This window comes from Ursus arctos, unplaced genomic scaffold, assembly GCF_023065955.2.
Source record: "Ursus arctos isolate Adak ecotype North America unplaced genomic scaffold, UrsArc2.0 scaffold_14, whole genome shotgun sequence".
Taxonomy (NCBI): Eukaryota; Metazoa; Chordata; class Mammalia; order Carnivora; family Ursidae; genus Ursus; species Ursus arctos.
The window spans coordinates 11,185,961-11,255,012 of NW_026622808.1; the positions used below are offsets into that span (position 1 = coordinate 11,185,961).

The 69,052-nt window shown below is 61.4% G+C and overlaps 1 protein-coding gene and 1 long non-coding RNA gene across 4 annotated transcripts; both read left to right on the forward strand.

The window, feature by feature from the left end:
* The first annotated feature begins 2,656 nt into the window (after window positions 1–2,656).
* WSCD1 (WSC domain containing 1) lies at window positions 2,657–37,070 on the forward strand. 3 transcript variants are annotated; one of them, XM_044391740.3, is made up of 9 exons: window positions 2,657–2,726; window positions 11,968–12,670; window positions 17,587–17,701; window positions 18,822–19,006; window positions 21,181–21,302; window positions 29,448–29,607; window positions 30,058–30,222; window positions 32,037–32,237; window positions 33,248–37,070. In XM_044391740.3, exons 2-9 carry the CDS (start codon window positions 12,244–12,246, stop codon window positions 33,598–33,600), a joined length of 1,728 nt encoding a protein of 575 aa, XP_044247675.1. In that variant the 5' UTR covers window positions 2,657–2,726; window positions 11,968–12,243; the 3' UTR covers window positions 33,601–37,070. The 3 variants fall into 3 exon arrangements, with proteins under 3 accessions (XP_044247675.1, XP_048083031.1, XP_026376495.1); XM_048227074.2 differs by lacking the exon at window positions 2,657–2,726 and adding an exon at window positions 3,807–3,911; XM_026520710.4 differs by lacking the exon at window positions 2,657–2,726 and adding an exon at window positions 4,424–4,469.
* A 2,335-nt stretch (window positions 37,071–39,405) lies between these two features.
* LOC130543580 (uncharacterized) lies at window positions 39,406–43,924 on the forward strand. Its single transcript, XR_008959038.1, has 2 exons — window positions 39,406–40,473; window positions 42,676–43,924. It is a non-coding gene; the product is annotated as an uncharacterized LOC130543580 (long non-coding RNA).
* Window positions 43,925–69,052: the final 25,128 nt, after the last annotated feature.

The following is a 69,052-nucleotide window of genomic DNA, read 5'->3' on the forward strand; positions in this document are numbered from 1 at the left end:
GGGGCCCGTGAGGGTCCGGAAGGAGACGACACACAAAAACACCCGTGCCCCAGGTCACAATGGGGTGACGTGTGTTCTGCAGCCCAGGGAACTGGCCAGCGAGGTGGGTGCTGGGACGTCAGGGTGGCCTCACTGGTGGGGGGGTGCATGCCACGAGCCTGGTGGATCAAGAAAGCACCACATGTGGCATTTCTGGGTCATAGAAGCTTGGGAGAAAGCTCTGCATATGATATTTGCTAAGATGCATTATACGTTTTTTCTGTGGCAGTCCACGTGCTACGCACGCCACATGCATTTTATGGATCCTCGCAAGAGCCCGGTGATGGGTGCGTTTCTCTATTTCATAGGTAAACACAGTGAGGCTCAGAGAGGTGCTGAGTTTCTCAAGGTGGGAGGGGAGGCGTGGAGCTGGGACCGAGCCCCTGCCCGGGCTGGTCACCCTGTGGCCATGACCACCAGGCTGCCTCCGTCAAGGCAGGGCAGAAACGGGGTGATGGCTCACACGTTACTGAGTATTTCCTGAGCTGGAGGACTAGGTGGCCGTCTGTGGAGCGGCAGGGCCAGGGTGGTGGCTCAGGCTGGGTCAGCAGCCCCCAGTGCCCGCGAGAGTCAGTGATCTGAATGAGGGCTCAGCTGACCAGTCACGGTCCAGCCTCCTCTGCAGCCACCACCGACCTCACATGAGCCACGTCAAATTACCAGTAGCTCCTCCAACACACGCGTGTTTCATGCCTTCCTACCCTCACACAGGACGCCTGCCCTGCCTGGAATGGCCCGTGCTCCCTACAACCCAGATGATGCCTACTTCCCCTTTAAGAGTCAGCTGAAATGTCACCTCCTCCATGAAGCCTTCCCTGAATTCCCCCAAACTTTTGGTGTCGTGCACATAAATGCGTACACAGCTACTTGCCCTCCCAGCAGCCAGCACCCTGCTTGTGCTCTGCTGTCACCAGAGGAACAATTTTGACCACGTGGTGCTGTGCTTGAAGCTATAAGCACCCCAACTGATACAGCAGAGCTCCTTGTTTGTGGCACATTCCCCTTTCGGTGTGTTTCCTTGTCCAGTTCTCCACACTGGAAACTCCTTGGAGGGACGGCCTTTTCTTTTCAAAGAGTCTTCAGTGTTCAACACAAAACCTAATGCAATGGGTGCCTTGCTCAGTGAATAAGTGAAAGGATGGATGGAAGGAAGGATGGATGGATGGATGGATGGATGGATGGATGGATGGATGGAAGGATGGATGGGTGGATGGGTAGATGGAAGGATGCATGGATGGAAGGATGGATGGGTGGATGGAAGGTAGGTAGGATGAATAGATGGGTGAATGGATGGATAAAAAGAAGGATGGATGGATGAATGGATGGATGGAAGGAAGGAAGGAAGGAAGGATAAGCCAGCAGGTAATACGAAGCGAGGAGGCAATGTAAATACTTGGGGTCTAATCGCTGGGATCCACAAAGAGAAGCAGATGGATTCAAAAACCAAACACAGAGGCAGGATTGAAGTGGGAGCAGATGGTCTGGTCCCTAGTTCCAGACCTGCAGGGGAGTGGGAGGCAGTGCTTTCCTCAGTGGTAACCGGACGTGTCAGTTCCACTCTGGGACCACCACAAAGGTCCCTGCAGTATTAGGGATGTGGACAAAGATGGCGTCAGGACAGCTGTCAAACAGTCCCAGCTACGCAGACGTGACAGCTGTGAGACAGAGCTGTTTGGGGGCTGGGAGTGGCTCCGCTGTCAGGCCTAGTCCAGCAGGCCTCCCCATGTCCTCTTACCTGTCACCACTGACACAGAAGAGGCCCTCATCCCAACCCTGGCCATCTGGATGCCTTACAGGTGGCCTATGCCCCGTATCCAAGCCCTTCTCCACCACTTCCTGGACTCTGTCACCCTCCTTCCTTGTCCACGTCTTGCCCAGAGTCAGCAGATGCTCCTGCCTGTCTCCCACGCCCCTGGAGGGCTTTGCACAGCAGGTGCCGTGTGGCATTGGGCACAGAAATGGCACAGACACCCAGCAGACCCTTCTTCTCTTTCTTGAGGCAATTCTCCACCATGGAAGCAGCCACACAGACGTCTCAGCGTGAATCCTGTCCCAAGTGACCTCCCAGTGGAGCCAGGCTGAAGCACCCCGGGGCTCTGCTTGCTGTGAGCGTTGGGCACTCATCCACCTTGGGGCGTCAGGAGCTTCCTCTCTAAAATGGGCACGTGAAGGCAGCCACTGGCTTATGGTGAGTCTCCAGTGAGATAAAGGGAAGAAGGCAGCCGGGGCCGGCGTCGCCAGCATCACCACGTGCAAACATTTGCAGTGTGTAAGGGCTGTGCATGGGGGATATTCTGCAAAGCCAGAAATGCCGGAGCAGCACAGACGTGTCTCTCACCCTGGTACCCTCACCGAGTGTCCCCACGGCTCCAGAGACGACCAACTCTGTTCTAAGTCTGGGGCTTGGCTGTGTGAACTTAAGCAAGCCCCCTTCCCCTCTGGGTGCCACTTGACTGACCTTCCCAAAGCGGGGCTCCGACGGGTCTGAGTCTAATCCCTTCCTTCCCCGCCCTGCACCTGTTGAAAACAGGCTCTTCTGAGTCTTGCCAAGCAGCTCTGCCCCTAGTGGTCGTCAGAGGCATGAAACTCCCTTTCGGGAAGAGGGGGTTAGAGCCACGCCACCGACACCTGCTCCCGCAGCCTCTGCTGGTCCTCAGCCTCCTGGAGCATCTCAGCGGCCAGCCCTGGTGAGGACAGCCCCCGCCCCATGCACCTGCAGGGGTGGCACTGTGGCTCGGGGACTTCTGAGGAGCGGGGGCAGGGGAGAGGCTTGGGCGGGAAATCCTTAGGGCTGGATCCAGCCCTTGTTTAAAGAGGGGGATTGTGGATAGGAGTGTGTTTGCACACCTGAGTGTCTGTATGGGTGCCTGTCGCCGCGTGCGCGTGCACAACTGTGGGTCAGTGCCCCGTGGGACTCCATGCAAGTGTGGTACTGCTTCCGTGGGTGACTGTATGGAGGCGTGGGTCAGTCCCTGCGTGTCGGTGTGGGGCAGCGTGGTAGCTGGTGGCGGTGCCCTGAGCACGCAGGCTCAGTGGGAGAAAGGGTCCATGGATTTGCCCGTGGGTGGTGCCTCTGTGTGTGGCTGTCTCCGTGTGTCTGTGCATGAGGACGTGGGCGTCCGCGTCCAGCTGTGGATGGGACGGTGAGCCAGTGTGTGTCTGACTGTGTGTTGGTATCAGAGTACCAAAGTGTGTGTGCCTGCCAGTGTCCCGCGCTGTTTGTGAGTGGGACAGAGCCCGGTGTGTGTGTGTGTGTGTGTGTGTGTGTGTGTGTGTGTGTGTGAGCGAGCGAGCGTGGGCGTCAGCGTGGCTGCGAAGCAGTGATTCAGTGTCTCCATCAGACGTGCGTCGGTCCCTGTGTGTCTGAGTGAGTGTGCACACGCGTGTCAGGGTGTGAGCGCCAATGCACCCTCCGGTGTGTGCATCACGCCAGTGGGGTGTGTGCGCGCGTCTGCGCGCGTGGGCAGCACACGCGTGTCCCTCGCCCCGCCCGGGTGCACCGGCCTGCGGGCCAGCCCAGGGTGCGGCCCCCGCCCCCAGCCCGACCCCTCCCACGCGGCGGGCAGCGGCGGGCGCGGGCGCCTCTAGGACCCGGCGGCTGCCGGCCGCTGTCCCCGGGCCGCGCGAGTGAGCATGTGCAGAGCCCGCCGCCCCCCGCCGCCCGCTCCGCCCGCCCGGCGCCCGCCCGCGCCGCCCGCTCCGCCCGGACGCCCGCAGCCCCGGGAGCCTGGCGGCGGCGCCCTGTTCCTCCGGGGCGCGTCGGGCCGCTCGCGGGGGCGCCGGGGCTCGGGCGCTGCGGGGCTGCGGGCTCAGCGCCCAGGAGCGGGCGCGTGGCCGCCGGAGCGGACGCCCCAGCCGGCCGCGCTCGCGGGGTGAGTGCTGTCTCCCGGGCGCCCCGCCGGGACCCCCTCCAGGACCCCCGCGCGGGCGGCGGGCGGGCTCCTTCCCAGACGCCCGCGAACAAGTTTGTGTAGACGCGGCCGGAGCGCGGCGGGGCTGCACCTGCTCCGGCTGGCTCGGGGCGGCCGGCTGGGGGCGCCTCTGGGGCCGGGAGGGGAGTGTGGGTGCGCGCGTGGGGGCCGCGCTGGGGGGGGGCGGGGCGGCCGGGGGTGCACCTGCTCCGGCGCGGGGCGGCCGGCCGGGGAGGGGAGTGGGTGCGCGCGTGGGGGCCGCGCTGGGGGGCACCCCGGCGTGGACGGGGGCGCGCAGTCCCACCCCCCGGAATCCTCAGCCACTGCCCGTTCCACGGAGGGAGAGACGGGTCGGCCGGGCAGGGGGCGGGCACGGGGTTTGGGGTGCGCGCTGCTTCTCTCGGGAGGAGCCGTGTACCCGGAGCCAGCTCCCCCCCTCTCCGCGGCCGGGCGAGGCTTCCGGTCAGCGGAGGGTTCTCTCTCGGTGAACTTGAACGGAGGCAGAGGCAAAGGCGAAACGTGTGTATTCATGTGTTTTGTCCGCAGAATTACCCCAAGTAGTGCTTTGCGTCTCCCTAGGTGGGGACGGAGACAGGACTGGAGGCTGCTAATTGCGTTTTTCTTGTACGTCCGGAGCCTCGGGGTGGCCCGGCTGGGGGTCTGTTTTCTGAGCAACCGTGCCGCTGCTTGGCAGAGGGAGGCAGGGGCGCAGAGGGACGCCGGTCCTTGTCTGAGCAGGGGGAGGCCGGACACCAGGGTTCGGCTCCCACAGCCCTGCCCCGGGGTTGGGATCCAGCTGCTGCCCTCCGGCCCTTCCAGGGCGGCTCTGGAGGTGGACAGATTGGGAACTCCACTGTACTTTTCTGACGGACAGCATCACTTGCCACCACCCCCTCCGGTTGCTGGAACGGCCTGCTGCAGTTCAGGGAGGCGCTGGGGCTGTCCCAGGTTGGGACGCCATGGCTCCCATCTGGAGATGGGGCCTTTTGTTTTCTCCTCTGAATTGCCTGGGGTATCGGGCTAGGGAAGAGAGGGCTGGTGGGGAGGGAGAGCGGAGGGAAAAGCTGGCGGGCTCTTCTGTCTGCAGCAGCCCCCTTCCTGCCCCTTGCAGGGGCTGGAGAGGGGGCCAGGGGAGCGTCCCCCCACATACCCTTGGCTCAGGTCTCAGAAGCCCCTTGGAGGAGGTGTCCCAGTGGGCCGCCAGGGCCCCGGGGTTCTATGAGGAGTAGCAGTTGTGTTGGTCCGAGAGCACGTGTGTTGGTGTCCCAAGCACATTCGCTATCACAGCAGCTTGGCGGGCGGCTGGGTTGGTGGGCTGTGCCCGGCGGCCCCATGCGCCCCAGGAGGAGCCCCGTGGCCCTCACCTGCGGCTGCACCCTCCCATGCTCAGCAGGAGCATTTCCAAGGTCCTCTGGAAGAATGCTTGCTGTGGGGGTGAGGGGACCCCTCTTTTCAGCAGGGGTAGGAGCCCTATGGGGTGTGGCCCGTGGCACATACCGGCTGGAAGTGAAGGGAGGCTTGGATTAGGCAGAAGGCCGGACCCCATGCCTTCCCTCCTGTCTGCCTCATCAGGCAGGAGTGGGTATTCTGGGCCACCAGTTGGTCGCTGCTAAACCCTGAGTCTAGCCAGGTCAGGTAAGGCCCAGCACTGAGGACAGAGTCACGAAGCTGGCTCCCTGGGCGCCGGCCTGCAAGGGCTCCCCATGCCTGGAGGCCAGGACTGACTCCTGCTGAGCAGCGCTCTTGCAAGGGCTGGTTCCCTGTAGACACCCCCGGCTGATGCTCCCGTCCGGCGCAGACCCCGGTCAGCCGCGGTGAGACCAGTTCCCCTGACTCTCTCTCTGGAGCTACCCCGAGCTCAGGCCCCGGGAGCTGCGGACAGAGTGGGGTTTAAGCCATCAGGGCCTTTATCCATGAGATGCGTGTGATTGTCACACCCCCCAGGCGGGGCAGGCCCTGCTCATCTGGGAAGGGGGTACGTGAACATGGCTGTGCCTACCCTCTCCTTGGGCCTCAAAGTCTTGTTTTCACACTGTTTCTCCTAATCTCTCCGTGCTGTGGCTGTAATAATTACCGTGTTGACATACCGCCTGCACAATTATCGGAAGTGTGACGCTTTTAGAGAACGTGGTTGGAGAGGAACTGCCTGCCAGTGTGGACATGAGACGTGGTTGGAGGAACAGGCTGGATGAATTTAGGGGCCATAAACAGGGCGCACCTGCTGGCTAGCGAGGCCTCTTCCTTCCGCAGGGCTTCTCTTGTCTTGCCGCTGGAGACCCTCGGCGATGTGAGCCCCTCCCAGAGGGTGGCCGTCTTCGCCTGAGGGGGCCAGGAGGGTTCTGAGGGTAGGAGCGCCCAAGGCACCCCTCCCGTAGCGAGAGTCCCCCATCCCAGCGACTGCAGGAGCCCGAGAAGGGCGAGGCTGAGTGGTGTGCCCCGCTCACTTGCCCAGATTTACCCGAATCGCTCAGAGGGGCCTGGATAACCCTGAAAGGTTGCCCCCGAGTGGGAGAAGCACAGGACAAATGAAGAAGGGGGGTTCTAGAGAAGAGGTGGGCTGGCGGTAGCCCAGAGAGGTTGCAATGCGCTGTTTCGAGGGTGGCTTGGGCTCCAGGTCCAACCACAGGAAAGGGAAGGCGGCACGGTGGCTCCCCGCTTTCTTTACAGCCCGGAGCCTGGCACCTGGACGGATCTGCGTCCTGGGGTCACACGGATGGCGGCCGTGTGACGTGGCTCATCGGGGGTCTCGTGTAGCAGTAGCTGATTGTCTGGGGCCCCGCTGAGTGGCCCTGTTTCTGTCGGCTGCCGCGTCCGTAGGATGGGCCCGTGGTGACGCCTGCCTCTCGGGTTTACTGGGAGATTGTTCATTCGTTTCTGGTCTGTTCATTCCATGCGCGGGATGCTGCGTGAAAACATCCTTTGGTCTCTAACGCAGCGCAGGAAGCACTGTTCTGCAAACCTCAGCGGTGGGTGGGATGGAACGTCCTCTCCCCCTTTCGCATTGAATGGAGTTTTGACCTTTCTCTTATGTTTTATACCTTTTTAGCAACGTTTCGTATTTTGGACTTTCTCGCTTAAGTTCTGCATCCAGAAGATCAAAGTATCTGCCTTTTCAAAGTCAGAGGGAACCCCACCCCATTCCCATTTCCCAGACCTCGTCCCACCCAAGGGCCTGGAGAGTTAAAGTCAGCGGGTCCTTCGCTCTCTTTGGTCTGAGCCTCCGAGATGCAGAGGCATGGGGCTGCAGGGTGAGGGCGGCCGGGGGCACTGAGTGTCTGTAGCTGCAGGGGGCTCCCAGGCTGGGAGGAAGACTGGGCAGAGCAGCGTGGAGCCCTGACTCCCGGCAGGACACATCACCCAGGCGCCATTCACGAAGCGTCCTGTCCCAGCGTCGACTCTGGGGGATCAGGAAGGCTTCACAGAAGAGGTGGCATTGAAGCTGAGCCTTGATGGCCACAGAGCATGTCAGAGTCACGCGAGGGGTCACAGGGCCCCCTGGCCAATGGAAGAGCATGCCTGGGGGGGGCGTGGCGCAGCTCCTGCTGGCCAAGGGACACTGTGCCTGGGACGTGGCCTTCTGCAAGGGGCCGGGAGACGGCACGCCAGGCTGAGGAGCTTGGGCCTGGCCGTCCGAGTCCTGGGGAGACACTGCAAATGGCAGCTTGACTGGCTTTGTGTTAGGAAGGTCACTTTCTTCGGCTTAGCCTTTTGGAGAAGGCGCAGTGTCCGGTGACAGGCCCTGAGCCTGAGCAGGGCAGAGGCAGGGCTGGAGGGGAGGGAGAAGGCAGGGGGGCCAATTCAGAGCCCAGAGCCCAGCTGGAGGCTCCCCAGTGCGGCCTCCTGGTGGTCCAGAGGCTGAGGACCCCCCACCCCGCCCTTGTCAGCGCTGCACCAGCTGCCAGGCGTGGAGGCTGGAGCTCCGAGCTGCGGGGACCCCACTGCCCGTCTCCTGTGGGGAGCGCAGCGTGCTGGGCCCTGTGCTTCCGTCTGCAAGGCTCTTGCCCCACTAGGAGCCCATGGCTCTGAACACTGAGGGTCCTGGCCCTCACTGCCATGGGCAAAGGGCTGAGATGCTTCTGGGGGCACCTGGAGTCTTTCTCCCCTCGCCTGCCACTGCCTATCCTCTCGGGGTGGGGGGGCGGTGAAGGAGGCAGAGTCGCGTGACAAACCCCAGTGGCCCGTGGTCAGGCCTGGGCCCCTCTGAGCTCTTTCTCCATCCCCCGGCCCCAGGGGCGGCCTGCTCTCCTCTCCCTGCTGCTGCCCCCCCCAACCTGCTCGGCCTGGGCCCCCCCAGCCTCACTGAGCTGTAGGCGGCATCTGCCTGACACTTCCCCACCTGCAGGCTCGGCACCTGCTGCCCCCTGGGGCCCGGATGCAGCAAAGTAACAGGAGAGGACTCTGGTTTTTGGAGCACCCCCCCCCCCACCCCGCACTGGGCTCCTACTCCCTCCTGAGACCCCCAGAAGACCCTGGGCCCCGTTACTCTCTCCTTCCTGGGAGGAGACTCGGGATCCCTCCTCCCCTAGGCCCTGCTCTTCTCTGGGGTGCGGCTGGCACTGGGCAGGCAGCGAGTGTCCACCTTTCCCGCCTGAGGCGCCGTGCTGAGCCCCCCACAGCGAGGCCCCACCCTCCTCTTCCTGGAGCATGGTGCTTGATTATAAGAGGGGAGGTGCCACGGGGGAAGAATGGCCCAGACTCCCAGCGGACGGGGCGCCCCAGGAGGCTGGAGCGCTCGCCCACACGGCAGCATCTGGGATGCCGGGCGGGGGGCTCGCCATGTGCAGCGCCGTCTCCCGGAGCTCCGACCTGGCGTGTGTCCAGACAGGTGCTGATGGAGGCACGCGGAAGGCCTTTCGAGAATACGTCCCGCCTCGCGTGCCGCTGCAGGCACAGGGCGGGCTCCGGAGCAGGTGGCCCGGGCGTGCGTGGCAGCCCAGGGGTCAGACCGTGGTCAGTGCGCCTTATCCCACTGCTCTCGGGGGTGGGGGGAGCAGGGCACCTGCATGGGAGGGGTGCGTGCGGTAACTGAGACAGGGCAGGGGCGAACGCGGCCCAGCCGGGCTCCTTGGTGCTGGGAGTGCTTTGTGGAGGGGGCGCTGAGCACGGAAGCGGTTGCCAACGGCCCGGTGGCGGCTTCCAGAGAGGATGGGGTGCCAGGCCCACCCCAGGGAGCGGGGGCTACTGACTTCACCCATGGCACATCTCCCAGGGGCCCCTCCTTGGCGTTCATAACGGCGCGCGCCATGCTTTGTGGGGAGCAGTTTTCCCCCGGTCCGACTCCACAGCCTTGCCGATTGCCCCATTTCACAGATGACGGGCTTGAGGCTCCATCCTGAGCAATGCCTTGCCCCACGTGGGTTTGGGGCACCGTGGGCATAGCTGGTGGGCTCCAGCCTGAGCGGACAGGAGGTGGCTGGATAGCCCCCAGGCCTGGGCCGCTTGTGCTACTGGGCCGGGAGCTCTGGTGCGGACGCTGCCCCTCCCCCAGCGGCCCCCAGGCCTCAGCAAACCCACCATCCGTGTGCTGCTGGCTGTGTGTGGGATCTGGGGACGGGGCGATACGTCAGGTGTGCTCGGTGGCCCGCCTGGAGGGGCTGCCTGCTTCGAGGAGAGGCAGGGTGACCGGCGGGGCTGACGTTGGCCGGGAAGGGTGGCAGAAGTCCAGGACAGGGGACGTGCCGGCCCCCCGCCCCGCCCCACGCAGGTGTTCTGGCCTGGCAATCAGCTTTGCGATTCTAGAAGTTTGGGGTGGCAGCCTGCTTACAGGACTCTGCAAGTGGCCGTCCCTGCTTCCACGCCCAGGCCCCCCCCAGACCCGGAGTCCCCTCTGGGAAGGGGTGACTCTGGAGGGTACTGTGGGGTCCGTGATCCCTGGGATCCTGACTGATGGGCCCTGATAGCATCCTGCCCACCACACGCGGCTCCCCAAGCTCCGGACTGGGCCCCCGCGGCTCGAGGTGGGTGCCACCTGAGAGCTTGGGGCCCAGGACCCCACAGGAGCAGCAGCCTCTGATACCAGGACTAACCGGTCAGTTTATCCTCTCGTTCACCCTGAGAAGTGCGTTCAGAAACCAGGGTCGCCGCGCATCCACACGGCCGGGCAGGCCTTGCGCTGGGGCCAGAGTTACAAAAACAGACAGGGTCTGGCCTCTCGCCTCGAGCCGGTCACAGTCCTATGTGGATGAATGACAGTGAGCTGGGTGACGACAGCTGTCCCAGGGTGGTGGGTGCCACGTTGGGGGTTGGCATGGGCTGCAGGAAGACAGAGGAGCCTACACCAATGTGTGTGTGTGTGTGTGTGTGTGTGTGTGTGTGTGTCACTGGGGGTGGTCAGGGAAGGCTTCTTGGAGGAGGTTGCACCTGGGCTAAGCCTTGGAGGGTAGACAGGGATTCAGTGGGCTTTGAGGGTGGAAAAGACAGAAGAGGCCCCAAGGCAGCGGGCTCCGGTGGCTCCCTGGGTCTTGGTGTGTGCATGCTCGCACACACGTGTGCTGGGAAGCCCGAGGTGAGGGCTTGGCTGTGGACGAGCCCGGGCAGGGGGCCTTGTGTGTCCCCCCGAGGAGCTCGGCGTTTATCCGCGAAGCCGCAGGGAGCTATTGAAAGGCGTTTTGAGCAGGGGAGCACCGTGATCAGATTTGTGTGTTCGGAGGACCGCCCTGGCCGGCTCACGGAGGGCGGATTGGAGGCCCAAAGCTGGAAGCAGGGGATCAGGCAGGATTGCTTGGGATTTTCTCTGTGGCGTTACAAATCTGACGGGGCTGGCTGGGGCAGGCCTGGCGCGCACCAGCTTAACGAGAGAGTGAGAGCTCTGGAGACGGCGCAAATGGCTTCCCCGCTTAGAGTTTAAACACTGCTCTGTGTGCTGATGCTGGAGCTGCCACCCCCCGCCTGGCCGGCAGGACCTGCCTGCCACAATCCCAGACCCCGGCCCTCTCGGAGTTGAGCTGGAAAGGGCGGTGCTGGTCGGGGGTGCTCTGGACCTCCACCCAGGGCATGCCAGGCCACAAGAGCCCAAACATTGTCTTTCTGCTCACACCGGGCTGCCTGTGCCCCACGCACAGAGCAGCCATTGAGGGGCTGCGGGGCCTGGCGGGGGTCCCGGGCCACGTTAGTCACGGTCCTGGGAGCTTTTCTTCCGGGGACAAGACCGTCCTTGTGCTGAGGGCCGCCGTCAGCTGCAGAGCCCCCGCCAGCCCCTAGCAGCCCACTTCAGAGGTTCCGCCAACGGGAGCCAAAGCCCAGCGTGAGAGCCGAGGGCAGCCCTGGAAGGTCGCGCAGCGTGCCTTCCGCCTTCCCGCCAGGTGCCCCGGCCTCCGTTAGCAGGTGCACGGCCCCGCACCCTCTCCCGGGCTGAAGCCCCCGAGCCTCTTCAGAAGCAGTTTCCAGAGAACAGCCCGCAGGCCCAAGGCACCCCCGCGAGGGTGTCGCCAGATTGCGAGCATGCATGGAGCACCTGCTGTATACACCTGCCCCGGGCTGGGTGCACTTGTACGTGCTGGCTCCATCACTGGCCAGGCCCTTTACTTGTTCAGAGCCCAGGCCCTGAAACAGCCCATTCCAAGCCTTGGCTTCTCTGTTGGCTGGCTGAACGACATGGGAAAGTTCCTTTGCCTCCTTTTGTCTCCTCTGTAAAATGGGGCCACTCCAGCGTGCACCTCGCTGGGCTGCCCTGAGGGTCGAATGAGATACCACATCCGTGTTCAGCTCAGGGCCTGGCCAGTGAGGATTCCGTTCCGGGCCGCCTCTGTCCCCGGATCTTCACTGCTGCTCAAGGGGCGGGGGCGTCATTCCCGTTTTACAGATGGGGCAGCTGAGGCCGGAGTGACCGCCCAGGGGCACACAGCCAGCCGGTGGTGGAGCTGGGACTTGAGCCCCTCTCTCTGTCTGGGGCTCCCGCAGCACAGGCGTCCCCTTTGGGAAACAGAAGCCGGAGGGGGTCCTAACCCAGGCACGGGGTAACGGTGTCCCCCCCCCCCCCCCACTGCCGCATCTAAGCGTGCTCTCTCTGCTCTTCCAGATTCCCCAGCCAGGCGTGCGTGTTGGTGGAGCTCAGCGATGGCAGAGTTGGTGACCCTGGGGCAGGAGCCACAGCCACGGGGCCCTGTGGCTGGAGCCGCGTGATGGTGCCATTTGAGCACCCGACAGAAACAGGGCAGGAGGATCGGTGACCCCGGAGGAGCACAGGCTGGCGCCGGGATGCAGGGATGAGGCCACTGGGGGCCCCGGCCTCCCTCCCCGCCGGGCGCTAGGGGCCGTGCCCAGGCTCCAGCTGGGAGCCCCGCCGCCCAGGGGCATGGCCAAACCCTTCTTCCGGCTGCAGAAGCTGGTGCGCCGAACACAGTTCCTGCTCTTCTTCCTCACGGCCGCCTACCTGATGACCGGCAGCCTGCTGCTGCTGCAGCGAGCCCGAGTGGCCTTCCCGCCGGGGCCCCGACCGCCCGGGCCCCTGCAGGCCTTACCCGTGGCTGCCGTGGCGCTGGGCGTGGGCTTGCTGGACAGCAGGGCGCTGCAGGCCCCCCGCGTCAGCCCGGAGCTGCTGCTCGGCGTGGACGTGCTGCGCAGGCCCCTGGCCCGGCCCCGGCCCGGCCCCCGCTGGCTCCGGAGCCGAAACTCGGAGCTACGCCAGCTGAGGCGCCGCTGGTTCCACCGCTTCATGGGTGACCCCCAGGGGCCGCCCGCCCCGGGCCCCGAGGCCCCCAGGCCCGCAGCCAGCAGCCGAGGTGGGTGCTCAACCCTGGCTCCCCTTGCGTGTTGGGGGCTGCTCCCGGGAGCCCTGCCTGGGGCCGGGGGGTGGCTCTCCCCTTTCCTGGCCCTGCAGGCCCGTGGTCTCCAGACTGTGGGTTCTGTCCACTCGGTGGGAGCTTTGCTCGCTCGCTGACTGGGCAGGCACTGTTGTCCCAGAGCTCGGCCTCTGGGTTTAGGCGGACCTCAGCTTGCATCCCGGTGTTGCGGCAGGCGTGACGGTGACCTTGGACACGTGACTTAATGTCCCCGGGTCCCTGGGGAGTGGGACAGAGATACCCACCCCAGGGCTGGCGTGGGGATTGGATGGGACAGCAGTGAGGGCCCCGGGGCAGCAGCCTGGCCCACGTGCAAGTCCTCAGCCTCCCCCGAACGCGGGGTGGGGGCTGCGTCTGCACAACACTGTCTGTGGGTGACTCTGGTGCTCACACAGGGAGACTCCTGGGCTGGAGGGCCTGGTGCGTTTCTCGGCACGGGTAACTGGCAGCTCTTATTTCATTTCTAAACAGCTAACTCGTGTGGTGTTTACGGTGCACCTGTAAATGATATTTATGGGAATTACCGCTATCGTGATACCCTGATCTGCAGGGGAGACACTGGGGAATGGGGACGTTCAGTCAGTTGCCAGGGTCACTCTTCTGGTTTGGGTTCCCCAGAAGCCGTGCTGGCCTGTCTGGGCTGTGACCCCAGGACTCCGGCAGGGAGCGAGGAGGGAGCTGGGGAAGAGAAGGTGGAGGGGAGGGGCTTGGAGGGAGGGCAGAGTGTGCATCTCGGAGTGCAGCCTGGAGGTGGCGGGTCAGGAGGAGGGCCAGGCCTGGGAGTGTGGCTTTATTCTCAGGATGGTGAGAAGGTCCAGGGAAGAGGGAGGAGCCCCCACGGCCCTCGTGTCAGGGGGATGACTGATGGACAGTGAAGCCCAGAGGACAGTGCCCCCCCCCCCGTCTCCACAGAAGGAGGTTTCCCCTGAGATCACGTAGGTCAGAGCCCTTGCTGTGGGGTTCCTCAGTGAGCCTTCTACCTAAGAATGAGGGGGACATAGGAACGGATTCCGCAGCTCACTTGGCACAGGACTGCCTTCTGTAAACTCGCCCCAGCACTCCAGGAGGCTGGGTCTCTAGGCAGACAATACCAGCACGACTCATTTAGACTAAAGTGTGAATGACTGACAAAATCGACATGGAATCCTTGAGAAGCAACCATGGAAAGAGCACAGGTTTTGAACACAGACCTGAGTTTCTCTCTTGATATTGCTGGTCACTGGCTCTGTGACCTTGGGCAGATTGACCAAAGGTCAACTCCTCTTCATTTGTCCCTGTCCGCCCTTTCCGGGGATCCATGCTTGAGTCTGTTCTCCGTGCACTTGAGGAGCTCAGGAAGCGGTGGAACCATCACTGCGCAGCAGCACTGAGGCACGGGTGGGGGTCTTTATGACCCGGCCAGCGGAGGGGCCTGGGGTGACCCAGTCAGAACCCTGGGGGCACCCCTTGGCTCCAGGTCATCTCCCCCTAGGGAAGCCGTGGACGGGGTGTAGCGGCAGCTGAAAGATTGGGGTGAGACGTGCTCGGGACCGCAGGGTCACGGTGAGCAGCAGTTGTGGGGCGATCGGGATGCTGACCGCCGTGAGCCCCGGGGCGCCTTCCCCATGACCCAGCGCGAGGAGGAGGGTCAGGGCCAGTGTAGAGGGTGGCAGCTCTGAGTGGTCGGTGCCCCCCCGCCCCCAGGATTGGAGGAAGCGTTTGCGCTCAGGGGGAGACTGCGGCGTCACCGTCTGGAGGGACACCTTCAGAGCAGGGGGTGCTGGCCTGCCGCATGCCCCCAACGCCTGGGCTGGTCACGGGGCCCGGCGGCCTGCGGGCCAGCTGCTGGGGTTGCAGACAAAGAGGGCGGCTCTTTGCGGCCGGGCAGGCCGCCATGAGCCTGGAAGGGGTTCCTGCAAGGTGCGGAAGCTGCAGGGGCCCATCAATCAGCGAGCATTTCATTATACCTTGGACAACATCCATAATGGAATAAAATGTCAGTAAGTTTACTAGGGGAGAAATAGTAACTTCCCCTCGCCAGTTTGTTTTTTATTGATAGTAATTTCCAGAGACATTCCAATATCTCCAAAGCCGTCGTTAACAGCCTCACGGCTTGTCCGTGTTCATGTGCAAATGAACAGATGCGGAGTCACAGACGATGATGCGTTGCCTCCGTTTTAGCCGAAAACAATAAATCCGCCTCAGAATGTGTCCCAGTGTGTCCCTCGGACGTCCTCTCTCCGCCGCACACCCTCGCCTCCGTCAGAGCTGGAAGAGCCATTCAGTAATTTTCCAGGAGGAAGGGCTCGCCTCCTCCTCCAGACGGAGCGGGCGCGTGGGTCTCGGGCCTTCTGCGCGCCCCGTGGTGCGGCCGGCGGAGAGCCCAGCCCGCGGCCCCGAAGCGTTTCCCCCTCTCTCACTCGCGGGTCAGGTGTCCTGCTACTGTTTTCTGGCCCAGCGTTCTGCTCGGACCCCACCCGCGAACTCACTTCGTCCCCAGACGGCCTCGCGGGGAGGCAGGAGGGGGCCGCCGACCCAGGGATGAAGGACCGGCGAGTCTGCACCCTGGTTAACGGTAACACAGTCACCCTCAGCACCACTGCAGGCCGAGCAAGGCACCAGACACTGCCCGCGTGTCACCTCCCTCTCTCAGCCCTCCCTGAGCCCGCGGGGCCCGTCCCCACTTTACAGGTGGGGAAGCCGAGGCACAGCAGGTAGGGGGCAGCTCGGCCTGGATTCGTGCCCCCGCCCCGCCCCCAGACATGCATTCCGCACGTGCCAGCCTCGGCCGTGGACCCCTTGACGCGTTGCTGGTTAATTTCCTGTCAGCGGTGATACACGTTTACCCCTGAGCTTGAGTTTTGGAGCTTGATTGAAAGTTGTAATAGAATTTCTTCTTTGGTGAGCAGCACGCCAGAAACTTCTCAAATATTAGTTTTCTTTCACCAAGTACACGGCCGAGGGTAACCTTTATTCCTGCTGCTGGGGGGGGGGATTCTTGTCCCAGGGGTCCTGACCCGTCCCGGACCCTGGGGGCCGGCGTCCTGAGCGACAGCTGGTGCCCGTGGCTGGGTGACGGCGTCCTAGGGCGAAGGGGGCACGGAGGCTCATGGCCCCGCGGGCAGACAGTGAGGAAGGTGACCTCAGTCCCCGCTGCCCCGGGGCTCTGCCAAGGCAGAGTCTTGTGTCCGGCCACATGCTCGCCTCCTGCTGCTCCGCGTCTGTTGTTTGGGGTCCCGGGAGCTGTGTGTGGGCGGCCGGCAGGCCCACCCCTCCTTGTATCCGGGCTCCTGCTCCTGGCCCCATCTTCACAGGGCGTCAGCCTGGTTCTGGGGGCCTGACCCACCGCAGACACGGGGTGCTGGTGCTGACCATGTGCCGGACCCAGCGGGGACCTCCCGGACACAGGGCACGCGGGTATAAGAGACTTTGAACAGCAGCAGTTAGTGACGAGGACTTCTGTGCTGCCCAGTTTTTCAGATACAGAATGTAAGAATATGGAGAAGGAGAGGCCATGGCGGGCTGCCGGGCTGTGACGGGCTGGCGGGGTCGGGGACGCCGGTTGAGGACCGGCAGGAAGCAGAGGGTGGGCATGATCGGGGAGCAGGCACAGGTCCACGCTGGAGGCAAGAGGAAGGGGCTCAGGCAGGGTGGGCAGGTGGTGGGCTTTTATCTGTTGGATGGTTAGGGAAACTGAGGCAGAGACCGTTGCTGTGACGTGGCCAAAGTCAGAGGCAGAGTTAGGTGTGCACAGACGGGATGATCGCTCCTGGGTCCGGCCCTGGGAATGAAGGTTGGGGAGCCACTGCTCCAAACCCCTCAGTGGGCGGCCCCGGGCTCCTGCTCTGGGCCGGGTCCTGGTAGGGATGCAGTGAGTGTCGTCTGCCCTCGGGGCACTGGGGCTGGGGGGCAGGGCGTCATCCTGCCGACTGTGGGGACGCCGTGGGCGCGTCACCCCCCAGAGGCAGCGTGTGCTGTGTGGATGCCCTTCCAGACATCCTCGGGGTGGCGGGCAGCGTCTGCACCATGGGCGCCCCATCCATGTCTCGCCACACCACTGGCGTGCGTGCGTGCGCGGCGTGGGACCCGGGGAGCTCCTGCGCCATGTGGTGGTGCGTTCATGCGCCCCGGTGCACTGGCCCTGTGCTCGTGTTCTCCAGGCTTCTCTGTGCATCTCTGGGCGACCCCCCCTGTGTCGGGGTGGTGGGGAGGGCTGTCACCGGTCACTGCTGGGGCAGCACTGCCTCTGCTTAGCGGGGTCGCGTCCTCCCAGCGTCCCCTTCCAGGGACGTGCCAGAGGTGCCCGGACAGGCGAGGGCTCCGCAGTCCCGTGGCGCCGTTGATTCCCACACGGACAGCTCCCTTACCGCCTGGCAGACGCTGTGTCTCCGCCTCCAACGACAGCGGCTCATGTCCCTCCCGGAACCGCAGACTTTTCTTGAGATAACCCTTCCCGTTTGCAAGATGCTCTTTATTTTAGCGAAGGTCAGACTTTGCATAACTGATTCCTTCCCTCTGGTTCATATGCAGGCGACCGAACCCGCTCGTCAGGACGATCGTGGAGGCGGGGGGGGGGGGCGCTTTCCAAGCCGGGAGCAGGGGAGGGGGGGTGGAGACGAGGGGTCCTCGGAGGTGATTCAGCTGGCAGATGCGGCGAGGTGAGGCTGGAAGAGGAGGGGGTGTTCAAGCTGCCACCCGCACCTGGCAGGTGTGTGGGGACAGCCGGCTGTCCAGGCACAGGTGTCTGGGAGCGCCGGGGGCAAGTGGGACCGCCCCTGGTGCCCTGGGCCCTCTGAGAAGTCCTCCTGGGGGTGGGCACACGTCAGGACCCCCCTCGCGCCCCCCGCCTGAGTCTCCACTGGGCTTCCCGCCTGCAGGCACGTATGTCGGATGCTTCAGCGACAGCGGCCGCGATAGAACCCTGAAGGGCGCTGTGTTCTTTGACTTGAGAAAGATGACCGTCTCCCACTGCCAGGACGCGTGTGCCGAGCGGTGAGTGAGAGCCCTGGGCCGTCGAGTCCGCCTCCGAACGAGGGGCCCGTGGCTGTGGGGGGGGCCATCCTGCTGTGACAGGAGCTGGATGGATCAGCCCCCCGGGTTACGGAGGACGCAGTGCAGAGTCACAGCTGTGCCCACGGGGCTGGCGGATTTCCTTCCCCGGGCCTTGGTTTACTAGTATGTTCAGACTACAGTAGAGGGCTCAGCTTCAATGCCACCTCTTCCTTGAGGCCTTCCAGCTTGGTCATAATGCATTGTGCGTGCTCTATAGATGGAGAAACTGAGGCCGGAACGACAGGTTGGGTCCCGGCTCGGCCTTGCAGTGTAGACAGTGTTGAAAGTGGCACCAACTCAGTCGCCTTTTATCTTCCCAGCAGTTCGGGGAATAGACTTGGAGATAGGAGGGGACAGTCAGGGCTGCACGGCCAGCAGGTGGCCACACGAGGATGAGGAGCGCGAGGGGGTTTTCAGTCCTCTGAGCCGCGGGCGTAAGAGCGCCGGCCTCTCTCCACAGCTGACGTGCTGTGTGGCCCGCGATGGGTCCCATTTGCGGTGTTTCCTCACCTGTGCTGGTTCCGCACCTGATGCGCGCGGTGGGGCGCGGCCCTTCGGGGAGCCCTGGTGGCCGGCCCCAGTGACGCGCAGCAGGCGCGTCGGACTCCTGCTGGCCCAGCAAGGGCTAACGGTGAATCTTAGACATGTCGTGAGCCCAGGGCTGAGCGCTCGGTGGCTGAAATCATCCACGGCAGGAGTGCTGGCGCCCCAGGAGCTGACAAGTGCCACAAACGCAGGCTCCCGTCCTCCCACAGCGAGAGCCCGTTCACAGGCCGCCACGGCCTTAGGTCCAGTGTTCCCGTGGGTGGCGCCTCGGGGACAGAGTTCAGCCTGGCACGGGCGGGGCTCATGAAACTGGTTCATCACGAAAGAAGGTCTGCTCCCCAACGTCAGCCAGGGGGACACCTAATCTGGCCAAAGATCGGCCCCTACGGCCAGCCATGTGCCGATGGCCGTGGCCCTGGCCTCCTGACCCGACCCCAGACTGCCATGACCCCGATCTCGGTCACTGCTGCTGTGGGGTGGGGGCCGCAATTCAGTGGGGCCACTCTGCCTACAGGTCCTACGTGTATGCGGGGTTGGAGGCCGGGGCCGAGTGCTACTGCGGGAACCGGCTCCCACTGACCAGCGTCGGGCCTGAGGCGTGTAACCACGAGTGCAAAGGGGAGAAGGGCTCCGTGTGTGGGGGTGTCGGCCGGCTGTCCGTCTACCGCGTGGAGGAGTTGCAGCCCGGCTCCAGGAAGCGTGAGTGTGCCCGCCTCTCTCTGCGCTCGGTCTCCCCGCCCGCAGCCCCGCGACCAGACAGCAGACACGGGAAGAGCCGGTGCCCTGCCTTCCCTGTTGCCCTCGCTGGAGGGGCTCCCGTGGGGACGGGGGCGGCCAAGGGCTGCCTGGGCTCATGGCCTGCAGGACAGACACACCATCCGGAGGCCTGGGCCCAGGCCTGTCTCGCACGTGCTGTGTGGCCCCAGGCCCCTCGCTTCCCCTCTCTGGGGTCCCGTTCCTCGTAAAGTGTGGAGGCAGCTCTAGATGTGTGGCAGTGAGGCCGCCCGGAGAGTCTGCAAGCTTCCTAGCCGTGAGCACTAGACGTTCCCAGCAGACAGGAACAATCCTGGAGAGCCCGGGCCCAGAACCAAAGGGGGACTGAGGATGGTGGTGGGGAGGCCAGTGTGGGAGGGGGTGAGGCGGCCGGGGCCTCCTCCGCAGAGTGGGGCTGCTGGTCTGGATGGTGGAGTGGAGTCGGGCCCAGAGCTCTGCACACAGGGGGACTCGAGTCTGCTGAAGTACAAACCTGTGAAATTTTAGGTTCAAGAGAAAATACCACCTATCAGTTCGGGGAGATAGGAGAATGGGTCTGTTTTGACCTGAGCTGTAGACGAGATTAGAACAAAACCAAACCAAACCAGACTTTGCTAGGAACTCGTAATTACAGGCCTGCCTCTGGGTGAGTCTTGACACTCAAATTTTTACCGCCTGCCTGGTCCTGACGCCCCGACTGGACAGTTGGCTCTGGCCGCGTGGAGCCAATGCGCGGCCCCCAACCCAGGCAGACGGAGTTCGCCCAGATAAATCCTGAGGGTGAGCTCACAACCCAAAATTACAGAACGCGGGAGGCAGGAGTCAGCCGCGAGAGGCAGTGAGCTGACGCACACGGAAGCAAGGTTGCGCCCCCAAGACTTTCCACTGAGCACGCCCAGCAAGCTGCCTCTGAAACTCCAGGCTGACGCGCCCCGGATCCACTCGATGTCGTGATCAGAGGCTGCTTCTAAAATACCCTGGCAGCGCACCTCTGTCCCCCTCGGGCACACCTGTCATGATGGGGCGCAGCCGGACTGAGCGTGGGAAGGTCGGAGCTGGGGAGACCTTCCCCCAGCACCGGCAGACGTGGGACCACCCCGCGTCCAGCCACGGCGCCTCCTGGCCGCGGACCGAGTGACGGGCTGCAGGAGAGCTCTGGCTTAGTCAGGACTGCGCCCAGCTCGGAGAGGGCTGGGATGGGCAACCCCGTGGGAAGACCCACCACGAGAACCCTGGGTGATGGGGGAGCCAGCACGGGCCACCAGGCGTGGGTGCTCAGGCCGGGCCACCGAGGCTGCTCAGGGGCGTCTCTGTCCAGACGGGGTTTGTCTGGGAACAAGGAGCAGGCGGGAATGGCGACAGGGCAGAGCTCCCAACAACACGCACTCTGTGGACTCCGTGGACTCACGGAGACATCCGCCCAGTGGACGCCTGCTCTATGCCAGGCCCTGTCCGAGACAGCTGGAGCCCTGTCCTGTCACCTGTGCACACACACAGGCTTCCGGGCTGGTCTCTGGGACCTTTGATGTCCCTGGGGTCAGGCACCACTGGCCCCTGCCCTGGCGGGACCAGTCTACACCAGGGGCTCCGGGCTGCCCCGCCGGCCCCTTCTATGCGCCCAGATGCTAACTCAGAGATCATTGTTGGGCTCCAGGTCGTGCACGGTCAGGGTCAGGTGGCCCCAGGTCTCGGGTCAGTGGCCCTGCTGTCACCGTTAGCGTCGACAAGGTGGAAGGCTGCCCCGGCAGCTGACCTTTGCCTGCCCACCTCAGGGGCTGAGCCACAGGGTGTCTGTGTCAGGGTGACCAGGGGACCACCGTCTTCGATTTCGGCTTCCCACCAGCAAGGAGCACTCACAGGGCTGAGACCCGTGACCGTGCTCCCGGACGGTGGGCACTGGGCCTTCGAGTTCATCTCCATTGCACCTTGTGTCCCGAGAGGCCCTGGCCTCAGGAGTCTGGTCCGTCCACACCCCGTCCGGGGCGGTCTGCTGTTTGGTTTGAAACCCGCCCTGCTGACTCTATCCGTGTCTTTTCAGACCCCGCAGCCACCGTTTCCCCGCGACAGCAACAACAACCAGGGGCACCGTTTCTTACCAGAAACCCGTTGTGTCCCCGCAGGGAAGACCGTCACGTACCGCGGATGCTTCCGCCTGCCGGAGAACGGCACGCGCTCCTTCCCCGACTCCCTGACGCAGGCCAATGCGACGGTGGACGCGTGCTCGGGATTTTGTTCCCAGAAAGTAAGGCCAGCTGTGACACGTGCACGGTGGGCTGTGTGGGGCCGGTGCCTGGGCCGGGTGCAGGGGTCAGGGGGCCCGAGGAGAAAGACGCGGAGGGGCTGCGTGGCCTGTGCTCACGTGGGCCCCATCCGCGGGGCCACGAGGCTGGAAGGATTGTGCCTTCCCCCGATGGCAGCTCTTGGCACAAACGTCAGGCGTTACACTGACTGGGTTTGTTAGTGGGAAGTCCTGGCTCGGGCTCAGGGAGACTGGACGGGTCATCGGTTGTGCCGTGGACAGGGCTGGGCGCTGAAACCGGCGTCAGGGGCCGTGGTCACGCGTGTGCCTTTGGCGCAGCCGAGGCTCCAGCACAACTCCGCAGGGGGTGGGGGGGGGGGCGCCAAGGCCCCTGTGTCTGGGTGGGCATGGTGGTCAAGGCCAGACGGGGCTGGTAAACAACGGGTCCCCCAGAGCACTGAAGTCTGGGGTGGGGTCCAGTGACCCCACATGTGGCCCCCGGGGCATGGCTGCAGGCTGAAGGTGGGGCTGCTCCCGCGTTCTGGGGACCGTGACCAGAAGCCACGACGGGGCAAGGACGGGAGGGAGTGTCCTGGTGACGGTGGCGCATACGTCCTTGTCCGTGTGGCTGCAACCACACTCCTCACCGCTTAGTAACTCACTCGATCCTGCTAACGGCCCTGTCGGGCAGGTGCTGGGACACACTGTGTTTGTAGGTGAGGGAACGGAGGCAGAGAAGCTCGCGTGTGCTGCCCAAGGTCACCCATCCCCTACGTGGGGGAGCCAGGATTTGGACCCAGTCGGGCCCCCTGGTTCTGACCGGGCCGGTGGCTCGGAGCTGCAGGAAGTGGGCTTCCGGGCACGCCGAGGAGTGCGCCCTCCCTGGCGCCTTGAGATGTGTCCCTTGGGGCCGAGACAGAGCTTTTCTTGCACTTTCCACCCCAAACTGCAGCCTTTGGAGTGGGTCTCCGCATCTTTGGCATTTCAGGGTGTCTGGGGCATCCTCGGGGCTCACGGCCTCCGGCCGGGGCCCGAGTTCCTGCACTCCCCATGTGGGAGCAGATCTGTGGGTAGAGGGCCACGTGCACCTGCTACCACGTGGCCCTCCCAGGGCTTCTGCACACCTGACGTTCCCAACAGCCCCGGGAGTGACCACCGCCTTCCACAATCCGAGGAGCTCGGCTGCACCAGACCGGGCCACCTCTGGTGGTGCCCCGCGTGCCAGGTGACCCGCTTTACCCTCCCGGTGCTCCGAGGGGAGACACTCTGACCCCACATGCTGCCGGAGCCAGCGGGGTTCCCGGCAGTGGGTGCAGGCGCCAGTCCAGTCTGGATGCCGGGCATTCTGTGCTGCGGTCCCTGCTGAGCGGCGTCGGGGGAGGGGACAGGCAGCTCCTTTTCCTCACCTTACCTCTCGGGGACTGCTCCGTACTGGCAGGGACAGCGCTTCCCCGTTCTTGGGCTCCGTCGCGTGGACGTCCTATCACTTGTGTCACCCCTCCCCCGCTGTGGAGCATTTCGTGGTTTTCAGTGTTTCACTTTGGGGAGCGAGAGGCGATGGCTCTCCTGGTGGGTGGGTCATTCTGTGTCGGTGGACCCCAGGGAGATCCTGGATCAGGGTCTGTGTGTCCACTGTGCTCGGCAGAGGTCACGTGGATTTTACACCCCTGCCGTGGACGCGCGAGACAGACCCGGCGGCGTTGAGAATTTTGTGGGGAGGGCTGCTGCAAAGCGTCCTGGGCAGGTGCGCCAGTGACCTGGGCAGCCCCGGGCATTCTGCTCTGTGGTTACAGACAGAGTCCAGCCTCGTGGGTCCTCGGCTTCTGGTTCCAGCTTCCCATTGACCGGGGGGCTCGCGGCATCCTGAGCCGCACTGCCGCCTCTGCCCAGCACCTGGTGGCAGCAACCCCAGTCCGTGTGACAGCCGGACGTCCCCTGTGGGCACAGCTGCCCCAGGGAGAGTCACTGCCCTCGAGCTGGCTCAGCCCACGAGGCCCGGCCCACATGCCCCACACTGAGGCCTGAGGAGCCGCCGTCTTTTCTGACTCTGTCTGGGCTGAGGTCTGGGGGAGGTGGAGTTCACCGTACGGGGACCAAGGCCTGCCGAGGGACCTGTGGGCAGGGATGGCTCTCTGTCCTCCCCGGACGTCAAGGCGGTAGGAAAGGTTAACGTGGGATGTCTGGAGTACCAGCACCTTCTCCCCAGAAAGGCTGGTGGCCTTGGGGCCTCGGGGCCGTGGGGGTGGCTTTGTCTGGCGCTGATTTGGGTGGAAGGCTCAGATGTTCTGGGACGCGGGCACGGCGGGCAGCACGGCCACGGCAGGTGTCTTCACGGACTATGGTGCAGAATCCCCACCGCGGAGCCAATGCCGGGGTCGGGTTGGGCTTCACGACAGCGGGTCTGGGCCGTGGCGGCCTTGTGGCACCCTGCTTCCGAGCACCATCGGGGGCTTGTTTACAGCCCCAGATGAAAGTTTCCACTGTCGTTTGCGGGTTGGTTACGATGGTTCAGGAGCTCCAGGGTGTGGCTGGACAGAAGGACATGTGCGGCACCATTAGGGCCTCGACAGTCTGACTGCTGGTGTGGCGCTCGGCCGGCGTCACGTGTGTCTGAACACAGAGAAGCGATCTGATTTTCTGTGGTCATAGGGAGGGACTCATCCCGTCTCCATTCTTGGATCTGGGATGGTTGACGTGGGGCCTGTGTGCAGGCCCCGCAGTGGGGCCGACGAGGGACTCCAGCACCGTCGGCAGACGGGCTGCCATCGCCTGATGCTTCTGCAGGGATCCCACGTACGGTCGGAGGCTCCCTGTCCACGCGCCTGCTCCTGGGTCTGCTGACAGGAGTCGGAGGGCGAGGACGAAGGGGTCTGCCAGCCTCTGGGGTGTATGAGCTCTTCCTATAGATTATTGTAATCGCCCCGATTACGATTTCCCACAGACAGTCTTCTCAGGCTTTTCCTGGCAGGTGCGCTCTGTCCCGGGGGGTGGGGGGTGGGGCTGCCTCTGCGGCTTGGCCGGGGGTTGGGTCAGTAAGGGTCTGGGTTTTGGGGATTAACTACCTGGACATTGGGAGTTTTCCCTTTGCCAAAATGCTAGCCGGTCCTGTGAACAGGTGACGATCTGTCACAGTTTTGGGGTTTTCACACAATTTCGGCAGTAAACCCGTCAACGAACGTTCCACCGTGTGTGTCTTTAAAGAAAACCTACTGTTTTTTGGGGGTTGGTGGTTACAAAGGTAACGCGTATCTATTTCAGAAAATTTGGAAAATGGAAAGTTAAATTAAAACTCACCTGTAACATTACCACATCAGAGAAAACCCCCAATAACATTTCACATCCTTTGGTCTTTTATTCTAAGTGTGTGGAATCTGTTTCTTAAACACTGAATCTTTGGGGGCGCCTGGGTGGCTCAGTCGGTCGAGCGTTGAACTCTTGATTTCAGCTCAAGTCATGATCTCAGGGTCATGAGATCGAGCCCCACGTCGGGCTCCGTGCTCAGTGGGGAGTTTGTTTAAAAAAAAAAAAGAATCCTTCCTTCCGTTTGTTCCTTTGCTCCACGTGTCCCTCATGGCTCCGAGGCACGCCCTCTACTTTGGGCTTCCTTTCTGCACTAAGTAACGCCGCCGTGAACATTCCTGAAGGTCGACTTTGAGCAGGCTCGTAATCATTTCCTCGCGTCATCACACGTGGAGTCCGTGGCGCGAGGATTCATGTATCTCCTACCTCACTCGTGAGACTTCAGGTGTGTCCAGAAGCAAGTCAGCTGGCCTCACTCCGGAGACGGCGGAAGGTGGCTTCAGAGTCCGTGACTCAGGTGCGTGTCCCTGTGTGGCCACGTCCTTGCCTTGTGGTCCTGGCCAGTCTCGTGGCCTTGAGCCGTGGCATCCTGTCTCACACGGATGCAGTTGGAAGCCGTGGGTTCCTGTGGTCGAGCGTGGGTTGGTTCCGACTCCGTGGCTGCCTCTCTGACCACATGGCTCCCACTTAGCAGCCCGACGGCAGGGGCGTCGGGTCAGTGGGAGACGCGTGCTCAGTGACCCGCTCCGTGGACGGGCTCTGGTTCACCCTGACACTCGCCTGTGAGTGGAAGTCCGCCCTCTACTCCTATCCCTGCAGCCGCTCCCTGGGCACCCTCCTTCCTTTTGGGCCTGAATGCCCAGAGTGGCCTCGGAGTGAAGGGAGGCGGGAGATCGGTCAAGGCGAGCTCCGTGCTGGTTCGCAGGTTTCACCGAAAACCCCCGTTTTCGTGTGTGTGTCCACGGAGTTGAGCGTGGTGTGTGGCAGAGCCCCGGGCTACTGCTGTCCCCGCTCTGCCTCACGGTCTGGGGTCTTGGGCTGCTCGTCACCTGCCTCCTTGCCTCAGTTTGCCCTTCGGAAGCCTGACATTCTGATCTCTGACGTTTCTGTCATTCCCTGTAATCCTGGGGACCGACCCCAAGAAAGGTGCTCAGGGAGGATGGGGACTGACGGGCCCGCTGGGACGTCCACACCCTGACCCCTGGCCACGACCACCACGTGGACACCTGGGACGGGAGGGCCCAGCCCTTGCTGCATCGTGACCCGACGCCAGGCTGAATGCTTGTGCACAGGGCAGCCGCCAGGCCCAGGCTCTGGATGCTGTCTCTGGGTGGGGCCCTGTCCCCTGCCCCGTGCCCCTTCACCCCTTCAAAGAAAACCGTCCCACGTCTGTGTCCCGGCCTCCTCCTTCCGCCTCTCCTTCTCCGACCGTCTTCTCTCTCCGAAGCCCGGGCGGGGGTGGGGGAGCAGGGAAGCTGGCAGAAAGGAGCCTCATCAATATTTAATTTTTATGGAAATCATGTCCTAGAAATCCCCAAGGGGCTGAAAATTGTTCTGTGTTTTCAGAATCCGGTGATGTCGCCGAAGCGGTTATGTTGTAAATAAAACTGCATTACCGTCTGCGGCTCCCCCTTGCTCCGCACACGCCTGGAAGCTTGACGGCTTCATCCGTGCGAGGAAGCCGAGGGGCCCGGGTCGTTGCTGGTGGGGTGCAGGGTCACAGGGCGGCCGCTACAGCTGGGAAGGGGTCCCGCGTGGTGGCAGAGACTGGGTCCTGGCGGGGGAGGCCTTGCGGCTTTCTGCTCCTCCCTCCTGCCAGGGTGCACGCAGCCCACGGGAGGCAGGCACCCGTGTGTACCGCCAACACCTCGGGGGACATCCAACCGTCTGTTGGCACATCCGTCAGATGTTCACGGAGCGTCCACCAGGCGCGGACTCTGCTGGAGCCCAGGACGCAGCACAGCGCACCCAACAGGTCCCGCCCGCGCTCTCGAGGACACAGAGCATAGATGCGCGTGGCATGAACGGACACCCCGATGGTGTGCCTGCCCGTGGATGGCGACCCCCGTGGTTCCTCGATGGAAGATCTGGCATGGGCGCAGTTGGCACGCAGGTTTCTGGGAGGGGAGGGAGCCTGTTCGTAGGGCGTTCTAGGATAGACTAGGCGAGCGTGGAGCACGGGTGGGAGCAGCCGCTGGCTGCAGGAGGGAGGGGGCCGAGGCCGATGAACCGCGGCAGTGGGAGGATACGGCTGTGTGTGCGCGTCAGAGCTGACCCAGTGGTTCCCATGGGGCAGAACTTTCGTCTGTTTTCGTGAAACAGAACCAGAAGGCTCGGCAAGGGGATAGGGGTCTGGCGAGGGTGGGAGGGGTATGGCGGTATGAAACGGGGTGACTAGGGAAGGCCTCTAGGGGAAGGGGCTTGAAAAAGTGGGGGGGTCTGGGGGCGGGACATTCGAGGCAGAAGGAACAGCAGGTGCAAAGGTCCTGAGGTGTGTGTGTGTCTGGACCGTAAGGACCCCAGTGTAGAAGGTCACCACGGCTGCCCGAACAAAGTGCCACAGATGGGGGGGCTTGCAGTCCTTGGGGTTCTGGGAGCGAGAATCCTGAGGCAGGGGTGTCAGTGGGCTGGTTTCTTCTCAGGCCTCGTGGGCTCACAGACGGCTGTCCATCTGTGTCCTAATCTCTTCTTATGACACTAGTCGGATTGGATCACACCTCCCCCCCATGGCCCCATTTTTACTGAATTACCTCTAGAGACCCCGTCTCCGAATGCAGCCGGATCCTGAGGTGGGGGTAGAACCTGGGCAGGATAGATGCCATGTGTGCGGAGAGATAGCTGGGGGCCCCACCAGTGCTACTCTGCGCCCCCGTCCAGGCCCGGGCCCTGTGCCCCAATGCCGGCCGCGCTGTGGTGCCCGAGTGTGCAGCCAGTGAGGGCTGGGGGCTGCTGTGGCGGTAGGCGGGTCTGACAGGTGCAACGGGGGTGGGACTTCAGACGTCCATCTCGGGCTTGGGGGCCTTGGAGGGGAGCCCACAGGCAGAGTGTCAAACCCTCAGGTCCCCAAGCATGGGGGGGAGAGCGGAAGTTCTGAGAGATGAGAGGGGGCTCACCTAGGACATGCACCAGGGTGGGGGGGTCCTGCCCCCAGCTCACAGACAGGGAAACCGAGGCTTGGAGGGAGCAGACTGCTGAACTGTGGGTTTGGTGTTGGGTCTGATGGGTTCCACACCTGCCGCTTCCTCCCTCATCCCCACGCACGTGAAGCTCACAGACACCCCGAGCCCTGCGTCCCCCATCCTCTGAAAATCTGTGTCTCGAGCCTCGTCCAACAAAGTCATGGGGACCGGGGCTCTGGTCCTAGGGGAGCCAGTGAGGAGGCTGGAGGGAAGCGAGGTCCTCCCCCCTCCCAGGCCTGGGCCGCAGGACTTGCCTATTTCACAGACAGACTAGCGTTCCAGATGGGGACCCACGGGTTGTTTCAGGGCTTTCCCCATGTTGGGGGGGGGGGGCTCGGTGTTGTAGCAGCAATGGGCATGTGTGGTGGAGGTGCGTGGGGGTCTGTGATGGAGGGCGCGGTGGGGGTCCGTGGCGGGGCTGTCGGGGTGCGTGGTGGGGGTGCGCGGGGGTGTGTAGGGGTGCACAGCGTCAGAACAGTGCAGGGTTTCGGCTTCTGTCTCCAGCAGGCAGCTCGGCTATCAGAGGGACGGGCCGGGACCCTGGGAGCTCCTGGCAGGGGTGCAGCTGCTACAGGCGTCCGTCCGGGAGGAGGAGGGAGGCAGGGAGAGGCTCTGGTGGGGGCTGCAGCGCACTGGGGGGAGGACGCACGTCTGAGCGCAGGAGCCGCCCCGCCCCAGGCCCTGCCATCGCCCTCGCATGGACTCGGCCTCGGCAACTTCTCTGAGTGCGGAGACCCTCCGCTTTGCCGAGCCACGCTGAGAAAACGCTATTGATTTTCTTTTCTTTATTTATGAGATTTTTTCCTGTGGGCGAAAAATAAAAAGGCCTGTGCGGCGTTGCCTCAGCTGAGAGAGGCTTTCTCGGGCTCCGGCCTCCCTCCCTGCCTGCCCGCTTGTCCCTGCGTTCCCGTGTGCAAGAGGCAGGGGCAGGCAGGGGCGAGTGGGGCTGGGTGTCCTTCCCGTGCCCAGTGCCCACCCCCCTGGGAGCGCCTGCAAGCGCCGTGCCCAGTGTTGGGCCGTCCTTGTAATGAATGTGCAAGGTGGATTGGATTGCCCTTGTTCAGAGAGGCTCGGCACCTTGCCCGGGGTCGCCCAGAGCCTGGCGGGTCCTCTGTGGGGGCAGAGGGAGCAGGGAGCTAACAGCACAGGGGAGGCCAGGAGCTGGCTCACCGCGAGGGTCCACCCCGAATCCTGGCAGGGCCGGCAGGGACTGTGGCGGTCTGTTCCAGCCCACACCCCCACCGCCCCAGCAGGGTTGGGCTGGTCTCCCCAGGGAGCGCCGCGGGAACGCCAGAGGTCGCCTTGGGGCTCACGGCCTGTGGGCCCTGCCCTGTCCTGTGTGGGCTTACGTGTCCCATTCTGACCCTCGCACACATTGGCTCCTGCAGACACCCCTGCCCCGAGTATCCGGTCCTCCCCGCACTCCTGCCAGGCCCCGTTAGTCCCGGGCTCTGCTCATGTCCCAGGCCCCGCTCACGCTGTGACTGTCGACGGGTCCCCGGCCTGCTCTGAGCTGCTGGGGGGCACAAGTCACGTCCCGGGTGCCGTGCCTCCCCTGGGCTTGCACTGGAAGGACAGACGTCGTCCACCCCTGGAAGGGATCCATGAGCTGGGAGGCCTGGCCCCGGCGTGCACCCCACATGCTTCTCTCCCCCTCGCTCCTGGGTAGGAGTTCCCGCTGGCCATCCTTCGGGGCTGGGAGTGCTACTGCGCTTACCCCACACCTCAGTTCAGCCTTCGGGACGCCGTGGACAGCTCGCTGTGTGGTCAGGAGCCCGAGGCACAGAGGCTGGCCGAGTACTGCGAGGTGTACCAGACGCCCGTGCAGGGTGAGTTCAGCGCCTGGGGGACGAGGTGCGCGGGGTCCTCCCCGCCGTGTCTGTCACGTTTGCACTCTGGGGGTTTGGAGATGCCAGCGCGGCCGCATGCAATCCTGGGGCTGGGAGGGGAGGGCTCCACCTTCCCTGGAGGCTGGACACAGGATGCACATGGCCTTTGCGGATCTGGGGTCGAAGGTGATTTGTGGAAAAGCAGGAGAGCAGTGAGACGGGGCCCCTCCACCCCCTGCAGAATCTGGAGCATTCTGTGCTGCATGGGGAGCCAGGGCTCGCTGCCCGGGGCGTGGGAGGCCTCGTCATCCCTGGGGCTCTCTCTGGCCACAGCCCTGTGCAGCCAACCCCGCCCCCCCAGGCCTGCCTCAGTTTCCCCGTCGGTGAAGTGGGAGTCTCGGGGCAGCGGGTCCTGGTGGGGCGGTTGGTGGCCAACTTCCGGACTTTCAGACACTCGCTGCACGGATCGGCGGTTCCTGCCCACCAAGTCCAAGGTGTTTGTGGCTCTGTCGAGCTTCCCAGGAGCCGGGAACACGTGGGCGCGGCACCTCATCGAGCACGCCACCGGCTTCTACACGGGGAGCTACTACTTTGACGGGACCCTATACAACAAGGGTGAGTGGGGGCCACGGGGCCCGGGGTCCTGGGGTGAGAGCCACCCCAGGGGGCCTGAGAACGGGCATTGCTAGCATGCTCCCCGCGATACGGCCGGCCCAGGACCACGCTCCAGGGGGAGAGTCACGAGATCCGTCCTAGCGGCTGGGACTCCCACACTATGGACGCTTCCCAAATTTCCTCTCGTTTTCAGAACCCTTGGTCATTAAGGGAGACGTCACGTGCTCTGTCATGTGCTCTGTTTGATTTTCTGTGAGGCGAAGACGGGTGCGGAATCCCCCAGGAGTCGTGCGGCTTCTAGTCTCCCCCTTACAGAAGCCAGAGGCCTCCCTGTGCCACGTGGGACCGAGAGCCCCAGCCAGGCGAGGGCTGTCTGCCAGCAGGTGTCATGCCAGCACGTCCAGATTCTTGACTGGACTCTGGTTTAGGAAGACAAGACCGGGTCCCTGGCGTCCTGAGCTTGGCGGTGGGCCCTGGGCTGGTGGGAGAAGCCAGGGGAGCTGGTCCCTCGTCCTCGGGCCGAGTGTTACCGGCACCCATGGTGGGGCGGCCCGGTGATCCTGCCCTGGGGTCCTGCCCTCTGCGGCCCGGTGCCCGTGGAGCCCCGCGGCACAGGCTGCCTTGCCACCCGCTCGTCTGGCGGGCTGCACCTGTCCGCACAGCTGGCGGTCTTGGTCTGCAAGTGGCTAGGGGACCCAGTGGCTAGAACGGCCACGTGTGATGGCCCCGGAGGCTCCCTCTCCAAGGCTCACGGGACTGGCTCAGGGTGGCCACTGGCCTCTGCACCGACCCACCGGTGACACGCACGGGTGCCCAGCCTGTCCTGGGCGAATGTGGTCCGTGTGTCGGGTGAGAGTGGCCGCTGTGGAGACAGCCTGCTGTGCACGGCAGGCACCGCAGGTGTCGGGGACCCAATCCCGTGTCTACGGCCCGTGGTCTGGCTCCTCCTTCCTGGACCTTCCCAGTGCTTGACAGAAGGAGCCTGGCGGAGGCCGGCGTGTTTGGCCTGCGGCCGAGTGCTGAGTCCCTGTAGGCGAACCTGGATTCAGAGTAGTCCATCCCTGCTTGCTGCACTTCACGTGCTCCCAGCTGCTCACGAAGCAGCTGGTGCTGGGGCGCGTCGGTGTCCCCGAGGGCCCAAGAGAAGCGTGTGCTCGTTTACGGAGCAGGGGCCCCGGGCTGGCGGACCTGGGATCTGAGGGGACGTGGCCAGAGTCTAGGTGCAGGGGCACCCCTCCAGGGGTCCTCCTGTGACATCGTGCTGCACCCCCTGACCGGCCCCTACTCCTAGTTCCCACGAGCCCCTGTGCTTGGTGGGACCGCATGCAGAGCCCCTCCATCCCTGGCATAAAGCCCCCCGCGGAACGAGCACACAAGCGTCTTGTTGACACACCTGTGACTCTGTTACGGATGGGGAGGGCTGGGGCCCCGCTACAGGACCACTTAAGGTCAGAGGCCAGGGTGGCGTCTTACAGCCCTGGTGTCTGGTGACGGGGAGCCCACCCCCACTGCCGGCAGGCGGGTGGAAGCCGGGCCTCACGGGGACACGTGCGCCATGTGCTGCTGTGTGGTCCTGGGCCAGTCACCCACCCACTCAGCCACACCTGCAGCCACGACTAACCCGCGGATTATTGGTGGTGCTTACGGGAAATCAGCATGCAAACGCCACACGTGTGCACACACCTCCAGGGTCTAGAGGGGCGTCAGGCCCCTGACCCCTGACTTCTGCGGTCTCCTGGAGGTGCGTTCAGCTCTGTCTGCTGCCACGGCGGGGACCCCGACGCCGTCCTCAGGGGTTCCCCTCTCCCCCGCAGGGTTCAAGGGCGAGAAGGACCACTGGCGCAGCCGACGCACCATCTGCGTGAAGACCCATGAGAGTGGCCGGAGGGAAATCGAGATGTTCGACTCAGCCATCCTGCTGATCCGTAACCCGTACAGGTCCCTGGTGGCCGAGTTCAACCGCAAGTGTGCCGGGCACCTGGGCTACGCGGCCGACCGTAACTGGAAGAGCAAAGGTAGGCAGAAGGGGCGGGCAGCCCGTGCGGCTTTACTCCTGTGCGGACACGCGTGCCCCGCCCGGCCCGGGCTCGGCCACTGCCCCCCACCCCCAGGCAACACAGTGTGGCCGAGACACGGGTCCGGGTGGCGAGTGTCAGGACACTGAGTGGTCAGAGGGGAAGCTGCGTCCAGCAGGTGCGGAGCCTTAGGGCAGGCAGGCCCACCCTGCAGACTCTGCCCCTTGGTGACCCCCCGGATGCAGGAGGCTGAGCTCGGTCCCTCCTTGGCTCTCATCTGAGAAGCCAGGGAGGCCCCTATCCCAGGGTCATCGTGAAGACCAGGGAAAGCGAAGGTCCTTGCGGCTTCTGAGGTGTGCGGGCGGCATGGTTAGGCCGGCTGTTTGACGTTTGCGCCTTTCCCCACCACAACTAAAAGCCCGCCAGATGTCTTAATTTGCTGAGATAGAAACCTCAGGGAGTAGTCATCTGCAGAAGTTGGCGGTTGCCCCGCCCGTGGCTTTGCTGCATGTCCTGCTGCCGGCGGCATCACGGGGTACACTGGCCACCCCCCCCCCACGAGACGCGGTCAGCATCAGGCAGGGACCACGTTCACTTAGCTACACAGGAGGATGCCGGGCAGGCGATGGGGCCTGCACGCATCCTCGCCACACCTCTGCTCCTCCTGGGACGAGGGGAAGGTGGACGGGGGTCACCCTGTTCCCCCACCTGTTCTTAACACCGTTGTGCCACGTGGGCCTGTGGCTCTCCCTGCCCCGGTGTGGGCCTAGCGGTCACGGCATTCACCGTCCACGAGAGAGGGAACCAATTCTTGGTACACACAGTCCACGTCCGTCCTCGTGTGGTGCTGCCATGGCCACAGATGCAGACACGGCCACATGACCCAGGCTGGCCAGGGGTACCGTTCTTACTCCCCGTGGTTGGTCAGGAGGGCCTCGTCCGTGGGGCACTGTCCCCCCACCACGAGTGCCCAGGAGGCAGGGCCTAACGGCGCCATCTCTCCCGTGCAGAGTGGCCGGACTTTGTGCACAGCTATGCGGCGTGGTGGTCCTCGCACGTGCTGGACTGGCTGCGGTACGGCAAGCGGCTGCTGGTGGTCCACTACGAGGAGCTGCGCCACAGCCTGCTGCCCACGCTGCGGGAGATGGTGGCCTTCCTCAACGTGTCCGTGAGCGAGGAGAGGCTGCTGTGCGTGGAGAACAACAAGGAGGGCAGCTTCCGGCGGCGTGGCCGGCGCCCCCACGACCCCGAGCCCTTCACCCCCGAGATGAGGGCGCTGATCGATGGCTACATCCGGACAGTGGACAAGGCACTGCGCGACCACGGCGGGGCCGGACTGCCCGGCGAGTACGTGCCCAGATGACGGCCCGGAGCCGCCGCAGGCCCCCCCCCACCCCGCGCTCCCAGACGCGCTGCACACGCCGCTGCACGCTTGCGGGGCCACGCGGGCTGGGCCGGACCCGTCGCACTTGCAGACGCCGGCCTGTGCGTGTGCCCTGGGCTCCCGGTCCGGCTTTCCTGTTTCCTGCTGCAGACTTGCTGGCCAGAGTCCTTGCTGCCGGACGCGGGGCTAGGGGGGTATCAGTGCCATGGGCAGCGGGCACCCCGGTGCAGGCGTGAGCTCACGGATGCTGCTGGGCCCTGCAATCCTGACGGCACATCTGACGCCCCATGAACGCGTGTGGCGTGGCCACCAGGCGCCCTGGTCCGCAGCCCTGCTCTCCCTTCTGTGCAGACAGGCTGGCAGCGCTGGACAGAGTAGAGGCCCCCCCCCCCCCCCCACGCCGCACACTGACCTCAGGACCTGCTACGAGCTGTGTGCACCCCCACCACCCCGTCCAACGTCAACACTCTTTGGAGGGGCCCCCTTGCCTGGCTTCTTCCTCCCGTGTCCCAGAGGCAGGGTGTGAAGCCCAGGGGGCATGGGGCAGGGAGGGGCTGGCCTCCAGGGGAGCCCCAGACCCGAGGGCACCCAGGTCTGCAGGAGGAGGCTTGGGGTGCACATGGGGACCCCAGGAGGGACGGGTCTTGGGGGCCACTTGAACCAGTGGCCCCACCCATCTTGGCAGCCCTGCTCCCTGTGAGGCCTCATCCACACGGCCCTTGGGGGAGAGGCTATGGCTGTGCGTCTGCCTGACCCTGAGGCCAAACCTTCTGTGTTCACCCCCCGCCCGTCTCTGGGCCTCATTGCCACAACCTCTGTCTCTGTGGGAGGCTGACATCTTTCCCACTTGCTTATCCCTGGAGGAAGGGCCCTCAAGGACACTGCGGCCTGCTGTGTGCTAGCTGGGCGGGGGCGGGGGCGGGGTGGTAGAAGAGGCCTCCTGCCCCCACTCACAACCTCAGGGGGCAGGGGAGCTGGTGACAAATGGGAGTAAAGCCAGTTTCAGAGGAGCGTGTGTGCTATGCAGGCTGAGGGTCACCGTGTGGGCCGGTCTTGGGGAGTCTGTAGGAAACACCCCAGCAGAGCAGAGGGAAGGGTGTTGAGGGAGAGAGAACAGTGTGTGCAAAGGCTCAGAGGCTTGGAGAGCAGGTGGGTGGGGTGTGGGCGTGTGTGTCTGAGTCCCTGCAGCAGGGGACGGAGTGGGTGGGTGAGGACAGAGGTGGGGACACAGAGGGACTGTCCTCCAGCCCCCTGGTGCTCAGCCTGGACGGACAGAGCTCCCTTCACCGGTACCTCGGGTTCAGAATGAGGCTATGCAGATCAGGGCTCCGGTCTGGGGGTGGGGGTGGACCCCTGCAAGATGGATGATGGTGCGTGGGCCCCTGGGCAGCTTCTCCAGGCTTGGGGTGACCCCGGCTGGGCCCCGTGGTCTGACCTCCCACAGCCTGAGCCAAGCTGCACCAGGGGGAGAAAATGGGGTGAGAGATTTGGGGAAACCAGCATTGGAACATCCTGGCCCTGCGCTCCCCACCAGCCATGGGAAGCCGAGAGCCACCACAGCGAGGGCCCAGCGGGCTGCCCTTCCTCGGAGGGAGGCCTCCACACCTGTCCCCAGCTCTGCCAAAGCCACGCTGGTGCCGAGCCCGACCCGGGCCCCCCACAGCTGCTCTCGGCGTAACGCTGGAAAGGCTGGGTCTTCGTGAACGTTTATTGGCACGGATCCGGCTCCGCGGTCCAGTCTGGGAAGGCCCCTGATAAAGCTGTTTCTCTGGCTTTGTAGGAAGAGGTGAGGCCCGCCGGGAGGCCCCACCTACCGTGGAAGGTGGCCCAAGGGTCCCTGCACCCCCCAAGCAAACCTGGAGTCTCAAGGGGATGGAGAGCCAGATACTGGCTGCCTCCTGAGATTGGCTCCCTAGCTCTGGCCGTTATTCTTCCTGGCCACCCGGGTGACTTCGGGGAGAAGACCCCGACACTGGGGAGGCTGGGAAGGGCAGAGGGGGGGCCAACCCGAGCTGGAGTCAGGATAGCAACACCCCCTTCCCCCCGGCCCTGGTAGATGGTTCATTTCCTGCTGCCAGGTGTCCAGAGACCCCCCCTCCTTCCTGCCTTGGGGCTTGCAGCACACCTCAGTCAGACCGGCACATGAGTAGAACGATGGGGCTAGCATGCACCCAGGTTGTGCGGAGTTGGTCCACACGGTCAGGCACCTGACACGGGGCTGGTACTCCTGGGTGACAGATGAGCAAGGACGTGCAAAGGCCCTGCTGCTGGTTCTCCGAGGCTGGCCGTCACCATGCCCTGCCCTGGGGGAGAGCCTGGGGGCATGGAAAGGGGCTCTGGCTGTCCATTTGCCTCTGTAAGTGAGGCCTGCCGGGGCTCTCAGCTTTTCCATTGAGCGGCTGCTGCCCCAAGCAGCTAGGGAGCAAAGGCCAGTGTGAATTTGGGGGAGAACTGTGGCAAAACGCTGGCTGCCTGTGGATTCTACCTTTCATGGTGAGGCCGTGAAATCACACAAACCTGTGTTAAGACGTGTAATTCCCATGGTTTTCATCTCCCGTTGTGGATCAATTTGGAAACACCAAAATATATAATTTAAAAAAACTAAAACACATTTCTGATAATCCCAGTGATGTGTAAATGAGACAGAAGAATAGACAGGCTTCAAGACCCTGGGAAGAAAACTGCTTAATTATGTAAGCATCTTGTAATGAAGCGTCTTGCAGCTAAAATTAGATCCTGAGTGCATGAATGTGTGATAATGTTTGCACCCCAGAATGCATTTTCCCCTTCAATGCAGCAGGAGCTCCTTGGTTCTTGGGGGGCCCCCAGGGAGGAAATGGGAGTTCTGGGGGGTCCTCCTGGCTGCAAGAATGCCTGGGGCAGAGCTGTGTTTTCCCGTGGCTGGAAAGGCGCCAGGGGTGTTGCAGGGTGGTTCGAAGGCGTCTAGCAGGAAACCGATGGGTCTGGGCCCACACTGCTCACCTCTCCCAATGGGACCAGTTGCCTGAATGAGGTCAAAATGGAGCGGAAGTCAGACCCAGAGCTGGGCAAGGCCGTGCGTGCACCTGTTCCCGCCCTGTTTCCTTCCCCAGCAGCCCCCGGTCTCTGGGGGGATTCACAGTCATCATCTCTGGGTGGGCCCCCCTGCCCCCGGCCTGGATGAAGCCAGCAGCTCCTTCCATCTCTCTGGCTGTGGGTCGATTCAGGGACAGTGGTGTGGCCGGAGAGCATCTCAGGATGTTGGGAATGTGCACTGCTGGTGGGAGGGGAGGTCGGCGACCCTGGGTCTGCGGAGGGGCCACCCTCAGGTAATGCTGGTTCTGTCACGGGGGCGGTCGGGGGCACGAGGAGCCAGGAACGGCATCATTAAGTCCGCTCAGCTTTGCCTGCGATTGCCCTCCGTCTGGACGGTTTTGTTACATGAGCCAATAAATCCCCTTTCTTGTTCACCTCGGGTTCAGTTGGGCTTCTGTTCCTTACGGGCTACAGGGCTGTGGGCTTGGCTCCAGGTTCTGTCTGTCTCTGTGGCTGACGGAGGTGGAGGCCGAGCCTTGGCCCCGTTTGAGCTGGGGGGCCGGCGACGGTGCCTTTCCCTGGAACAGAGACCTTGTCCTGCGTGCACCTCAGTGGGGGGAGAGATTTAGCTTCTGAGCGGGGCTGCCCTGAGCGTAAAACCTTTACTTCACAGATAAGGGACCTGGGACTCTGGACGGGCGGGTCCCCCACGAGGTCATGCTGGAAGGACGAGTGTGCACAGCAAGGGCAGGAGCGCGGGCTCCTTCCGCGAAACCACCTGACCGCCCTTCCGCTGCATGCCTATAACTCTCGGAGGCGTCGCGGCAGACGGGGCAAGTGTGCGCAGCCAGCTCATTTGGAAGCGACCCCATTAATCTCGCTGCTACTTCTTTGCCAGAACACACTTTGGTGGGCGCCCGAGTTCAGCGCCAAGGGCCATTTTATCAGAGCGTTGCCAGGACTTGAAGACCTGCCTAGACGGAGCAGGGAGAGGGACCAGGGCATGCCTGGGGGTTCATCCTCCGTCCCACACGTCCCAGACAGAGAAGGGTCCTGCTCCCCCAGGCGGTTCACGGACAAGCCTTAGGATGTTCACCCATAGGACAGGCGGGTCCCCCTCCGCATCGCGTGCCAGCCCTCCCGACCAGGCGCCCAGTCACCTGGACTTTGGCATCAGGTCACTCGGTGATCCTGTCCCCACGGTCTGAGCCCCGCACCTGGCCAACGCGGTGACCCACACCCACTGTGCCGACGGCACACAGGGAGGAAGCGAGACAGCGGGGCAGTGGCTGCTTCCCTCCCTGCCAGCACCCGCCCCCCGCGCCCACCACTGTCTAAACTGCACAATGGGACTGCCAGAGGTTGAGATCACACCCCACCAGCCTCATCTGGCCACATCTCCTTTGCTGGGTGACAAATTACCACGAACCCAGCAGCTCGAGCCGACCCCCAGTCACCCTCCCCCAGCTCCTGTGGGTCAGGCATTTGGGTGGACCTCCGTGGGCCGGCCACCATCAAGGTGGTGTTAGCGGGCCGTGTTCCCACTGGAGGCTGGCCTGGGGATGTGTCCATGCCCAGGCTCACCCACACTGTTGGCAGAATTGAGTTTCTGTGGTTGTAGGACTGAGGCCCTCAGTCCCTCCAGCCCACATGTGGTCCTGACATGTGGGCCTCTTGTAGGAAGGTCACGATGTGGCTGCTGATGGGAGGGTGACGCAGGGTCCCACATCTACTACATGGTCCCAGGAAGCCCATCCTGTCACCTTTGCTGCATCCCACTGCACAGAAGGGGGCGGGGGTCCCACGAAAGCGTGAACACCCGACAAGGTGGGGATCCCTGGGGAACAGCTTGGGGTCTGTGTGCCATAACACCAATGTGGGAAAAGTCTGGAAATCCATACTTTCTGCTCCCCACCGGTCTGCACTGAGTGTGCTGGGTGTTTGGGGGATGTCGCGGGGAGGGGGGGTCAGGTTACACCTGTGTCACCATCAGTCAGGGCCCTGTCCCCAGTCCACACTGGCCACTCTGTATTCCTTTCTAATTCATCCTGCACAGCACACAGGGGTTTTCACTATCTGGACTTCTTTAATTTTAGGACATCATTAACTACTTTTGAGTTGAATGTTGCCCCTCTCCCAACATCCTTCTCGAATTCCTCACTCACTGGTGTGGGGACTCCAGAGCACAGCTGCGACCGTCAGCACGCGGGGGGCTGTTTCCCACACTTGCTGTCTCATCCCACCACGCGGGTCCTGCACTTTGATCCTCAAAAGTTACCATTTGCTCTTCACCGCATACAGTTCCCGTTAACCTATCTGTCAGTGTCCATGATTATTGGCTTTTTTTTTTTTAATTCCTGGAACTTCTAATTGATTTTTATCACAATCTGCACTGGCTTCGTGGATGATGCCCCCCATGTCTACTTGCGGACGTTAAATACACTCAGTGCTCTGTTAACTCTATTTCCTTGGGTGTGAGTTCCTCTCTTTGTTGACTTTATGGTCTCTTTTGTGGTTCTGGTCCCCATCGGAGTTTTGGCGGCTCTGCGTTCATTACAGGAGAGGAGCATGGTGTGGGGTCGACCTTCCTGTTGGGACCTTAGCCAAAGACCCAGTAAATCACCCCAAGGCCACCTCCTGCTCCCCGATTCCACCGACTGCTGATAGCACGTGCATGCCGTTCTGAGGCACAAGCCCCGCTGCATGCTGGGCGCTCACCACCTCTGATCTTCCCGTCTGTTTGCTGCCTCTCAGGGTTTGTCCCCTTGCTGACCACTCCTCGCCCTCCTGGTCATGTCATCATGCATGTTCAATTCAGGGAGGGAAACGCTGAGCGAGTGCTTCCCAAACCAGCCGCCGTGAGAACTGGATCCCTGACCACAGAAATCAGATCAGATGACCTACGAGCATGGCCAGCAGATGCTGTGTGATCTTGGGCAAGCATCTTCTCCTCTCTGAATCTCAAGATCATTAAAACAAAACGAAACAAACAACAACAACAAAAAAACGCTGAGAATTTGAAAGAAGAACGTTTAAGACCTCACCCAGCTTGGATGCTCGACAGTTCTGCTGATGCCGTCCACACCATCTGGGGAAAAAGCACGTCTGCACCTGCTCCAGATGCGGACCTCACCAGGGATGTCATAGCAGCCAGACCTTCACTTGACAGCCCAGTCTCTGTCAGGTCTTCCCCAAAATGGACAGTGCCGTGGAAAAACATAAAATACTCTTAAGATAATTTTTGTGTATTCCTTCCATTCATCATGTTTTAAATTTGATCAATAATCACCATTTTCAATTCACTCGAAAAACTTTATTTGCATGTTCACCTTGCTGGATTTTTTAAGCCAGTGGGTCAGGGACAGAGCCGTATTTTGTATGGACCTTTCCAGCCTCAGCTCCTGGCACAGGACTCGCACGCAGGAGGCACAGGAAATATCAGGGGAAGGAAGTACGGTCACATGAAAATCCTAAACCACCTGGCTTTTCAAGTTTTCCAGGAACACAACCGCTGCCTCGTGCTTCCTGTTCGTGAGCCGGGGGGACGTGGCTGAGGACACCTGCTGAAATCCCCCCACGTGCTGAGAAGCTGGGGCACGAATGTGACCTACGGGCTCCATGCGGTAGGCAGAACGAGAGGGACAAACACAGCACTCAAGCTCTCCAGAGAGTTCTCCTGCACCGAAGACACACATTCTTGGTCGACTGGTGTCCCGCTCGCAGAACAGAAGACAAAGCAGCAGGGCTGTCGTCCAAAGGCTGTGGGCGGACGTTCAGGAAGATGGTCTAATGGCATCGCCCACCTTTGCCCCCGGTTCTGCCGCTTGGTAGCTAAAGGTGAGCGTCAACCCTACAGCAGCGACTTCTCTTCTAATCAGAAACCCCCCCCATCACAGGCCTGAGATGCAACACGGAGACGCCCGTTCTCCTGAGGGCAGCAGGAGGGCGAGCGTGTTTGGATACAGGCAGCCCCCAGACCACGCACACAGGCTCTCCCGGGGGAGGACCGGGCTTCTCTCCTAGCCCCACTGCCCAGACGAGGGGGCCGGGGTGGGAAATGCAGGGCGTCTGCCTCCCAGGCAGCCTGGAGCCCCCACCCCAGCGGCGAACATCACCGTGAGTGATCCATCGCCATGCAGCACGTCACCCCAAAACAGCCATAACTTAGAGCCACGGACTCCGAGTTTGTGTGGGTTGGGAATCAGGGCACGGCTCACGTGGGACCTGCGGCCCACAGACCCTCTCGAGGCTGCGACTGGGAGGTGGCCGGTCCACAGTCTCCTCTGTGGGCTCCACCGCGAGAGGGCTCACCGCCAAGCCTCTCACCCCGCCGTGGGCAGGACTCCTGGCAGGTGGAGGAAGGAGGGCTCTCACCCGCACAGCTCGCTGCATCAGAGTAAGGAGGGGAGGAGGGTACAGTGTGTGAGCCACGTGGCAGCCGTCTTTGTGACCCAGCCCCGTGAGTCCCACCTTTGCTGCAATACGGTCACTAGAAGCGCGTCACCGGGTCTAGCCTCTGCCCAGACGAGAGGTCACGTGGGGGCACGGGGGCCAGAAGGTGGCCCCTTAGGGAACCTCGCTCTTGCATTGCGGTCCCGCACACGTCCCCATGGCTGCTCCCCGCCCCCACCCCACCCCACACACGGGGCCTTCCGCATCCTGCTGTACCACCTGGGGGTGGGGCTCCCTTCCTGCGGGCTCCACCCTCCAACCGTGTATCCGTGTATACGCGGACAACTGTCCCGCTCCCCACACTCAGCCTGGGAGGGAGTCTGTGAGGCCGGGAAACTCTGGTCAGACATGGTGGGGGCCACTCCAGGGGCTCACCCACAGAAACTGCTCTCCACACAACCCCAGGCTCCCCTCTCCCGCGGCCATGTTAATCTCCATCAGATAACGAAGGGCTTGGCTCTCCGTGGGAGACCTTCACGGTCACCTTTCCGCCAGCCAGTCACCTCCGATGGACACAGAGTCTAATGAGATGTTCGAACAGAGAAAGCCAACGGCTCCTTGCTTTTGCCACGACATCACTCCGCGTGCGGGCCTGACCCCCCGCTGCATCACGCCCCATCTCCACGGGACCCTGGGCGCAGAGTGTGATCTTTAGGGAAACTATCCACGTCCTCTCCCTCGCCTTAGCATGTAATTCTGAGACAAATTTCCGGATGTATGGACGGGTGATAGGACTGGAAATCAATTTCCCCCTCAAATGGCCCGGGAGCCAAGGGCAGTGGGATGGTCCCTGATGCCAGAGTCCAGAGGAGGACGCGTCCAAGTCGGGCTGGGTCCCCCCCCACTCAGGGCACTGACTAGGGCTCATCCCGACCACAGTCACCGGGCCCCCAGGACCCCGTGCCAGGACGCCCTCCCTGTCTGTTACACGGCTCAGGCCCCGAAGAGGATGTCTGATGCACATGCCCACCGAATCCTCCGATCCGACGCAAGCGAACCCTGTGGTGTAGACTCTCGATTGCAGAAGAGCCCCGTGGAAATAACCGAGGGAGCCCCTCCTCTGCTCTCTACATGGCCATATTCTGCTCCGTGAGCCTCTCTGCCACGCTCCCACAGGAACGCCACGTTAGGACACCCCTGGCCTGTCTGAGTCCCAGAGGTCACCAGCCCTTGGACGCGGGCAATGAGAAAACTGACCTGAGCCCAGCAGTCTGGTTCTCTCTGTCTGGCACTTGGACCGAAAGACACCAGCTTGTCTGCTTGGTGTGTGTGTATGGGGGGTGGGGAACATGTGGTCGTGGGGTCCGTGTACCAAGGACTGGCATCCCATGGGGAGAGGAGGAGAACGGGGCTAAGACCCACCCACGTGCTGGCCACGAGTCCTCCTGTTACGATGACGACCCAAACCCAAGACAGAAATTGTGCCCCTCGTCCCTGTCACTGGCAGGCTCCCTTTCTTATGTTGCCGTCCTCCCCGTGTGAACTAACACACGGGGGTTTACTTTCTTTCCTACTTGGCATTACATCCCGAATATTTTCTCGGTTTGTAGTATCTTTTTAATATCTTGTTTCCTGGTTGCCATCCAGCCCCCGCCGTGGCCCCCGGGGTGACAGCCGAGGATTACCCGTCCGGGCCGTGCTGTGCACGTGTATGAAGACACAAGGCACGTGCGTGCTCCCATCTGCGTCTCTGCAGCCATGAAGCTGTACCCACCGCCTACAGACCGACACACGGGAATGCTGAAGGCCATCGTGTGTTTTTGCAACGACGGGACCCTACAACGCAGAGTTTTCTGTCCTTTTAGTGTCCACTCGGTGATGCGCTGTTGGAACATGGCGTAACATTCTCCAGCAAGGATCTCCCACGCGGGGCACATACACCGCACCGGCGCAAGGAAAAATATGCAATGCTTTATCTCACCTCTCTAAAGTGTCTAGTTTCTGTTTGTTTATCCTACGCTTACAATACTCGCACACGCACATAAAAACCTTTGGAGGAGCACGCTACCACCAGGCGAGCAGTCAGCAGTCCTCAGAGGCCACCTGTCCATGGAAGCAGGAAGTACTGCATTCACAGCTCCCCACTGGATGGAGATGCGTGTTGCTTCTAGCTGGGGCCACTGCCGGCCTGTTGCAACACCGATCGCTCTGCATGAGCACTTAATACGAGCACTTTGGGGTCTGCAGGACGGACCCCCAAAGGTAAATGGTGGCCTTCCGATCGTGACGGATATTGGTGGCCTCCTCTCCAAAAAGCCTGTAGCAATCCATATCCCCACCAGAACGTACGAAATGCCAGTTTCCCTGCATCTTCCTGGACCCCGTGGCTTCTCAATGTCTTAAGTTTTGCTGATCCGGTGGGTGGGGTTGGGAGGTGGCCCCCATCTGAAGGGCACCTTCGTGGCTAAGTCAGGGCATCCGGCAAGATGACCCCCTGTATCCCTGATTCTCCACGTGTCTGTTCTCAGAGCTCGCCTGTCGCAGGTGTGCCTTTAGCCCGCCTCCTTCACCAGCTGCTCGTGGACCCCAGACGCGCAGAGCAGCGATAGAAAACCACACACTGGGGCCCGGGAGGAAAGAAAGCCAAACGTCATCCAGGAGATCATCTCGCCAGCCCTGCTCAGCTTGTAAAAAGCATGTGCGCCAAATCCCTGCAATTTCATCCAGAACAAATAATAAGAGGCAGTGTGCAATATTTCCAAGATGAGCACATTCATAGTAAATATTTTAAGATCAATGGCTGCACAAAATGCATTTCCTGGGAGTTTCACTAACATGGCTTTGTATTAAAAGTGCCATTTCAATAAATATTCATTGATGTGTTTTACCACTTACAGCGAAAATTTCAAAGGTCCTGGAAGAGAAGGTGTCGGATGTGTGTGTTGCCTGCTTGGGAGAGGGGTGGTGAAAACTGCGTGAACCCTCTGGGGCAGGAGCCACGTGTCCCACGCCCCATCCAGCCCACCTGCAGCAGAGCCCGCGGGCGAGAAGGGCTGCAGGAGCAGGGGCGGTGGGAGGCGGGAGCAGGTGCGCTGAGCCTCTTCAGAGTCCGAAGACCCCCCCCACGGCTGCCGTTTGATGAGCACCTGCTGCCTGCCCCGCGGTGCGCCCCAGACATTCACACTGTCCCTGAGTCCTCACGGCCACAGCCAGCGCCACGGCGCTCCCACACCGACAGGGACACCACGTCTCGGGAAAGTTAAGTGATTTGTCCCACTGACACAGGGCAAGTTCATGTAGGCCCCACGGCTCCCTCCTTGCCTGCGGTTCCCGCCTGTGGTTCCTCCAGGTCTCCAGGAGCCCCTGAGGCAGTGAGGATGGGAGGAAGGCCGGCACGGGGCCAAAGGCCACCTGGGTCACCTCCCCTGCCTCGCGGTCCCTGGGAAGCCCGAGCTGGCTGCCTGCTCTGGACATGAGGCCTCCCAAGCTCCTGTGACATCACCCTTCCTGGCCCCTTTTCCTGCGGCAGGAAGCAAACTCACACAGGCCGAGCATTGAAAATCTGGCCGCGTATTCCTGCCAACTTCCTTAGTCTCGGGTAAACGTATTTATTTTTATAATGGCAACTTGTACCCTTGGCACTGATCGGATCCCACTGCTCCCTTGTTTAAGATGCTGGAATCCCTCCCCACGGCCAACAGAATACAGCCCAGATGCCCCACTTGGCTTGGCCTTCAGGGCCCTCTAAGGCTCTCTGTAATCTGGCCACACAACCTTCCTCTTCATGGCCGCCATCCTCAATCCACTCGGCGCTCTAGAGGGTTGGCCATTCATGCTCCTCCATCTTCCTGGGAAGCCTCCCCCGCCCCCATTGTGGACCATGAGCGTTTTAACTATCCTTCAAGGCCCGGCTTGGAAGGCCCTGCCTCCTCCCTCAGGCTCCCCTGCTCCCCCAGGCAGAAGAGACCACGGGCGCCCCTCGTACCTGCCTTTGCTAGACTGTGAGCCTCCGCGGGGCGGGCGCCTGACACTTGGTTTCACAGCGAGGACACCCATGCCAGCAACAGCAGAGAAGAGCTACGGGGACTTTAAAATGAGACTGTACCACGTTCCTCAGATCAGCTAAGGGAGGCCCATTGAACAGATAAGCAAACGGGCTTCTGGGAGATCGGGTGGGGCGGTGGGGCTGGGATTTGAACCTGGCGCCTGTGAGAATGGCTCTGATCCACTGGCCTCACTAGGTGCTCGTTAAATATTTGTCGAGTGCATATTCAAGCACACAATGAGCAAATGAGTCATGAGTGGGAAAAATCACACAAATACAAAATAATTATCTGCTCGTTGACTAAAGCAAGGATTACCTAGAATTCACACGGTGAGACTCAGCATTTCCTCCCACTCGGGAAAATCCCGCTTACAATGGAAGCCACAGCAGCGTGCCTCACTCCACACACACTCCCAGGGATACAGACAAGGGTGTCCTGGCCTTCGGGGTCCAGGACAGCAATGGTCCTGGGGGGACACAAACGTGGAGGAGGACCTGGGCCCGTGGGGTGGGGGCACTGGCGTGTTCACAGCCCCGCACGGGAGCCTCCAGGGGAAGAAGGTTCAAACACGGCTACACAGGGTCAGAGAGCAGTGCACGCAGGAAATGTGTGCAGAGCCAAAGAGAGCCAAGTGGGACGCAGGAAATGAGAGAAAGGGCAGATGGAGAGCGGCCACAGCCAAGCGGACGCCAGGTCGCAGCTGCGACTTTGCTTGTGGGGAACCACAGGCGCTGGCAGAGCAGCGGCCGCGGCGGAAATGGGGGAGGGATAACCTGCATCTCGTTCCCAGAGAAGCCCAGGGCGCCGGTGGGCACGTGGCAGACACGCTCAGTTCAGGGAGAGGACACGTTCACGTGGGGCACAGCCAGGAGCAAACACAGACTGTGGCTGGCCCACCTGCCTGCCGGCCGCCACCCAGCCTCACCTGATGCTCACATGGAGCCGGTGGGCCCTGGAGCACGTCCTGACCTCTCATCCCCACTCACTCCGCACAGGGCCCTTCTGGAGACACGGGAACACACACCCACTCACACGTGGTCACACGCACACACATGCACATGAACACGTGATTGCACACACACGATCACAGACGTGCATATGCATGCTCACACGCGTGCACATGTGTACAAACATGCTCACACGCACTCACCTAAACAATGGGCACACACGACCTCACACATGATTGCACGTGTGTACACATGAACACACTTGCACATATATGCACGTGATCACATGCGTGTTCACACGCACTCACATGATCACACGCACATACGTACACACGTCACATCAACACATGCACATGGTTACATGTGTGTTCACACGAACACACATGATCACGTGCACACGCGTGATTGCACGCACACATCACACGCATACACACGGTTGCACTCACGCGTGCACACACATGATCACACATGCACACACGATTGCACTCACACACACACACTCAGAGGTTTATCCAGCTCACAGCACAAAGAGAAGGATGGGTCTTGTCTCTGGAGAAGTGCATCCTGAAGGCTGCTGTGTGGGCCCCTCTGTCCAGGGCCCAGTCTTTGTTCCCACCTGGGCTGGTTTCTGGCCTTGCACAAGGGAGGTGGGTGGACCTTGGGGCCAGAGGTCAGAGAGGGGCCAGAGAACAGGGTCAAATGGCCAAAAGGAGCAAGAAGAAAAGGAAAACACATTTCACATGGAGGATTTAATCTCCACTTGGGAACATGGAAATACTTTCCTGAACATGGAAATACTTTCCTCGGTGGTTTTGGAACCACCTGAAGGTGTCTTCCTTCCTGACCTGGGAGGGTCTGGAGGCTGCAGTCACCTTCCCGGCAGCCCCCAGTCTGCTTGTCCTGACAACCGGGACCTGTGGCGGAGGGAGGCACGGTCTCAGGGGGATGTGGGACGTCCCACCCAGTCCACCTGAACCCGTCCATCCATCCGACCATCAGCCCGCCCACCGACCGGGGGCCATTCACTCCCGCACTTCCCACTTATTATCACTCCTGTGTGTCTACCTTCGTCTTGGCCCTGGTGTCCAGTCCCCACCCCCACCGAAGGACCTCAAGCCTCCTCTTGATTATCTACAGAAAGGACAGGATGCCTGCTAAAGGGCTCATCCTGTTTTAATTCAAATGCAAAACAGGATAAATTCTCTTGGGTTTACACCCCCTTGACTGGAGGACAGCACGATGGTCAGTGTTCACTCTCACGTGAGACCTGCCGACGGAGGTGACCCGTACGCCTGGGCCGATGCCCTCCATGAACCCCACTCCTGCCGCCTTTGAAAGTCTTTCATTTGGGCTTCACGATGGGAAGAAGCTGAACAATTATGTAAGAGTGTTTTTTTGTGGAAAGTTTATGGATATATTTTGAAGGAGGCAAGCATGTGCCTATTAAGCATGGGGCAAATTATCAGGGAATGTTTTAAAATGACCAATAAAAATGAAATTATCATTGCTCATTGTTTTTTATGGATCATAATGTGTATTTTTTTTTTCTGATGAAAATATCCAACAAACTCCCCTCCTAGACGCCGGCCGCTAATTACATAGTTAGCACACGGTAATCCGTGCACGCGGGTGCTCGCCTGTCATAATTCATCTTCATAAATGTAATTGGCCCAATGAAAGAGACCACGAAATGACTCTGCGAAGAGCAGACAGATTCGATAAAAATTGAGTTCACTCTCCTCTCTTCCGAAGCCACAAGCTTGGGACGGGAGCTCTTAAAAACACATCCAGTTTGTTCTCAGAGTGCCACTCCCACCCCAATTTGATGATTACTCGCCTATTTATTGAGGACCTACTCCGCTGGAATCATTGGCTAAGTACGAGGGGGGAAAGCAAAGCCTGAAGCAAATTCCCCATGGCAGGGAACCGGCAGTCAGGTGGGCAAGTAGATAAGGTGCACAGACAGAATCAGTGCTCCAGGAGTGCAGACGCCTCCTGCCTGAGAATCAGCGAGGGCTTCACGGAGGAAGTGGCAATTGAGCTGAACTGTGTATGATGAAAGGGCAGGGAGAGGGTGGGCAGGAGCTCAGACACACAGGCGGGCTCACTCAGACTAGCACGGGGGCAGTTATAGCAGAGTGCAGGGGGGAGTGGGGGAGGGAGTGGAAAGGCAGGTTGAAGGTCATCGGAGTGAGAGAAGCAGGTCCCGAAATTTGTAGGCGAAGGCTGTGCCCCTTCCCCTCTGAGGTGTAGTCGGGAGAGAAACCGCCACCTGCCAGGCCCTGAGCTGGGCTCCGCGGGAGGCCCAGGTGCCTCAGCTGCAGGCCTGCCCCCAGGAGCCCAGATGGGCGGTGGAAAGGACACCGCCAAAGCTGTTTCTGACGGGAGGCACAGGCGGGTCACTGCTCCCACGCGGGTAGCCGGTCTGGGACAAGCTTGCCATCCACCCAGCCCCACGTCACAGCAGACGCTGTTAGCGGGAGGCTCCAGTCGCTTCCAAGGCAAAGATTTTGGACCATTTACTGCCAAGCGTTTCTCTCCATCTCTGCCGCCAACATTTTCCTTCTTGAGCGTTTGAATGCGCCAGGAAAAGACACTGAGAAGAAACATTCGGGGAGACAGGAGGAAAGTGCAAATGAGAGGCACAAAGCAGGATCCCAGGAAGGGGAAGTCTCCGGGAGGAGTGGCAGCCGGTGCCACACGCCAACAGGGAAGTCTGGTGAGCACCTGCTGGATCTGGCGTGGAGAAAGTCATTGGTGACCCGGCAAGAGACTTGTCAGGAAAGTGGGGCCCAGGCGCAGAGGACAGGTGGCAGCAAGGGTGGCGTGGGAAGGAGGCGCGTGGCTGGTGCAGGTGTCTGCTCGCTGGGCCGCCATCCAGACCTCCACTCTGCTGTGGGGTCTTTCCTCATTAACAGACCTACTAACTATGGGGCAACGAGACCGCTGCTCTTCTGCAGAGGAAGGCATGCGCTGCTGTGACCTTTCCACCCTGGAGGGTCTTTGGGATGTGTGGGCCGTTTCTCGGGAATGCGCCACATTTATCGGTGGTTCTCACCTGTCGTGGGGCTGAAGCCCTGACTCGGAGACCTGGTCGTAGCGCATACCCCCCCTTCCCTCTCCAGACACATTCCACCTGCTCCCAGGCTTGGTTTGTTTCCTCTGCTCCCCGCTCCCTACCCCACGGCTTCCTCTGGGACAGACTGAATCTCTGGTTCTGACTCCTTGCTGCTTTGTGATAGATCTTACTTCCCACCCTTTCCCTTGGCCCCAGGGCCCACTCCCCACGGACCCACAGCCCCTCCCCTGGCCCCACGACCCTCCCCACTCCCTGCCCTTCAGGTGGACCATGTGACTTGTTTGGGCCAATGAGATGTCAGTGGGCGTGATGCAGCCAGAGGCTAGCCATGTTCTTGTGCAATTGCGTTTGCTGTTTTTGTATTCCTGGGATCCCCCAAGAAGATTATGCACCAGGGAGAGGTGCCACTTCAGACATGGCCCCAGGAGAAACACGAGGAAAAGACCCAAGTCTACCCCACAGTCTGGAGCTGTGGCTGGCTGACTTGAAGCCTGAATTAGATTAGCTCAGATTAGCCACACCGTCATCAACCTGCAGATCCAAGGTTATGAGAAGAAACCGTTTTGGGATGTTTTGTTACGCAGCATGGCTGCAGCGTTAGCTGGCTGATACAACCCTGGTCGTTCAAGTTCTCCACTCTTACTCCTTAAGCCCGACTGCCGTACAGACGATCGCTGTAAGCGAGAAAGACTTCCCCATCAGGGATATCCTTTCTTCCAGAAGGCTTATTCCTTACTTGATGCACGAAACACATGGAGACTCACGCTCAGCCTTAGCGGGGGTGATGGGGGGGCCCGTGTGGGGGGGCTATACATTAGAATGAGACACATGCCATTTCTCCGAGTGAGAGAGATGGGCCTGTAAGCAAATAATCACATCCCAAGGTATCGGCCATGTTTCCTACCCAAAACCAAACCATGTGGCAATAAGGTTGTTGTTCTGCGAATGCCCATGTTTATACTGAAGAGAAATTCTCTGTGGGTATTTAAAGAAAATAAGGTCTACAGTAATTAGGAGTTTGCCTCCTTTTTCACATGCCGCAGGAGCCAGTGAGGAAGCGGAATGCAAGACAGTCTTACCATATGTCAATATCAAACACGTTTCCCTTTAAAGCGTGTTCTGTGCATCCTTCTGGAAGATGGGGAATGAAATGTTCTTGTAAACAGAAATGATTCACGGGATCATGACTGCTTTTCATCAGCCGCATCAACTCTATGCAGCAAGGGGACTCGGTGAGATCTATTTACAACCTGTTAAAAACACTCCTTGGAACAACTCAGGCCTTGTTAGGTCCTGGTGAGCTCAGCCGAACACCGAACCTCGTCCTCCTGGCACACCAGGCCAACACGGCCCAGAGGAACCGAATCCTGGGATGGGGAATCTTCTGGAACTCTTTCCTCTGAGACGAGCACAGGACTTTACCAGGCCGTCAACGAGGCATTCAATCAGGTATCAAGCCTAGTGACACTGTGCCAGATGATGGGGTCACAGCAACACGAGGACAAACGCATGGTCCGGCCCTCAGGTCGCCTACGGTCTCCTGGGAGGTAGAGCTCCCCAGTCTACTATGTAGTCTTCCAAAAAGAAATGACCTGGCTTGCCTGTCCCTTAATCCCCTCATCCGTCAAATCATGAAAACGGTAATTACGTCACAGGACGGCTGGGGCAGCCATGTCAGCCGACACACGTCCACCATCCCCTCCTTGTCTCCTGAGAGGACCCTGAGTTTGTTGGGGTGGCCACGCCTCCTGATGGCCACCTGCCTTCCCAGGCTCCCTTGTGATCACGCTGACCACGCACCCTGGTTCCTGTCGGTGGGTGTGGATGGAAATTTTGGTGAACACATTCCTTCCCAAGTAAAAGGACAAGGTTTCACTAGAGATGCTGCTTGTTGACCTTTTCCCAGAAACACTCGTTCGGAACGTCCAACCACCTGGGACCAAGGGGACAGTGACAGAAGCTGAAAGGGCCTTGGGCTCCGGCTGCGCTCCCGGGACGCCTGTCTGAGCGCTGTTCCACTTAGTTCCAGACAGTTCTTGCTTCAGCCACGCTCTCGCGGGTGAACGTGCTCCCGAGCTCCAGCCCAGAGTGCCGGGCAAGCTGGAAACACTCAGTGCCTACTGACGCTATGAGCACACAGCACGGCCGCGCGGTGAGGGGGGCGCGGGACTTCCAGTCCAGCCCAGGGAAACTTTCTGGGGAAAGAGACATCCAAGTGGGGGGGGGGGGGGGCGGGAGTGCCGCAGGCTCCGAATCTCAGAGGTCTCCCTGGGCTGACCCCTCCACTCGTCCTTGTGGTCCTCCCCTCCCACGGAGCATCTATGTTGGCCGTTCCAGCAGCTTCTGAGCAGGCCTCCTGCCTTCGGTCTTGCACGAACCGTCTGCCACACTTGTTTCCAGGTTGTCCCACAGCGGGTCTGCTCACAGCTCTCCCCCAGGCGAGAACCACCCGGGAGCTTCCCCTCACCGTGAGAGCCCCTTGGAGCTCCCGTCCCTCAGGCCCTGAGTGCCAACGCTGCCCTCCACAGATGTTTCAGCAAGGCCCGGGAAGACACAAAATCTATCTGACTTTTTTTAATTCAATCCTTAAAAAAAAATCATGTAGTGTTTGCTCTTTTACTCTGTGATATATTCTCGTTGCTTCAATATAAAAATGTCTTAACTTCACTGCTGATGGGAAGAATTAATCGTATTCTAGGGAGATGCTGGGTGTTCAGTCACGGTTCTGGGCGTGTCCTCGGCGTCCATCAAGCACACTGTGGGTGTAGAGTCCCCCGATGGCTCCCCTGGGCTGGGACACCCACAGTGGCTGGCTCACGTGGCTGATGGTTCATCCTGGCTGTCATGCGGGGCCGCATCCAGCCACATCCTATCAGCTACCCCATCCCTGTGGGGAACGAGACTCCACCCCCCGACAAGGGTGCATCCTGAGGACCAAGCTGGCGCCAGTACGGTAGGTGCCGCCGCCCTTGGGAAACGCCGCCTGCAAGCATCTCTGTACTAACACAGTTTACCGCGACCAGGGGAGCGAATGAGGACTAACGGAACTTCTGAGAATGGACACGACGGCCAGTGACGTCTCTACGCACCCTTGCAAACCGTCTCTGTCCCCACCCGAGTGTGGAGGCTCAGGCCGGAGCAGAAGGCACAGTAGAGGCCGGAGGGCGGGGAGGGACCGTCTCCAGCTCCCCTCCCCTGGTATTTCTTACCCGCAAACACTTCTGCTGTCCTTCCCCACCCCACACGGGAAACTGAGTGCTTGGCGTTCATTCCGAGGACAGGTCAATGGTCAGGAAAGGAAACGGAAATCAGGTCTGGTATTGCCCACTTCCCCTCCTTGGGGGCCCAGCAGAACAAGGGGGTTCTGGGCAGCTCCCGTGATCCCCTCCCCACGCCGCCCCCCCCCCCAGAGAGGCAGCCCACCATCCGAGAGCTCTCCTTCCCCAGCCTAATATCCCCTCATCTGCCATTACGAGCTCTGTTATGGGAGCCTTCATAGCAGGTGTCATTAAACAGACATTAAGACCCAACCGGCCATGGTTTAGGGGACCATTACCATATACCTGATGTTTGCCGTGACAAATGGAGATCCAGCCAAGCACGCATGTGATAATGGGCCCGGAAACACCCCCTGGGGGGAGGTAACCAGAACAGGGGGTGAGGCACCACCTGCCTGGGGCCCTCCGCCCGTCTGTGCCTTGACGTCGGCCTCACCCTGGACTCCCTGGGGCCGGGGAGGTGGGGACCACCGTCTGCCCACCCGGCCAGCCTGTGCATGCTCTAGGGAAGCCTGCCTTGTGACTGTAGCACAAAGGGCCACACTGCCTCGGTTTCCCCAGAGCTGATGGTCTTTGGGCGTCGAGGCGAAGAGTCAAAGGGAGCGGAGCTCCTTTATGCCTCTGCTGGTCTGAAGGGTGCGCGGCCTCTCCCGGCGCAGACAACCCACCTTCAGTGGAACTGCGCATCGGCACAGGTGGCCGGCCTCGCCCACTCACTCTCGCACCTGGAGCCCTCCGTGACCTGGAGGTGGCGTGGCACAGGGTGCAGGCGCGGGCTTTGGGTTCTGGTTTCCCTGGGTTCGAAGCCCAGCTCTGCCCCTTGTCAGACAGGCTCCTCTTTCCCGCTTCCTGTGGGGCTCGGCGTACAGGGGCTGAGGTGGCGGCCTGGTCTCTCTGACCACCGGTGCCCAGAGCACAGGGACCACCCTTGCTCCCATGGGCTGCGCGGGGGCAGCCGAGCACCCAGTGTTTCCCGCGGGTTGTCCAGCTCCTCCACGCAAGTGCCTCCCCTAAGATTTTCTGTCGTCCGCCAAGCATGGTGGTGCTTTCGCTCTTATAACCCCATTAACTGATGCAGGCCTCTCAGTCTGCAGCGGGCTGAATGGCGGGCCCCAAAGAAGCATGTCTGCATTTGTGCCCCCGGGAACCTACGGCTGTTACCTTATCAGGAAAAAATGGGTCTTGGCTGATGTAATTAAATTAAGGATCTCAATATGAGATGGTCCTGGATTATCCCCAAATCCAGGGACAAGTGTCCTTACCAGACACAGATGCACAGAGGAGAGGCCACGTGGACACGAAGACAGACGGAGGGACGCAGCAGCTGGACGGGGCAAGAAGGACCCTGGCCCAGAGCCTGGCCTGAGAGGCTGCTGTGCCCTCCCCTCGCCGCCCCGGGACACTGACACGGGATCCCTCGGGGACTGTTACGGAGCAGCGGGCAGCTTGTCAGTCTCGAGGGTGCTGACGGAGGAGCCAGGGCGCTTGGGGGGTCTGGGCGGCTCCAGAGTCTGTGCTCCACGGCTCTCAGAGGCCAGGGCTCGCCAGGATTCCAGCCGCAGCCTGTAGCCCTGGAGCCCTGGGATTTGGGGCAAAGTGCTTAACCCCTCGCTCACCCTTTCCGCGTCTGTAAAACGGGGAGGTGGGGGGCGGTAGAAACAGCTCTTTGGCCCCTAGGCTGCCGTGGACTTAAGGGAGCAGGTGAGTGGACATGCGAAGGCACGGAGGGCCCGTCTGGGACAGAGCACTCGCCGGGAAGGCACCTGCTGTGACTGACCGTCGTGGGGTCTCCTGCGCACGTGCTCTGCGTCCACCCCGCCCCGCAGCCAGGGTTTCCCAGCCTTGACTGTTGACCTTCCCCATTGAGAGGCTGTCCCAGACTCTGCAGGATTTGAGTGGTGTCCCTGCGCTCCATTCGCCCGGGCCCCGGCCCTGCGTCATGGAGAACGACCCCGGCTCCCTCTCGCCCCAGTTCGGCAGACGCCATCGAGAACGGGCCCCCAGGCCAAGGGGACAGGCCTTCAGAACCTGGGCCTCCCGATGCAGCCAGGACAAGGGTGGAAGCCACGTGGGCCATGTAATTTAGAGGAGTGTCTCTGCCAGGGCCGAGGGAAACCCTGAGAGATTTACATCGCGGTGACAGAGGTTCCCGAAAGCCGCAGGTCCCCCTGGCCTGTGATAGCGATATTGGCTGTTGGCAGACACAGCTGAACAGGAAAAGAGAGACCGCACTTGCGGACTGTCACTTCATTTTCCTTCCCTGTGGCTGCGATCCAGCTGGTGGCAGTCCCAGCCCCTCCCGGGGCGGCTCCAGGCTCCAGGGTCGTCCCTCTCCCCTCCCCCATCCTCTGCGAGAAGCTGAGGGGGGGGAAGCACAAAGGCCCTGGGGTCAGGAGGTCTGAGTCAAGGCAGTTGTGCGCTTGTGGTCTGGAGGGTGTGTGACCTCGGGCTGGGTGTGCCTGGACCACCTCTCTGAACATGACAGGAACAGCCATGGTGGCACCACGGCGACTTACTAACACCTTATTCCAGAGCCCACATGAGTCATGTCGTCAGATCCTCAGGAGAGCACTTGGAGGGGGGGTGTTCTCACTACTCCCATTTTACAGAAGAAATAGAGGCTTAGAAAGGTAAGATAACCTGCCCAAGGTCAAGCAGCTCATCAGGGCCACCCTGTACTGTTGTTCAGGTTGTGTACTGCACAAGGGAGCTCCACTCAGGAGGATGACAACTACGTCGCAGACAAATGCTGACTTCCATGACAGCACAAAGTGGGCACAGGGCTCCTAGGCCCCCCGGGTGCATCCTAGAATGACGTCCCCCATAACCCACCCAGACACCCACACCCAGGCCCCCACGCAGGAGCGCAGGAACTCACGTGCTCTCTTGGCCTGACTCGTACTGCGGAGCAGACCCTGAGTAAGCTGTGACTGGCTGGCTGGGGGATGGAGCAGGTGCGTGTCTGGGAGCCCGTCCGTGAGACTGGGAACCCGAGGGAGCTGCTCGGCATGGGGGCACAAAGTGGGGCCCCACCGAGTGACCACAAACACTGCTCTCCTACAGTCTGGAGGGCAGACGTCCCAAGGTGGTCTCACTGGCTGGACCCAGGTGTCCGCGGGGTCAGTCTCCTGTGGACACTCCGGGGGGACCTGTTTCCTGGCCTTTTCCAACCTCCGGAGCTGCATTCCCTGCCCCCCTCCCCAGCATCGCATCCTGCCCCACTGGCCGTGTTTCCTCCTACAACCAAATCTCCTGCTGCCTCCCTCTTGAGGGGACCCCTGGGTGTGCACTCAGGGCCACCCCAGTCATCCAGGCTCACCTCCCATTCCAAGACCATAAACCCAGTCCTTCCACAAACTCCCTTTTGCCTTTCCAAGGTCAGGAGCTGGGTGGGGCAGGGTCATTATGCAGCACGCCCAGAATGCCAAAAGAAGGGTGCCTCACCTGTGCGGTCACCCATGCAGGAGATGAGCCGCTTGATTCCAGAGGGGAGGAGCGCCGCCTCTGGGGCAGGGGGGCGGAGGGGAGGGAGGGAGGACGCACATTCCAGTCAAAGGTTCACTTCTGGGTTGTGCTCAAGTGTGTTCTGAGCTCTCGGAGCAGATGAGACCTGCAGGGCAGGGACTGGGGGCCCCGTTGACTTGCACGGCACGGGGGTGCCCACCAGAGCAGTGGCCGGAACGAGGACAAGGGGCGAGTCCCCGCGGGGCTGGAGGTGGTGCTGGAGAGGGAGAGGGGTCCCCTCAAAGGTGCCCGCACTCTGTCCTCAGTGTGAAGAGAGCACCCTTCACGGGAATAGGAGCTGGGTGCTGCGGTTACACCCAGAACCCACCCCCGCTCGCCACTCCGTCCGCCCCTCCCCGTGTCCCCTCCTGATGGGGCTGCCCCTGCTCAGCATCCAGCATAACTGGAGAGGAAGCGTCCTGCTCCCCCTCTCCCCGCCATCTAAGGTGGCTCTGGGTGTGCCGTTGTTCACCCCACGCCCCACGCCCAGCACTTTTAACTTTCAGGAAGAGCACTGTTTTGTCTTGTTCAGCTGTTTGTTTTCCATCGGCATCGACGTCGCCCACGGGCTGGCAGAACCAAGCCCTAAACCCAGCCCCGGTCACTGACAAACCCAACACAAATTGTGAGCTCGGCTGTCCCCTCACATCTCACAAGGCGCCCGGGGTCCCAGGCATTGTAGGGGAGTGGGGGAGGTCACGGTGAAGTGGGACCTGCGGCTGACCCGCGCGCTGGCCCTGAGTCCCCCGAGGCGACTCACCTGCGCCCCATCCTTGGAATGCGTGTGCCGCTGGCCTTCCTGCTCCCAGAGCAGCTCCCAGGACACGGCCTCCAGACCGCGGTGAGGTCGAGAATGCCCGCGGGGTCTACCTGCCGGAGCCCAGGTAGGGCCTCCGCCCAGACCTCTCAGGTGACGTGTTCAGATCGAGATCTACTTGTCTACCCACTTCCCAGAGATTAACTCGCCGCCTACCAACATGGAGGGGCCGCCCCCAACTTCCGTGTCTCCCCGCCCTCCACGCAAAAGGGGTAGGCTTCAGAGCACACCTGGGAGGGGCTTGCAAACCCACAGACACCCCAGGTCTGGCAAACACGGGGAAGCCACAGGAAGAGGGGGTGAGCGCCCCATCAGGAAGAGCAGCACGGGACTGGGGCCGTGCAGCGTGGGCAGGGAGCGTCTGAATGACCAGGAGGTCTGCGGGATCCTGGGAGGAACCAAGACCAGCAAGTGCATTTTAGGGAGAAGCAGGGCCCAAGGTGTTCCTGGCATCGAGGTGGAAGGCCCAGGACACCTGCTCCTCAGGGTTTCCCCTGTGACCCTGTGGGACTGGGGGACAGGCTGGGCCCTGAAGAGGTCTCTCCATCCGGCCTCTCCCCCTGGCCCCCACCCCTCATCTGCTTGCTCCCATCTCCCAAAGCCCCTGGGCGGGCCTTCTGCCCCCGTTGCCCCCCCTCCCCCGTTCCATCCTGTGTCCTCATCCCTGACCCCACCTTCTCTCCCGATCCCTCCCGTCTGCACCCATGTCTGCTCTCCCCTGACTCTGGCGGGCCGCTGGGGGTCCCAGTGTGACTCACTGTGCCCTACCCTCTCCCACCTGGAGGTGCGGTCCTGGCCCTGGCTGCCCCAGGGAGGCAGAGGGACCACTCCCATCCCCTCCAGGACAGCCCCAACCTGACCACTCTGGCCTTGACCTTGACCTCGACCTTGGTCTGAGTCCCGTCCTGCTGTAGACTTAGCCCCACACTCCTCCCAGGCTAACCCCTCCCCTCAGCCTCACACATGCCCAGACGAGGTCCCCAGACCCTCCCAGGCTGGGTCCGTACATGTGAGTTACTGGTTTAAACGGGAAGATGGACAGTGTTCCCCCTTCCGACTCTAGCTTCCACGTGCGGGTCTGGGTGGGCCACGGTAGAGAGGCCACCTGGCTGGGGTCCGTGTCCAGGCTTTGTCACCTGCCAGCTAAGCCAGTGAGGCCGCTCTAGGCCTCAGTCTCCCTGTCTCACCCTGAAGGGATGTGGTAATGGCCGTGCAGCCTGGGGCCTGCATGGCCTTCACCAGCTGAGGACTGATGGAGGGTTTCACATGTTCTTTACCCCAGATTCGGGCTTCCTGGGGCCAATCGACATGCCTCTGCCCTGAAAGGCAGTCCTCCCAACACCGCGGCAGGGGGCCTTCCACAAACCCCTTCCGTCTGCCGTGTCCTTAAACAAGGCTCTGCGAGCCCCAGCGCGGCGGCCGCCGACCTACTTTCCTTCCAGTCCCACAAACGGGAGCGCTATCCCCGTGTCCTCCGTGCAGTCTGACAAATGTGTCTCTTTATTGGGGTGAGCCCAGCCCTGGGAGGCCGCAGAGCAGGTCACGTGCTGACAAGGTTGCCATGGAAATTATCCACTTTTACTGAATTATTCATGTATGCAGCCCAGCCAGGACGTCCCCAGGCTCACAGCGGTGACAGACAGACCCCTGGACAGACAGGCATGCGGCAGAGACGAGTGGGGGCCACAATCCCCACAGTGACTTCCTGGGCGGACTCGCACTCCAGACCCCCTCCCTCCCACGTCCCGTGTCACCGCAGAGAAATGGCAGTAGAAAGATGCCCACTCACAGGGTTGTTGCTACAGTTTAAACTTAAAACGTGTCTCAACACTCAGCACATCGGGAGCTGATGTTCTTGCAAACTGTGGGACTGCGGGCCTCAGTTTCCCCATCTGTAAAGCGAAGCCGCTGGACCCGATCATCTCCAAGGAGGCTTACAGGTGATCATTTCTGCAACTAGCTGCTTGAATCGGTGAATGTCTCAGGGGACACGAAACCCTCTTACCCCCGGGGTAGGCTTTGCCCTCTTCCCAGCCGCGGTCACGGGGCAGGGCTGTGAGGTGAGGGTGCGGTAAAGGCTCCGGCAGGCGGGTTCCAGCCTCAACGTCGGGGGCAGAGGCGGGGGGGACTGCGCCGCGTCTCCCGGGGAGACCTCTGCATCAGCGACAGCCCCGAACGACTTTTTATCAAAATCAGCACCACCATCTGCAGCCCGCGGACGGCGTCTGGGCGTGTGGGGACCGCCTTCAAACAACTGATTCTCAGGAGGAAGGAAAACAAAAACCAACGATGGGAGTTTTGCTTTTTGTGATTCCGACCGAGCCCTTAAGCGGCCGCCTCGACACGCGTGAAAGGCGCATGTGGAGAGAGTCACCACGAAGCGTCTGAAATCCCCCGAAAGCCAATCAGCGCACACGGCCGGCTCCACTCCGGTGACCTTCTGTGTGGACGTCGGGAAGAGGGGGTTGGACGCACCCTCACTGACGAGCCTGGAGCACACGGCGCCGGACGGAGAGAAAAGATGTAAAACAGCAAGGGTGCGGGGGACCCTGTTTGAACAAAACTTGTGAACGTAAGTGTATGTCCCACGTGTCCGGGGGAGCCCGCTGCTTTTCATCCACAGAAGCGTGGCTTGAACCCCCACCCACCAGTCGGGAAGCCCCTGATTCCAACACTTCAGTGGACTCCCACGGGAGTTTGTTCACACGGTCACTGCTGTCCCCGTCCGTGTCCTGTCCTGCTGCAGAAGGACGGCCTTCCTGCCCCGCGTCCCTGCGCTGGCTCCACTCCAGGACAGCCCTGCCGCGGCTTCAACCCGTCCTCTGAGCAGCCAAACCCTCACACTCACCCACGTGGGAGCCCGCACGTCCGAGGCTTGGGGAAGCCTGTTGAAGCTCCTGAAAGTCAGTCCCGGGTGTCTTCACCGGGGTTTCGAAGGTGCGTGGCTGTTCCCACGGCCAGGGGTCCAGCCTCCTGACCGGCGGGGCTCGGCTCCTTCCCTGGCCTCCTGTTTGGAGCTCCATCACTCTCTCTAGCCCCTGACCGGCCCCGCGACCTCCGAGCGCTTCCTCACCTCATGAACCATGGCGAGCCAGTCCTCCTTTGTGGCCCCAAGCCCCAGATTCGGATCGAGGCCACCCCCATGCATCTACACCCACTGAGGGGCTCGGGGCCCCCTCCCCACGGACCTTTCACTAAATAAGACCCATCCTCCTCAGAAAGCGGTTCACACGCATGCACACACGTGCACGCACACACGTGAACACATGTGCACGCACATGCAGAAAAATCAGCCCAAACATGCTCACCAAAACGTTAGCAGTGGTCCTTTCTGGGTAATAATATTTTGGGTAATTTTTTTTTGCCTTCGTTGTTTATATATTTTTATTTGGGTTTCCTAAGATGAGTACATGTTAGCATTGAGGTTGAGCGGGGGAGGCCGTTTTCATTGTGGGCACAATGTCCTCTGTGGCATGGATGGCCGGACTCAAGCACTCACGTTGCCCCTGTGTGCTCACACGTTTATTTAGCGCCGGTGCCCCCAGGAGCCCCGGACGTCACCCAGGCCTCACCCGGCCTCACTCCTGACCCCGGGCCCGACCTGTGGCATCACAGAAGCTGGCGTCAGCTGACCCCAGACCCACCAGGAGTCCAGAAGTTCGATCACACTGACGTGCCATCCTCTCTGCTCACAGGCATTCGAAGGATGACCCCAGGAAGGGCCCTGAGGCACCATCTTGAGCACCCTCCCCCCAAGTTTTGCAGAAGCCGTTGAACTGACCACACATAGAGCCGCTCAGAGGCAAGGCTCAGCATCGGATGCACCTGGGGAGCAGAGCCCCCGGCCCTGGACAAGGGTGCAGGTCTGAAGAGGAGCCCTGGGGAGCCCTCGAGAGAACCCCGGGTCTCCAACAACATTCCCTGGATGGCGGCATCAGCATCGCCGCTGCTACTAGCGACCTGGGGATGACGGGCACCCTCGCTCTCGTGTCGAAGTGACGGGAGATCGGTAACACTGCTTCTGTGGGCAAGAGACTCATGAAGAAGAAGGGCCGAGAAGGGAGCACGTGGGCTCCGTTCCTGGCTGTGAGGTCTGAGAGGTGCAGAGGGAGGACCCACCTCGGCTCCATCTGTCCGAAGCTAACAGGAATCCTGCACAGGAGGGCATTTTACATCCGCCCCCCGTGGTGCCTGCCCCGAGCAACCACGGTGGGCACCGGTTTGTCGAGTCCAGCTCCTACACAATGACTCCTTAAAATCGCCGTTTCTGGAGCCTTCTACGGAGCAGGCTCGGCCCACGTCTTTGCTCAGGTCGTAGCCCAAAAACCACCCCACAAGGCGGCAGAGGAAGGGTCAGCACCCGTTTCTCAGAGATGAGGAGACAGCACCCCATAGAGATAATGTAAGTATCCAACCAAAGTTCCCATGGCCCGTCGGTCTGCTATCGAGACATCAACGCTGTGTAACAAACAGCCCGCAAACTCCGGAGACGACCAACACTGGCTTCCCCCAGCAGTGCGCTCTGGTGGGGCTGCTCCAGGCTGGGGCTGGTCTGCTCGGGGAGTTTGCTTACCCCCCCCGAGTCCAGCACTTTCCAGAACATAGGCCCCTCACGGTGGACGGCAGAAGAGCAGGTGCCACGCCGAGGTACGCACATACATACCAGCCCATGAGCAAAACTAAGCCTATGGCCAAGCCCCACGGCAGCAGGAACGGGAACACAGCTCCCGTCTTCCGCAGGCAGTGACCGCAAGGTGCCCGCGTGAAGGGCGTGGGAGCACCGCTCAGCAGCAGGAGTTAGCAAACGGGAACCACAGCACAAACCACAAACACAGCTGCCGGTGGGTGGAGCCAGGATCAAACCCAGGTCCTTGTGATGTCAGAACCCCCAGGGAGCCTGCTTGCCTTCCTCCATCCCTGTTCCTGGGCACAGCCTGAGCTGGGGGTGCCCAGGCCTCGGTGGTATGGACGGATGGACGGAGGGGCCCGGGAGAGTCAGCAGCCCTCAGGAGGAGAGTGGGCTGGGCGCCTGGTGCTTCGTGGGGCCCTGCAGGAAGCCCGTGGTAGCCCCCGACCTGGCCGGGGAGGAGCCAGCCCTCCACCCCACAGTGGATTCAGAGGCCACACCTGCTGCCTGCCCAGCACGGCCACTGACACCACTGCTCTCCCCAGCTTCTGCATGTGAGCGTGCCCCAACTCCTGGGGCAGGACACCAAACCCCAGCAGGAGAAGGGAGATTTTCCATCTGCCTAGCAACAGTGCAGCCAATGAGAGGCCACTACACATGCAGCTCCCAGTCCAGTACGACGCACTTTCAGTCAACAGCAGCCCGCACAGCGCCCCAAGAAGAGCTCCTCTCCTGCCCTCTGCGACTCCCCTCCAGTTTCCACCAGCTGTGTGTCCCACTTGGCAAGGCCTCTGTTATTCCTCAGTAAACCCATTTTGCTGGTAAGGTGGCTGTTTTGTTTTCAGGCCCCAGGTGCAGTGTTCTAACATCTGGAATTATGGTGCCTGGGGCCACCGCCAGCATCTGGGGCTCAGGGTGCCCTCAGCTGGGCGTGGAATCACCCAGATAGCCAGAGACTGGGTGTAGGGTCTGAGGTCCTGAGCTCCAGTCCCGGCCCTGCTTCCCTGTCTGTGAAGGGAAGGGTGTGTCTGCTGTTCTGTGTGCTGGGGGCCTTCCCAGGACGGTGCGTCCAGATCCCGGGGGCCAGCACTCATGGTGAGTTCCCGCTCCACGTCTGACCGTGCCATGGACGAGCCCCGTCCTCCGGGTGCTCTCTCCGCCTCATCCCTCCCTGTCCCTGGCTGCTTTCCCTGTCTCGGATTCTAGACGAAGGGTGGGACCCGTGGTGTGTCTCTGTGTCTCTCCGGGGCCTCTGCACCGGAAGCAGCCGAGGCCGGACTGGGCCACCTGAACCCGGCTCAGAGCCATCCAGCCCTGGGGCTCCCCCATGAACCCGCACCCGGCCCGGACAGGGAGTCGGTTAATAGGGAAGGTGTGCCTGTGGAGGCCACAGACACCCGTGAGCATGTTAAGCAGGCAGCATCTCAGGTCCCACCCCAGAACTCCAGAGCCAGAATCCACATCCCGCAAGATCCCCAGGTGGCGTCCGCACACGTGACAGTGAGAAGTGCTGATGGAGCCCAGCCCACGTCTGCCCATACCCGCTCAGCTTCCATTACCGCAATGCTCACACACCGGCTCCTACAGGCCTCCTCTCAGCAGGTGCACACCTGCGTCTTCGCTGGAGGGCCGCCCCCGGGCTGCTCGAGGCCCCTCTGCCTGCAGCACTGACAGCCGAAGGGCCTGGAAGTCGACAGCCCCCCAGGGCAGCCCTTAAGCCAGAGCTTCCAGAACATTCACAGCTCATGGAGCCCTTGATGGCTCAGTGATTTCCTCACAGCAAGCGTTCTGAGGCCAAAGGAAATACCTAACAGCTCCCTTGATTAAATAACAAGTTCCAAACAACTTAACAAATATTTATATCCTAACTGCTTAGCAGCTGAGCAGCTGGCTGAAAATACAATATACGCAAATTAAAACAAAAAATGCTATTCTTGCTTCGTTCATAAATAACCACAATTTCTTACTAATGGGACAAGCATGCCTGTCGGGCACTGCACAACTTTTCAGTTCTTAGACTGGGACTGGACACCACCACCCTCGTTGCCTTTTCCACGTGGCTTTTCACACAGAACTTGCTTTTTATCTGACCAAGCTGCCGCCCAGCGGGGAGATGGAAGAGATATGACACCATCCAAAGAAATGTAGGACAGTCGAACGTTGAGCTGTGAAATGTCCCTAGCATGGTGTCTGACAGCTTTCACTGTGTAGTCCTCAAAACTTAAAAGTATTCCACAGCACCCGCAGAGCCATGGCACATGGTTTGGGAGCCGTGGCCTAACCTCTAACTCCCTTGGTGGGCCTGAGCTGAGCAGTGATGGATGCTGTGCTGCGGGACTCAGCCAGAGTCACCATCCGCGGGGCTGGCCTTCCCTTCCTGCCTCACTGCTCCATGCCGCTGGCTTTTCTGGGAATGCCTCCTGAATGAGAACCTTCACGGACAATCTTCATGGTGGGGCCCCGCCCAAGGGAAGGTGGAGGGAAGAGTGGGGCTGAGGGCCAGTTGGGAGGCGGTCCGTAAGGTGAAGGCGGGCATCCCGCGGCGTACCAGGAGCAGGAGCTCGAGAGAGGGAAGGCCCTGGCCGCAGACTGGATGGGGGGGTGCCCTCAGCGTTGAGACGCCCTAGCAGCCATCTGGGGGCAGAGGCGGCTGGGATGGGGGGCAGGTGCTCAGAGCTTTCTCCCCATTGCTGAGTTCAAACCCTGAAATCCTGATTCTAAGAAAGGGAGAAAGCCAAGCCCGTGAACCTCTCCACCCACTCCTAAAAAAAAGATTCTGTGAAACATGCACTTGACCTGCTGCTCCTTAGCCCCTAATAATTACACCCATTACTGCACTCTGTGTGCAAGGATGCGTTCGGAGGCCCAGCTCGAGGTTGGCTAGAGATGCGGACCATGTGCCCTCCAGCGTGGGGCGGGGCTGCAGCACCTGAATGCTTTCGGCCAAGAGCAGCAGATGCCTGGTGAGGGTTACCCTTTGTAGCAGCTGGAATAAGGGGGCCGTCCGGCTGCATGAGTTAGAAAGAGCTGCCCTCTGGGTAGAGAGTCTCTTAGGGGCGACACCTGCTGAGGTGCTGGGGACAAAGGCAGCGGCGTGCCCTCCCCCTGCAAGTACGCAGCACGGCTTGCGCAGAGTGGGGCCCCGAGGGCCCTCTGGCCCTGGACCATAGCTGGGGCTCTGAGCGCACCTCAAGCTGTTGGTCCCGGTGAAGAGCCACGGGAACGCAGGCACCCCAGAACAGGAGCCGAGCCGGTCTGGGCAAACGAAGCAGGGGGAGTTTGGTGGCAGGTGGGGACAGGGCGTGGCTGGCCAAGGGGACTGCTGGCACACAGGCTCAGGGTGGGCAAGCGTAAGGAGGCCTGCAAACAGGGAGCAGCCTGTGGCAGGTGCAGGAAGGGTTAGTGGGAGGCCGCTCATCCCTCCCTCCGCTGTCTTCTCCAATGCACTGGGGTGAAGTCTGTCTGCCGCACCAGAATTAGGCTCTGGGATCAGGACCCCATGCCCCACACTGCCCCCACCCCGGGGAGCCAGGAACTGAGCCTGGGGATAGGCAGCCACTGACCAGCCTCAGTGCCAGAGCCTCTGGCACTGACGGAGGCTGGTCAGTGGCTGCCTTTCCACAGAGGGTCAAACAGGATGCCAACATCCAGCTGTAACAGCATTGTTGAAGGCACTCAAGAAACTTCCAGCAAATTCTGGAACGGGCAGTCCCTTCCTTGCAAATCAAATTGTGGACCATTAGGGAGAGGGGCGAGGGCCAGCTGGTCCCCTCCCTCCAAAACGCCCTTGATGATGAATCTAAGGCTGGAAAAATAAATAATTCTATGGGCATGTTTCCCCTCGAGATCTAGGGACAACGAAAGCGTAATGAATGGGAATGTTTCCGGGTTATGTGCTGGGAAATTAGCACAGGCTTGCGTTAATTGAAATTCAGTTCTTTATGTGTATCAATTCCCTTTATCCTTCTGGGGTTCGCAGCCGTCACAAGACGCTGAGCACCAGATTAATCCAAGTGTTGTCAACGACAATGATAAATTGAGGTTTAAAAGCCTACATTGAGAACAATTACTATTAAAACTCAGGACTCCCCTCTCCTGCTACTTAGAACCAAGAATTTGTGAAATTTTTGGGCTGCCTTTCATTAAGCTCATTCCCAGAGGTTGTGCAGGGGTTTCTCTGTCAGAGGCTTTTTCTTTGCTCTGTGCTCCTGTTCCTTCCAGATGGGCCCTCCCTGTCTCCCACTCTCTGCCTCCACTGCCCAGCACACCTGCACCTATGCCCTGAGAACCTGCACCCTGAGTTCCTGTGCCCTGAGCAATGGTGCACCTGCACCTGTGCCCTGAGAACCTGCCCCAAGTACCTGCCCCCTGAGCACCTGCACCTGTGCCTTGAGAACCTGCCCCTGAGCACCTGCACCCTGAGCAACTGTGCACCTGTGCCCTGAAAACCTGCCCCTGAGCACCTGCACCTGTGCCCTGAGCACCTGCACCCTGAGCATCTGTGCCCTGAGCACCTGAACCTGTACCCTGAGCATCTGTGCCCTGAGCACCTGTGCCCTGACAACCTGCCCCCTGAGCACCTGTACCCTGAGTGCCTGTGCACCTGCACCTGTGCCCCGAGAACCTGCCCCCTGAGCACCTGCCCCCCCCAGCACCTATGCACCTGACCTGTGCCCTGAGTACCTGTGCACCTGCACCTGTGCCCCAAGAACCTACCCCGAGCACCTGCCCCCTGAGCACCTGTGCACCTGCACCTGTGCCCCCGAGAACCTGCCCCCTGAGCACCTGCCCCCTGAGCACCTGTGCCCTGAGCATCTGTGCCCTGAGCTCCTGCACCTGTGCCCTGAGCATCTGTGCCCTGAGCACCTGCGCCCTGAGCCTCCCAGGACAGCCACGTTCCCGACCATCCCCTCAGTTACCCAAGACTGAAACATTGCCCTGGATGCCCTTCCTCTGACTCCCGCCCAACCACTCATGCATTCCTCCATCAGTGTCCTGGCCTCACCATTCCTGTCACTACCCCAGTCAGAGTCTCAGCAGCCCCCTAGAGTGGTGGTTGCCAGTGCCTCCTCTGTGGCCTCCCTAGCTGGAGTCACCATCCAACCCTGTCCCCAACCCACAAATCCATGCTCTGCCCATCACTCCCTGCTGTACTATCTCCACAGACACCCCCCATGGCACTAAACCTTGAGGCTCTTCATGGTGCAGCCCTAGCTTCATGCCTAGTCACGTCCACTTGCACTCCAGAAAGATGCTTCATGTCTCCAGGCCACACCACACCCTTCCATGGAGTGTCTTCTGCCCCATTCTCTGCCGGCTGGCCTTGCATCAGCCTTGCTCCTATCTCTGGGCATTGGAGCCGCGTGTGTGGCTTGTGCGCTCTCCAGTTGTTTCCCACTTCTCTCCCCAGTGCCAAGCCCCGGGCAGCAGGACAGACACTCTGGGAGCACACGAGACGAGAGTGCATGGGCAGTCTGTGCCCCGTGTGCCTGCACCTGAGGTGTGAAGGTCAGCAGCCCCTGGCTTCCAGTCATCAATCCCCATGGGCCACAGAGGGAGGGCACTGCCTGCCAGGCACTCAGGCTCCGTCCGTAGCTGCAGAGACCCCGAGCCCCATTTCCTGTGGCCTCAGCTGTGGCAGGTGCCCCCAGCACCCCACTCTCGCCCTCAGAAGCTGCAGGATCCCTCGTGAGCATGTCCTAATAGGACCTCACGCTTGCAGTGGGGGGAGGCAGAACAGAGAAGAGCAATTCCTATTAGCTCATGCCCAAGATTAACGTACTGAAACCGCAGTCCTGCAAGGCCTCCTGGGAAACTTGGACAACGTGGCTCCTCCCCAGGGATGCACCACTCTCTCCAGGTGAAGGCATTACCTGGCTCATCAGATTGGATTTTTCAGGGGGAAAAAAAGCCTCCACTCCCGTCCCTGCCTCCTGTCCCTTTCTCCTCCTCTTTTCCTCCTTCCTCCCCTCCCTCCCTCCATTACTGTGCCCCAACCTCTCCACAATTTCCCAAGCAACAGTGAAAGACGTGGCCTTCTCCGTAATCAGCCACTGCAGTTTGGGGTGAATATTCTGTTAGTTCCAGGCCAGTGATTCCTGGTCAATATTGCCTTCTCCCGGCAAACAGTGTGACAAAGCCTCTCATTAGCAGCTCCAAACCCCAACCCCGGTGCTGACACCTGTGACTGGCAGCTGTCTGCACTGTGATTAACACCTGCCTCTCGGTTCCCAGAGCTGTGGCCTATCCAGGCCAGTGTCTCCCCCCTTAACCCCGCCCCCGCCCCAGAGCCTGGTGAGAGCCTGGCTACTGTATGAGGTTCCCGTGAAGTTGGAAGCCCAGCCTCACCTAGCCGTTTGGTGCCTAGCTCTGGGCCTCTAGAGAACAACAGCATGCCCGCACCCACCCTGGGCTCCGGCCACACCTCACATGTGTTCTGTCCCTGCCCCTGCTTCTGGGAACTTAGTTAACCCTTCACAAGCCTGCTTCATGCACTCCTCTCTGGTAGGGGCCAGCTGTGCCCCATTCCTTTCAGAGCACCCCGCACTGAGCACAGAGCCCAGCTCTTAGGCTGTGCTTGCTTCTGTGGATGGAATCAGTGACCCTCAACTCCTATGGAGGCTACTGTGGCCCAGACTGAAATGCTCTTTGCTGAGCTATCAATCAAAACAGGAGCTGAATGTCACCGGAGCTCTACAAAGATAGCCCCGCATATACGTGCAAGAAAAAGGGCAGAGCAGAGTGGTAGAAAGAGCCCCAGACCAGGGGAGTCCAGAGCCCTGGGTCCTCGTCCCAGCTCTGTCAGACTCTCTGTGGTGTGTGGGATGCGGCCCTTCCTGTGCTGGGCCTCGGCTTCCTCATCCACAAGCCTTGGCTGGTACGGGTGGCTTCTCAGCCTGAGAGTACCTTGGTGGGTCCCTGCAAGGGGCAGCTGGGACGCTCCGGCCAGCGGCCCCCCCGGACATCTGCCTCCACACGCCACAACGTCCCCACATCCTGGCCGCAGGTGCCGTGGCTCAGAGGAGCGGCAGTAATCGACCCTCAGATGGCACCTACTGGATGCCGACGAGGTCCTGAGCGCTCGACAGGCCCAGTTCCACAAGATGGGAAGCCTGGAAGGCCTTTCCGAGCTGTGGCCCGGGCTGTACCCTAGTATTCGCTGCAGAAAGGACCCCCAGACACAGGGACATGCCTGCCCCCAGGCTGGCCGTCTCCAGGTTGAGGACCCTGCTTCCTAATGCACCCGGGAAACAGAAGCAGCCAGCCAAGACGGCGCCCTGCCCACCTGTGTCCGCGTTCACTCTGAAAGACATAAATTGGGTCGTGTCCCGGGAGGTGGCCGTCAGCCGCGACGTGGCCCTGGGTACTGCAGTGGGAACGGACACCGGACCCTGTGGGTGTGTTGGAGACTTAACAAGATAGTCTCTGGACTACATAGCCTCATCCAGAGCAGCGCTGGGTGGCGGGCTCACCTCATCATGAGGACACCCCAGTAGTGGCAGCCAGCATGGACCTGTCACCACACTGTGCCAGGCACCTACCTCCCAAATCCTTGTACACGAGGAAACAGAGCTCAGAGATGAGGTCACAAGGCGGGGACCAACCATCTAACTCCAGAACAACCCATGTGGCCACCTTGCTGACCGCCACCAACGGAGGGCACCCTTCCTCCTTGGACCCATGCCGGGGCCCCCTGGTCCAGTGACTGAGGACGCAGGCCTCCTGA

Bases quoted from the DNA above. Each gene is read 5' to 3' on its own strand.
- WSCD1 (XM_044391740.3), top strand. From the start codon at position 12,244: ATGGCCAAACCCTTCTTCCGGCTGCAGAAGCTGGTGCGCCGAACACAG. The intron at 12,671-17,586 runs GTGGGTGCTCAA...TCCCGCCTGCAG, and splicing joins GCCCGCAGCCAGCAGCCGAG to GCACGTATGTCGGATGCTTC. The intron at 30,223-32,036 runs GTGAGTGGGGGC...TCTCCCCCGCAG, and splicing joins CGGGACCCTATACAACAAGG to GGTTCAAGGGCGAGAAGGAC.